Source organism: Argiope bruennichi, chromosome 9, assembly GCF_947563725.1.
Source record: "Argiope bruennichi chromosome 9, qqArgBrue1.1, whole genome shotgun sequence".
In the NCBI taxonomy this organism is placed as follows: domain Eukaryota; kingdom Metazoa; phylum Arthropoda; class Arachnida; order Araneae; family Araneidae; genus Argiope; species Argiope bruennichi.
Genome location: NC_079159.1, coordinates 3,374,483 through 3,441,641, shown reverse-complemented (window position 1 = coordinate 3,441,641; position 67,159 = coordinate 3,374,483). Strand labels below are relative to the sequence as shown.

Below are 67,159 nucleotides of genomic sequence, written 5' to 3'. Positions count from 1 at the left end.
GGCAAAGTTTCAGCATCATTTCTTGTAATTAAAACTATATTTTGAAAAGCAGTTCATCGGAACGTTGTCTTAATATTTTATGAAGTGTGTTTATCATTTAAATAATTTTTTCTTCTTGGATGCGGTAGAGAGAAAAGAGGGTACTGCAATTTGCATTCTAAAAAGCTTGTCCTGCGTTGGCAGTTTGGTTGCTTTTAAAGGGATAAACTAACATAATATTTTAGTATGTAAGTCGACGGCACGTGCATAAATATAATTACAGAGTAAAAGATATAGGTGGCAAGCTCGCAACGAAAACTATGCAGAGTGAACACAAAATCCATTGAAGCTTTAATGTAAAAATAATAATAATAATTTCATAATCCTATTATTGGCACTGACAGGATTTTGCAAAATGATACCCAATTTTTGTTGGAAGGCTGAGACCCAAGTGACCAGCTAGGGTTAGAAAAGAAGGGCTAACCTGACAGGTCGAATTCTATAGATGTTCGCTTCCTACTTTTCACGTAGGTATATCACTCTTGGTAATTAATAGCTACACTCAATGTGAGAAGTATCATAAACATTGATGTTCTCATAAACACTGACAGACTATCGGTGAGAGGCCAGTACTGTCAAGTTTCTGAACAACTAATTGAAATGTTCGATGGCATCGAGTTCTTCGAAACAGTCGATAATTCCTCTTGGATAATATATTAACGATAGGTTCAATTTCAGTCGATAATTTTCTTCTCAGTAATATTATCATGTGATCATATCACATAATAATAGTAGAAGTGATGTAATTTATAATATATATTCAGGATATCCTTTCTATTTTCTTCTTTCCAATAGCTAAATGTTGCCTTTTTTAATGAAATAATTAGATTTCTGACGTGATGAAAACAAGCTTTTAAGAATTAAAGTTAAATTTCTGATTTCAGATGATATTTTTACCTTACTGAAACTCTATGCTGATTATTGAGATAATTTCTATAATTCCAGTTTTGGTATGATACATTTCCTGTCGGTAGTTCTTAAACTATCCATCATTTTTTTTAGTGCAATAGGTCGATGTAATGATGCTGTTGATTCTTTTGGAGTCAAAAGGCGACCAGTCTCTCTCTCTCTCGATAGCAGTCGGCCACCGCAAATCCTGTCAATACTGCTACGTTCAGTGGTGGCGGGGTGGTGGGCTGTACGCAAGAAGAAGTCCATATATATATATATATATACTAGCCGCCTTTGGCGACCAGCCGGTTCGCCAATCTTAATGTTCGTTAAAATTTTAATAATTAAATATTTTATTCAATTCCTACTTTAATAGCTTCTTCATCAAAATATGTTAAAACTTCAAATTTTGGTAGTCATATAATTCACTCGTAATATTTTAAACGCCTTCAATCATAACGTAATATGTATCTCTCTAATTTTCTGTTAGTTCCCGTAAAATTTATACTATGAATTAAAGTGGAAAGGATTAATCTGCAATTAATATAATAATATTTTTTACTGAAACTATTTTTTTGTAATCTGATTACTGAAAACAGTCACTGAGCGTTTAAACTTTATGGGCACTAAAGAATATCTTTCCTAATTAATGTAATATTTCAAGAATTTGTCAACAAAATATTCTCAGATTCATCATGACCAGAACGATTAATTAACAATGTTTAATTTTAAATGCATCAAACACTAAGAAAATAAAACGAATCGTTTAAAATAATTGGTTGAAAACAGGTTAAAAAAACTAAAAAAACGATGTACTTAAAACTATAAGCGTATACAAAAAATATATAACTAACATAAATACAATTTAATTACAAAAACATGCAACTAACCTAAAAATAATTTAAATCATCCATTGATAATGGTTGTCATGTCAACAATCAGAACACAATGCGCATGCGTGAATTTTCAACGCCAGTTACGGTAACGCAAATGCGTGAGTTTTTCTACGCCAGTTGGGGTAACGCTATGCAGATTAGAAATTTTTAATTTCCTTTTTTCTGTTTTATTTTAATTCAAAAGTACTTAAGAATGAATCTGAAAGATCGATTCATTAACAATGTTTAATTTTAAATGCATCAAACATTAAGGAAATAGATAGAATCGTTTCAAATAATCAGCCGAAAAATCTTAAGCCTAGCCTCATGACTGTTGGGGGAAAAAACTGAAGCCGTACTCATTTGGCGGTGGGGAAAATGAAAAGATTTTTTTGGCGGTAAAGTTAGTTTAATTAATAATTAAAATTCTAATTAAAAATTAAAAAAAAGGGCTATCCTATCTTTTAAGTTAGATCAAACTGCACATGGTGTGCAAATTTGATTAAAATCGGTTAAGTAGTTTAGCAGTCCATCGCGGACAAACAACGTGACACGTAATTTATATATATTAAGATATATATATGGTTTAAGTAGAATGGAGGTTTGAAGCAGTGAAGATACTTGGTACTTTCAATTCCGTTTTATTCTCTCTCGGGAGGCAAACATGATTATTTACAAGGCGCAGTGCGGCACAAAAGCAGAAGGCAAAGAGGGACGAACAAATGATCACTAGTCTTATATAACATAGGATTTCCTGCCAGTCGCCAATTCAATACAAGTGGGGACCTTTGACACCTTTTCAAGACCAACCGAAGATATCACTTTCTCTTGATACGTAGTACTGATGGCGCATTATTTTTACAGAGGAATTAATTAAACCGAAAGTGGAATTGGAACACGAAATAAGAGAATATTTTAGAATGAAATTACGATGGGCTAAATTAAGATAAAATCTTGAAAATTAATTTGGATTACATTAAGAGTTTAAAATATCATTACACACACACACACACACACACACACACACACACACACACATATATATGTATATATACAGTAACTAATTTCCTAACTATTTTTACATCTTGAATGAGCAAGTTTTACTTTATTTTAAAATTGTCTCTTATTTCCTGATCCAAATCCCACTTTTTTATTTAATTATTTTCAACACGCAGCTTAAAAGTGCAACTCTCAAGATTCATGAGCAAGGATAAAAAAATCCCTAAAGCTCATGGCATTTTTTCCAAAGATACCTAAGATTCTCGTTCCCAAATTAACATGAGTCAGAGCAATCCCTATAAAAATCTCGAACCGCAGAAGAAAAGATTCCGAATACTTTTCACTAGTATCACGAGGTGAATGGACGAGTTTCCATCGGCATACCACAAACCAGGCTCTCCCGCGGAAAATTAAATGTATATATATATATATATATAAAGCCAAGTGTCTGTGTGTATATCCTTTATTCAAATTTTCAAAGTTTAATATTGATTAAATTTAACTCATGAACGGTTCAAGACGAAAGAAGTATCGCCGTCAATTATTTTAAGTCAAAAAGTGAATTAAAATTTTAGTTGATTAAAAAATGAGAAATATTTTCCTGTGTTTCACAATGTCCTCCAAAAACGTTATCTCACAAAAATTGTACATCATCTTAAAATTTTTTTTAAAAAAATTAAGTTTTAAATTGCTTCGATTTCGTTTTTTAAATTTTTTTTTCTCATTTTAATATTTTTTTAAAAATTTTATGCGCAATTTGTAATAATATTTTTGTTATTGTAATAAAATTCAACCAATTTTTTATTTACTTAAATCATTCAATCATATCCTTTGACGATTTTTAAGATAAATTTTTTTTAAAAAAATTTTTAATTAAAAAAAATGCTTTCTATGGACACCGAAACGAGATTTCAGGTTAATAAATGGCAGGTTGAAATATCTAATGATAAAGAAGATTATGAGTCTATAATCAGATTTGGCTAAAAACATATTTTGGAAATTTAAAATGTGCACCTAACTATTTGAAAATTTAATTAGTATTTCAGTTGATTAAAAACTGAGTTAAATTTTAGTATTTTCCTTTCTTAAATTTTGTAAAATATGATGAAACAATGCGACATCTGAAAATTCAAAAAATTAACTTTTTAATGATACCAATTTGAGTTGTCTTTTAGTTTTCACAATTTTTGAAAAGTGTTTCTATTTAATATAAGTCGCCTTTGGGGACCTGCTGGCTCACAAGGAATATTTAACTTCCGTTCAATCTCTTATACATAACTTGATATTCACAGATCATCAAAATGTTCTTTAACTATCGAATTAGGATAAACATGAAAATCGTATCATCACCTGTTCAGTTTATCATGTTCGTGAACCTTCTTGGCGAAATGTAGCAAGTCCTGTGGCATCGTAGCGTTATTAAAAATACAGCTGTCGGTTAATCTATCTTTGAAATGCACGTTGTATTTAACGGTGCTTCACTTTTTTTTTTTTTTTTTTTTTTTTTTTTTTTTGTTCTTCATATAAACAACGCATATAATTAAAAATTTAATGAAATAATGAAATGTTATGTATTTCATTCCGATAATGTGATAAATTGGTAAAAATTGTGGAACAAATACTTTTAAAAAATTGTCAAAATTTAGAAAAAAAGATCAAACGATATGTGTGTGTGTGTGTGTGTGTGTGCGTGCATGCATGCATGCTGTGTGTAAAAACACATACTTCTGAAGTAGAGTCATGGAAGAAGACAGAGAAGATACTTTTGTAATTTTAAACTTCGCTTTTATTACATCCCGGGACGCATAATTTAAGTGCAAGAAAGAAGCGACGAAGTACGTCAGTCTACATCGCAACACAAGAGCGAAAAGTGAAAAGAGTGAACGAAATATTTATCCCTATGATTATATACCATGAGATTCTGATCAGAATTTCTTTACAGGTATCGATTTAGGTAAGGGGAAAATAGGTCTCTTTTAAAAGAATTTTTTTAGGCTGGCAGATTTTTATCTCTTCAATTGGAGCGTGAGAACTGCTGATTTAAGCATTTTTTTTCTCCTGTAGGATTCATTAAATAAAAAAGATGGAATTAAATCAGGAAATAAGAGTATATTTTAGAATGAAGTTAATATTTGCTAAATTAAGCTAAAAATTTTGAAATTAAATTAGATTTTAAAATATCATTACACATATATGTGTGTGTAATGACATTTCTTAATATATTTTAAATTTTAATTAATTTCCTAATTTTTATCTTAATTTAACTCATACTAATTTCATTCTAAAATGGTCTCATATTTTCTAATTCAATTCCACCTTTTTATTTAATTTATCTTACACGAGCTCTGTAAAACTGCTTTAATCAGCAAGTTCTCACACTCCGAGTGAAGGGATAAAAATCCTTAATGCTTCGCAATATCCTTTTAGAGATGTCTAAATTCCTTTTTCAAAACCGACACGTGTCAAGGTCCTATCAGAGTCTTATAGTATAAAATCGCTGGGGAAAAATTTTTCAGTCTCTTTTGCTCTTTCTTTAGTGTCGTGGACTGGCGTATCTCGTCGATTCTTTCTTGTACCTCTTAGTTAAATAAGTCTTTTATATTAATAATTTAACATGCGAAAAAGGCACTATTCCGAGCTAACAAACTGGTTATCATTAACGGCTATTCCATTAACGACTATACTATTAATTGACGATGTTTGTATATATATATATATATATATATATATATATATATATATATATATATAATCATTGTAACAATAATCTTTTAAAAGAAAATTACTTGAATACATTATATTGATCATTTGGCGAATTTCTTATTTATTAAGTTGAGCTAATGACACGAAGAAGTTTTCTTCAGCCGAAAAAAAAAATCCTTCCCAAATTTATTTTTTTTAAATTTGGTAAATGGATGGAATTTGCGTTCTTCCATGCACTGAAAAGCAAAGTCACGCAATTGTACAGTTTTAGTTATGTTTTGTTATCAATGCTCATGCACAGATTCAGCAGTCATCATTATTATAACCGCGTTGCAGCAGCAGGCCTGAATCCACCAGTGACTGTATTCCCTCCACTCCCAAAGTCTACTCGATTGAAATGTAAGAAATCTGTAGCGAAAAACTCCTGCCAGTTTTATGAGTTCGAGGCTCTGATGGTCAAAGTGTCAACACCTGCACCTGACTAGACGATCGCCAACCAAACTTCACCGGTCCATTTTTTTCTTGTTTGTTGTGTGATAAATGCTATGTGCGGTGCCAGAGAGCGGCACGATTTTTGAAATCTTACGTCCTGAAGCGATGAACTTACATCACGACTAATAAATAGTGACTGCATTTCTTTAAAAAAGTAACATCTTTTAAAATTTTATTTTAAGACGGAATGAAGCTATTTTCTCTCCTATTTTGATCTTTCTTTCTATTTCTCTTTCACGTGTAAGAAATTCATAAAGAAGAACGATTTGGAAAAATGATGGATTTAAAATTCTGCACAGAAATCGGAAATTGTTTTATGAAGTTTACATTGCTGTTATTTTTAATATTTCTTTGTGAAGCCACGCTCAATATAAAATTTGAAGGTTAGAGTAAACAATGATTAAAAAAAAAAAATATTTAAAAAAAACTTTAAAAAACTCTTCTGAAGTTTATGAATGGCACACCGATCTTATCGTTTTGATTTATCCAATTATAAGATAAGTTATCTTATTTAAATTATACTGGATGTGATTAAATTTTTGAAGAATGAATAAAAATGATAATACAGAGTTTGGTCATAGATGTTAATAGGAAAACAAATATCGAAATATTTAGTTAGAAGGTAAAGCTAAAAGAAATTTTGTTTTTGAAAGAATGATTTTGATAAAAAATATAGCACAATGCAATAAAAATTTTAAAAAGAAATAAAATTTTATCTAATGAACTCGAACCGAATAAAGGCGGAAAAAAGTCATTTTTGATGTACCAACTGAATCTATCAAAAATATTGGTACTAAAACAGAAATACAAAAATAGGCGGCGAGGTAAAAACCATTTAATATTTATAGTTAACCGGGGAGGAGGGGTCACCACAAAAGTTTCTCCCACATCGTCTAATAAAGGTGCATTTATTATTTAGACGCCTTTTTTTTTTCTTTTTCAAGCCGACTAAAACAAAACTTGACGCAGAACTACAATAGCAGTCGCAAAATCATTCACCGAATTTGATATATTTAAGTCTTTTCGTTTTAGAATTACCCCGTTTACATGCTTCTGAAAGTACAGACCGACAGATGGTCAACCGTCATTGAATTTGGCTCAAACTTTGACAGGTGTCAACACTATAGATGTGAAATCTGCGAACCGAAATTTATCTATCTAGTTCTCTTCGTTTTGTAGTTTAGTGTTAACTTATTTTTGAACAGACGTAATTTCTCTGAATAAATTTTGCTGAAATTTTAATAGAAATCCTCAAATTTGGTGTAAAAACTGTTTACTAGGAACGAACAAAAATGGCGTTAATTTTTTTTCTAAGATTTTAGTTTGGAAAGAGTGCGGAAAAATTACTTCTTAACTTCAAAAACTTTTTTTTTTAATTTGGTTGAATATTATATTATTTTGAGGTGCCTAAAATTTACAAAAAAAAAAAAAAAAAAAGGAAGTTTTTAAATAGGGCTTTTAAAGATTTTTTTTTAGATTTTAATTTGATAATAGTGGAGAAAAGTTAGCTTTTAGGTTCAAAAAGAATTTTAAAAAATTCTGTTTGAAATATAACAATATCTTGAAGTGCAGCAAAAATCTTAAAGTTCGTAAAAGAAATTGAAATATTATAAACTTTGATAAAATATTTTTTTGAATTTTTCGTTCATATAATGTTACAAAAGATGATTTTAAATACATGTAAGCATTACAATTGGAAAAAATTATTAATTACAAAGTGCAATAATAAAAAAAAATATTTTGTGTCAAATTTTGCGTTTCTAACTACTGTTCCTTAATGATTACAAATGTTACAGCTGCAAAATGTTTGTTTCTACTTCACTGCTACATTAAACTGCTTTTAATTAAAGTTTGGCATATTCACACGTGAGTCAATTTTGCTCTTTTGTATCCTTCTCTTGCGATTGAACCACAGACATTTGGAGCCGATTCCGTCACCAGTTTCACAGCTCTTTCCACTGCTTGCGTGTGACAAGAAAGCCTCGGAAAGTCGATAACCGAGTCCCCTATATTATTTAATTGAGCTTCGGATGCCTTCTGTATAAAGTCTTTGAGAGAGTCACTGGAAACATGTTTTAAAAAGGGGGTGGGGCTCAGTTACTTCATTTTCAAACCATGAGATCATGTCGATGTAATCCTTTGAATCGAAGTTTATCTTTGGAACTTTAAACTTCCTGACTCTGTCTTTACTTTCTGTTCTTGCTTTTAAAGCACGTCGTAAACCAAGTTCTCCTTGAATTTTACGTTCATCACTTAGCATGGACAAAAGGATATTTTCTGAAGCAGCAAAGTAATTATTTCTTTGAATAATCGGATCTATAATGTTTTTGAGATCGTCAGAGAGATATCTTGAATACGAGATAAAGTTAAACACATGTTTGGAACCATAAATGCATAAAGGTTTTAACTTAATGTTAAACCACACAAGAACATTTCACAATATACTTAGCCAGAGTCTTAAAATACGTTTGAAGGATCTGGTTGGTTTGCCTCCTTTTGTAAAGAACACTGTTGCTCCTCAACGTTGCCATTGTCGCCAATAATCGTTTCTGAAGCTCTAGTATTTTTTGTCCGTTCTTGATTAAACTTAACTATTCTTTGTAGTTCTTTACTCTTTCTTGCTTCTTTCTTCCTCAATGCGCATATGTTGCAGCTATATCAGTATTAACTATAACCATTTTCCTGTTAGAGCGTTGATCGTTTAGAACCTTTTATTCCATAACTGGACTTTTTTTTCTTTTACACAAATCAGCAATATCAAATAAACATCTAATTCCTTCTCTGTGAGGTTGAACATTTTCTGCTTTTAGACTTTAATAAATTTTTTATTATTTGTGATTTTTTTTTTTTTTTTACTAGAAGTAACGAAAATAGAAGCTTTTGACCATATTTGTTCTATTATGAGAACTGAAGTGTCACATGTTTCGTTTACAGAAGGATCATTCTCTGAAGCAATTATGAGATTATGTCTAATATAACAATAGCACTAGAATCGTATGTAGTGAGTTTCACTTCAAGCAAATCACTAAATTTCCCAAAAATAGAACACTCCGATATTTGTCCTGTCTTCACTAATTTAGACCGAACAATATTTACTCCCAGCAAAGCACACAAGCGCGCAAACTATCAAATCAGTTACACAATAGACGGAGCGGAGACGCCAATTCAATTGAACTCGGCAAAGCTACTGATTTGAAACTAGGACTATCCTTGTCACCGGACGCAGACAAATCTCCGCCTTACCTCAATAACAACCGCTCCGGCGATGATTCAGTGCAAGAATAAAACAGTTTTTATGCTTTTATACATATGATAATGCCTAATGAAAGCTTTTTATTTCATAATCAAAGCACGCAAAAATCCTTAAAAAGTTGCAAAAAGTGCGTTTTTATGAAACTTTAATGTCCCTGCGACATCTCAAGATATACTCTAATATTTTTTTATAATTTTTATTTATCTTATCTATATGAAAAGGCAACTTTTCCGCTAAATTACAAATTAAAAATCAAAAGTTGAGTATTTCGTAAAAAAAACTTTAAAACGTAGCAAAAATTTCAATTTTATGAAACTTTAACGTCCCTGCGGCACCTCAAAACCCACTCCAATATTTTTCATACTTATATTTTCTACACCAAAAGGCAACTTTTCTGCACTGTTACAAATTAAAAATCAAAAATTGAATTTTTCGTTCCACACTATACCTGCTGAATGCATCCATCTAGCTCAATACGTTTTAGAGCTATCTTTGTCGCAGATTGATAGATACACGAAAAGACAGATAGACATTTTCCAAAAATGTGTTTTTCTAACTTAGAGAGTTCTAAAATTGCTCAAAATCTCGAGTTCGAATTTTTTGACGATTGCAGTACTTTTTCTATACTTTGCATTCAAGAAAGTAAAAAAGAAAGTGTTTCTGTGTCAGAGATTTCCAGATATGCCACTCTCACAGCCATGACATTAGGCACACAAAAACCATAATGGGAATTCAACGCTCCTCGAAGCCCGAATTTTAAAATTTGGTGAAATTTTCTTTGTTATCATGTGAGAACAGTATGTTGTTTTGGTTGGGGTTTCTGAAGCCTCAAAATGCGCGGGTAGAAAACTGGCGATGTATAGCTTTTGTGGCATTATTATTATTTTTTTTTTCGCTTTTAAGTATATTAGAAAACAATAAAGAAGGTTGTCCCATTTGGCGATTATCACCAATAAAAACTTACAACTTGGCGAGAATGTCCGCCATGTACCCGATTCTCCTTCTGCCAATAAAGGGCAGGGGGTCAGAAAAAGTTATCACCGGAAGAAGCGCAGAGACGAAAATACAAATGATCGCCAAACAGTGAGAGGAGGTATCGAAAGTTATATATATATATATATATAATTTTCAATTTTTCTAGAGAGCAAAAAAAGTTTTGGAGTTCAAACAGTTTTGAGAAGAGAGAAAAAAAAAAAAAATCATCGCTTTTCTAAAAGTTGGCGATTGTGCAATACGTCACGTGATCATTCCAAACACCAGTTTAAACCGGATTTTCATTTTTTTTTTTAAAAACTGCTTCCGAGATAAAGTTTGGAGTACGAACGATTTTCACATGGAAAAAAAAAATCATCGTTTTCTACATATTGAAACATGCGTAATCTGATAGTCTGTGATTGTTTAAAACCGGTTTAAACTGAAACCGGTTTTTCATGGAAAAAAAAATCTGGCCTTGAGAAGAAAAAAAATTTGAGCCCGATTGATTTTGAGATGATCAAAACCCATCGCTTTTGTAAATGTTGGTGATTGCGAAATATGAGTCATGTGAGAACATTATGTTGTTTTTTTTTGTAGGATTCATACCACATGACTTTAAAAAAAGTAATCTTCTCAGACGATAAACTGAAATTTACGATAGCAGATTTCAATTTTTTCATTTTACTTTGTTGTTTAATATTTTGCGTTGTTTTGGATGATTTTTCGCAAGTATTTTAACTTTCAATGATTTTTGGAAAATAATCTTTGCACCGGCGAAAAGAACAAACTATTATCGTTCTAAAGAAATTCATTTTAGGCTCTGACATAATTTACTAAATTTTAAGAAATTTTCAAAAATTATTCATTTTTTTTCCAGAATTAAAATTTCAGCATTCAATATTCTGTTCCAATGAAATGTTTCAATTTTTTTAAGTGATTATTTGAACAATTTTCTCTGATTTAAAACAAAACTTCATTGATCAAAATATCTTTACTCACTGATTTTTAATTAACTGTTTTTCAGATGAGTTCCAAGATTTTTTTTCATTGATCCGGTCAGTGAAGGACTGTAACTTTCGTTCGGTGTGTTTTCATTGATTTTCCAAGTTAGAAAACCGTGAATTACCAAAATTTATATTAAAAGAAAACACTTGTGTGGACAGAAAAGGATAACGAATTTGTTAATCGCCACGTGGCAATAGCTCGGAAATTTGGATTGCATACTTTTTTTTAAATTCACGGGATATCTGATACCGAAATTTTGTGTGCATTAAATCTTTTGAGAAAAACGAGTTTAATGAACACAGCTTCAATTATAGATTCAGTTTAAAGCCCGGAGGCATTCATATGTTATTTGCGCAATTCAGTCCCAATTAATGAAAGGTTTATACAAAGGAGCTCACTTAATTGTAAACAAATTGCATCGTAACATTGTACAATAAAAAACGTTGGTTCTGAAATATTCTGTGCCGAGCATATCTCTAATTGGACATACTGTGGAGTATTATAACTTATCTGGAGGTATTGACATGAAATAATGAATTCATGAATCATTGTTTCATTTGCAATAAATGCTGAGAACCAATCGATATTTTTCGATTTAGAAAATATAAAGTGAAGCTGTACTTTTTGGATTTTTCTGGAAAATGAGGGGTGATGAGGGATAGGTAATCATTAATGCGGAATGAAACGATCGTGAGCTTTCATATGAAATTCAAAATTTTGAAATTGATTCAGTGGTTGGAGTCTATCTTAGGCTTCACTAAAAAACGCATATGAAACATGTTTTTTTTTTTCTTTGTTCCGATAGCTTCATTTTAAGTCCTTCTGGTTTTAAGTACGCTGACATTCATCATGTCACTGGCAGTGCCGTGCAGATACTGTCAGTAAACAATAAAAGAAATTCAAATTATTTAAATGAGCAATGTTTAAAAAAGAAATCATTGTATTCGTGCATTAAAATAAGTATATGTGTGATTTAATAAAGATGAAAAATAGGAATTGAATGGAATCAGTCTAGTTTAAACGTTTGATAGTATATATTAAAATGTGTGCATACTTCTAAATCAAAGAGAAAGCGAAAATTTTGTTTTGACGTTTATATGAAAAAAGTCATTTTTTATCTTAATTTTATTGTTGGCAAGAGCATGCGAGTGAATAAGTTGATAAAGTAATGAAAAGTATTTACGGAAATAAAATTCGTTTGATGAAAAAGGTAATCTTTAAACATTTTCAGAATATTAAAATTTATTTTTGAGATGATATTTTGAGAAGATATCATAGAAAGACACCAAAATCTTGTTGGATTTCTAATTAATTGAAATTGTCATTCACTTTTAGTTTTAAGAAATTAATATTGTGCTGGAATGAAGATCATTATGATCCGTGCTGTAGAAGCAAGAGGACGTTTGTTTTCAGGAACATTTCTGTAATGATCACATTTCACACAAAACACGAAAGACAAGACATTAACGCGCGCATCTCTTACACAGCAGCATCTCATCTCATTTTAATAACAGTCGCAGTGCTCAATGGGATACATACCTAATCAGGTGTTGCCATCTATTATTCAAAGAGAAGGTAGAGTAATACAACTGCTACAACATAGATTTGAAGATGACGTATGTCAAATTTTATCAATATTGGACGAAAAGTTTCAACTAATTTAAGAAACCAACACAAGTAGACACTTTTTCTTTATTAATACAGATTAACCAACTTTGGCGACTAATTGATTTACTTAGAATATTGCTTTTCTGGCTGTTAAACTAGAGTCATGAATTGCAAAACTGTTTGAAGCTATATCTTTGTTATTAGAAAAATATTAATTTAAAAAATATCTGAAATTTAAGAGAAACTAAATTATCTTTTTTTCTACGCTTACTTTCGAAACAAAACTTAAAATATTGAAATAACAATTAAATCTAGACCATATTGATTCAGTACCAAGTTTGGTGGGAAAAAAATTAATTTTTTAGTCGTATTTAAGGCCTGATATTTTTAAAGTTTATTCAAAATCTAATATATAAAAATGAATTTTTGTTTATTGTATTTTATGGACTGCTGTACCGTTCATCCGATTGCGATAAAACTTTCCCGACTTATTGCTTGCACTTGCACGAAGGTTATATTCATGGTACAACTATTAGAATTTATTTAGAACACATAAAATTCACAAACAAACAAATAATGTTATACAACATTATTTCTAAATTGACAATCGACAAAAGACAAACAACAAACGTCACGTATCATTCGGAGTTAATCGCACGTATATCAAACAAAATAAAACTATTGTCATCGATGCCAATCAATATAAATGAAGTGAAATCGAAAATATTTAGTGTAAGCGCTCATTTTTTTCCTTTCATTAATGAATAGGCATCCACACAAGATATTATCATTCAACGGGCACACTATTTTGGCTGCGGCGAACCTCACATATTATTCAGAGTTCATCTCACACATTCCAAATAGAATTATTATTACAGATGCAGATCTAGGTAAGTTATATGTAATGGAAATTAACCAGTGAAAACAGTCATTTTTCTATTTATTCAGAGAATAGACAAATGATATTTCAGTTATATAAGCGTATATTATGTCAATTGCTTCGTCAAAAAATATGCCACCCAAACATTCGTCACTTAGTGTTCTACAAGAGTAGCATGTAGAACTAAGTGAATTCGAGCTTCTCAAATAAACGACAAGCGAGCAATGAAGCAGATCGTTTACGAACTGCAAATTCACATGCTTCAGAATCTCAAAATCAACATGCGGCAAGAATCGAAAGACAACGTTCATGTGTTAACAGATCATGCTCATCAGAATCAGAAGACCAACGTGCGGCAAGAATTGAGGCAACTATTCTTAACAGAAAGTCGAATGGAGAAGATATGCTCATTCCCCGCATTCCCATTATTTCCACCGACAGGCCTTTTGATTTTAAACGATTGCAGTTCCCCACGCAAGGTCAATCACTTCAACGGCGAATTGAACCTACAGAATCCATGTTTTTTACATGGCCAGTAGTATATTGGATACACACGAATCGCCACGAAATTTATTTGTTTTTACTGAAAACGGAAAAGCAAAAATATTGTCTGCCCTAAGGCACTTGAATAATAAAGTATTAAAAAATAGGATAAATATTATCTATACTTATCCTTTACATATCATTGAATTTCAATGAACATATTCACTGTCGACAAGCAAATAAATATCATTCCTAATTAAACAAGATAGCTATTTCAAATTTCAAACGATATTTCAAAAATTATTTCTTCTGCGGCAGCAACGTGCCGGGTATCAGCTAGTGATAAATAAAAATTGCTAACAACCAATACATTTTGTAAAAAGCAAAAGTTTATTTTCACTTTTCTTAATTAGAAAGTGTAAAAGAAAAGAAACCTGAGTTATAACTTCAAAATTGTACTGAATTTAAAATTCAATAATTATTAAGTAAACAAAGCGGAAAGCATTTGCTTGCTATCAAATAATGAAATGCATCGATGCGTAGCTGATACGGTGAAGCATTTAACTGTACATAGCTTCTGAAATGAGATTTTAAGAAATCAAATATTTAGCGACTTAAGTTGAAAAACAATTTTTAAACTACATATAATTTCAAAACATATGTAAATGAAACCGCATTCGTTCGTAGCTGCACATTTGATTATTTATATGTGTGTAGAGAAATTTGTCATTTAAATAAATGGTCTAAATTAGAAAAAAATATATAATTAATCCGTCACTTCTGAGCCCATATCTCATCACTTTATGTATATGTATAAAACTATATGTTTAAAACACAGCATTACTTCTTTCCAAATGCTCATCTTTAGCTGAGATAATTCAAAGTTATGTCAATTGTTATTTAAATATTGCATATTGAAATGGAATGAAACATTGATTTTAAATTGCTAAAGGTTGGCGAGTCCTGATTCAATTAAAATTCCGTGTCGCGCATTCGCGTTTGTTAGATTCCACTGAATCTACCTCGTGTGTAACATCCTCTCTCCCTTGTATGCAGTGTAGAAAGTTGGAGAAGTGATGCTGTTTCCGGGTGGATCTTTACCATCCGACTCTCTGTGCAGAAGCCCGAGGTATATCGCAACATAGCCTTCATATAGCTTTGAAATGGAACATTAGTCAAACTAAAATTAAACTATTCAAAGACGGTGATCTGGTTTTATTTCGATTTCAACCAAAAAATTATTATTTTAATGTTTCTTGTCATTCGTTTAGCTTATAGTTTATATTCATATCATAATCATACCATAAAAAATTATTTATCTACGTATATTTCAATGAGATTTATTTATCTGTTCCTTGGTGTGTCCATCAGCGCTGACTCAAAGATCCTTTTCGGCTTATGTCATTCTATTATTTGAAATTATTACTTTTTATATAATTTTTTATACCCAAATGGTTTGGCAAATGAGTAGCATAGCGTGGTTTGTCAGAAACAATGAGACACTCGACCTGGCAACATTACAAGAAGTTCACAGAAAACTTTCAACCAGACTCATCGAGAATTGGATAGAAGGACAACACACACACACACACACACACACACACACACACACACACACACACACACACACACACACACACACACACACACACACAATAACGAAACTTACGTCAATGCTTCTGAAGGACACCAAGGACGCGGTGGCTTGTTGGTAAGGTGCAGCTTCGAAACCGGAGAGTTTCAGTTTCGAGACCTGATTCGTCGTCGAGACCCGTCGTGTAAGCGGGTCTGGAGCATGTTAAATTCGTTGGGACTAAACGTCCTCCCGCTGGTGTGGTGTAGAAGTTAGGAGAGGCGGGTGACATTTCAGGTTTCATCCTCGTCATCTGAACGCGGTTCAAAATGCCGAGGTCCATCCCAAATTAGCTCTAGTGTTGCTTTGAAAAGGGGCATTAATATAACTAAACTAAAATCGGAAGGCCGCCAAGAGACCTCGCCATTTCATTCATAGTTAAAGTTTTCTTATTGCTTTACCACATCAACTTGATTCTGGGCCTATTTTGCCGAAAAAACACTAATTTAAAATTCTGTGGGGTTTTTTTTTTTTGTTTATTTTTTTTTCTCTCTTTCTTTCGAAAAATTAGTTATAATCAATTTACTGTTCCATGAAAAATATTCAGCATCATAAAAGCACAACCACTTGCTAAGCAATCTCAATACCATGTTTATACCCATATCACCTGTTCAGTCTGGAGGTTAAGAACCTTGAGTTCAAGAACTCTGTGACACATCCCTCAAATCTTCAAATTTATACTCTAAATATCTTAATCTGGTGTCTATAGATGGCTCTGTATGTAATCTCTGAGCATAAATAAGAGATTACATGTACCTGGAGAGTGAGTTAAAAATTGATTTTTTTTTTTTTTTTTTTACTCACTTTGAAGAGATAGCTCTTTTTTTTAATTTGCACAATTAGGCAAAGTTTTTTCGTTGTTAGTGGCAATGTTTTGGGTTATCTTATATATTATGCGTTCTTCGACCATGTTTTTGTATATGTGATTTTGAATGTCGCGAATAAATATGCAAAAGACAATCATTCAAACCCAAATACACTTTTCTTTTAACGAAATTATTAGCATTCTCCTCGTATGAGATTTCGTTTCTTCACAAAAAATTTTAATTTGATAGAAAATCACTGTTAGCGTGATGAAAAGAATGAATTGAACGGAATATCAACTAAAAAGTCACGCATTTTTAATATTTTTATTATTTTTGAATAAGGATTCCACAGATCAGAAAGTGTTGTAAAAATACCTTTTAAGAGATTGCAACTTTTAAAAAATTTACTCATAAATAATCTCAAATTTTCAATTTCGAAGGCACATATGAAGTTTATTGCATCTCAAAAATATTAAATAATCAGCATTGAAATAAATTCCTTTGTCATTTAAAAAAAATATGCAAATTCTGAAGTAGGTAGAATTATCAGAACCTCCCCTCTACCACCGCCTTCTCTCTTCATATAGTCAGCTCGCCCTGAAATGAATACAAAATACGAGGGCAATAAATGATCTGCAACGTTCATCGTTTCTTACATGTAATATTTAATAATTAAACGATACCGCTTTATAAAATATTCCATCTGAATAATATTTTTGAAGATCACTCACATACGTTTTTCAAATAGTGGTCTTGAACAAAAGAAAACGATTATCCAATAAACCAAATGCGTTTCTGTACAGAAGTAAGAATCGAATTTATAAATGGTCAATGAGGAGTGGGGGGGGGGGGCTGAGAAGATGAGGGTGAACTTTGGATGGACATGAGAAAACAAGAGGGAACTTAGTTTGCTGTGCTCAAGCTAGGATATATATATATATATATATATATATATATATATATATATATATATATATATATATATATATATATATATATATATATATATATATATATATATATATATATATATATATATATATATATATATATAGTAACGGTGTTTGTGTTCGTACTCCTCCGAAACGGCTCGACCGATTTTCATGAAATATTTATGTGTATTTGGTAGGTATGAGAATAGGTCGTAAAGTATATTTCACAACACTAGGTAATTAGGGTGTTCCTATCCACTTTCAACGTACGCTGAGGAGATCAACGCTTGCTTGAAATCATCGTCACTGTGACGTAATGTTGAAAAAGTCCAGCTAGAAATAAACACGCGCGTCCAAATGCTACAAAATCCATCTGCTGACACATTCTCGGAACAATTGTTAGATATCGGTGATGGAAAAGTTGCTGTGTATGAAAATACTATATGCATAAAATTGCCCATTCATTTCTGCACTATCGTTGATTCGCAAAAAGGTCTTATTGACCTCATATTTCCCGATGCACGCACATAATACATAAATCATGCGTGGCTGGCAGAAAGAGCCATTTTGAAAGCAAAAAATGTGGACGTCGACGATTTAAACTTCAAGATACAGCAGTCGTTGCCAGGCGACTTGGTATCATACAAATTGATCGATACAGTTTGCGATGCTAACGAAGCTGTAAATTATCCAACATAATTTTTGAACTCACTGGATTTGCCAGGCTTGTCACCACACCTTCTACGACTGAAAGTTAGATCTCCGGTTATTTTACTTCGGAATTTGAACCCACCATGGTTGTGCAATAACACGCGATTGGTCATTAAAAAATTGATGAAAAACATTATCGAAGCCACCATTTTGAATGGCAAATTCCGAGCCGAAAATGTTTTGCTGCCACGAATTCCAATGATTCTCACAGACGTGCTAATTGAATTCAAACGCGTTCAATTTTCTATTAGATTCGCATTCGCAGTGAAAATCAATAAGTCGCAAGGCCAAACGATGTCTGTTTGCGGCTTAGATTTGGGCACACCATGTTTTTCACACGTGGCATGTTCTCACGTGGGCAAACTATCGAGTTTATTTGTGTTGGCTAAAGACGAACTGAGAAAAAATATCGTACACTCAACTGCTCTTCGAAATGAATATTGATTTCTTTATTTCATTTTTATACTTAAGGACAAAAAATATATTACTTTTTTCTCTTTACGTTTACCTTTTAAGAGATCAAACAATGTATAAGTTCGTTACGTTAATGAAATACATTGTATTGAGAAAATGAATGGTTGGTGCTTTTTAGTTTTTATCGGCGATCATCGTCTACAGTGCTCCATTCCTCTTTCTGTCATAGATCCCATCCCTACACACTTACAATACATTCGTTAACAACCAAAATATTCAATAGAAATAATTTATAAGGCAGAACAACGTTTGCCGGGTCAGTTAGTATATATATATATATATATATATATATATATATATATATATATATATATATACCGGGTGTCCCATAAATTTGTAAATACTTTAAAAATTCATAAAAATTGAAGGAATGAGTATATTTTAATGGGGTTTGCGAAACTGTTATTCTCATGAAGGGGGATTTTTTTTCATGCAAAAAAAAAAGTTCAAAAATTTGTCGATAGAGGGCGCTAAACACAAACAAAACAGACAATTCTACGGGAAAAATACTTTTATTTGCATGCAAGCAATTGTTTACATGCGTATCACACCAGTACTACAGTACTTGTTCTATGTATCCACCATCACCACAAATAACAGTTTGGAAGCGGGAGACAACATTGGTAACTGCATCATACAGCATATCCAGATGAATGCATGAGATTCCGTGGCGAATGGCTTCCTTTAGCTGCACTAACGAAGTTGGCCTATGGCGGTACACCCGAGACTTAAGGTAACCCCATAGCCAAAAATCAAGGGGTGTTAAATCTGGTGAGCGTGGGGGCCATTCATGTGTAAAATGACGGCTGATTATCCGTTCTTCAGTAAAAGTTCTTCTCAAAAATGCCTTCACTTCGGTGTCGATGTGAGGAGGTGCCCCGTCTTGCATGAATGTCACTGTGTCAAAGACATCGTGTTCCAATAAGGACGGTATCACTTCCTTCTGTAACATTTCTAAGTAACTTGTTCCATTAACTGAACATGTCTTCCATCCTGCTTTTTTACAGGGCTTTTCAAAGAAAAAAGGGCCTACAATAATGGATGCAGTGAAACCCCACCAAACAGTAACCCGTGGTGAATGCAGGGGCTTCTCAGTGTAAGCATGTGGATTCTCATGTGCCCATATTCTACAGTTATGGGCATTAACTGCTCCATGCAAAGCAAAATGAGCCTCATCTGTCCACAATATTTTCAGCAGCCATCGCGGATCATCTTCAATTTTCGCCAAAGCCCAATTTGAGCATTCCAATCTCTTAGTTGTATCATTTGGTAAGAGCTGATGTAGCGATTACAATTTTTATGGGTATAATTGCAATACACCATGAAGGATACGGTACACCGAAGTCTTTGGTATACCAGTTATTCGTGCCACTTCTCGTGCGCTACTGACTGCACTTGTAGACTGTTCCCTTAGAGTGTCCATTTGCGAAGAGACATCGGGGATACGGACTTGTTAAACGAGGTGCACCACTGCGTGGCCGATGACACAAACTTCCAGTTTCTTCGAAACTGCGTACTAGGGAAACAAGTCCAGCAGGAGTGATCGGACCTGAACCTTTCTTCAATCTTTTCTGGGTCCTGAACTTTCGTAAGGCTTCAGCCGCCGATTCGTTGCTGACATAAAACAACTTTACCAATAGTGCTTTATCCACCAGTGTCAACATCTTAATACAAACCTTATGAAAACCTTTAGAAATGATGTGTCAATCGCTCACTCTGCCTTTCATAAGACTTTAATTTGCATATTTCCACTGATCTGCTTGTGTGCAGCGCCCTCTATTAACAAATTTTTAATTTTTTTTTCTGTATCAAAAAAAAAAAAAAAAATCCTCCTTTATGAGAATAATAGTTTCGCAAACCGCATTCAAATATACCCAGTCCTTCAATTTCTATAAATTTTTAAAGTATTTGCAAATTTATGGGACACCCGGTATATATATATATATATATATATATATATATATATATGTAACATTATTTTATGTGAAGCAGGATGCAGTTTTGAAGACAGTGAAGAGACTTTTTATCTTTTTAAATTCTTTTTAATCCATCGGGAAAGCATAATTATTTACAAGCAAAGACGCGGACATTGCGCGTCCGCCACAGCGCGGCCAAAAGCGGAAGTGGGGAAAAAGCGACGAAATAAATTATCCCTCGCCTTATATAACCTTAGATTTTGATAGGAAAAATATTTCTTCACAGTGCTAATATATTAATAAGATTCAGATAGGGATTTCTGACGCATGTCAATCACATGTAAGGAAAACACAGGGATCTTTTAAGAAAGAATGTGCTTACTGGACATTTTTACCCCTTGATGCCGAGCGTGTGAAAGTATCGGCGTTTAGCTGATTAAGCAATTTTATAAAGCTTCTCTTGAATTAATTAAGTAGAGAAAGTGGAATTGGATCACGAAATAAGAGAATATTTTTAGAATGAAGTTACTATGGGCTAAATTAAGATAAAATCTTGGAAATTAATTAAATTGAAATTAAAAGTTTAAAATATCATTACATATATATATATATATATATACTTTTAAATAGTAGGTCAAAATAATTAGTAACTCATTGATTCAATTAAATTCTTTTTTTTCAGTCGTATTAATTAATAAGATGAAACTTATAAAAAATATGCATTCCATATTCATGACATAAAAAGTCAATAATCTGGGAGAACAAACTGGACAACAAAAATGACTATTACCATGAAAGAATTTAAAAAAACTAATTAAAGTTAATAGACTGGAGGAGGAAGACGAAGTTCTTGTTGAAAAGTAGTCATATCAATTCAAAATATGCTTTCATAGATGATTTATTACTTCGAAAATCGAAAAAAATAAAATATTTAACTAACAGTCACAAAACCTAAATTATAATATTTTATATACTTCATGCTTTGTACTTTAGCATTTGAAAGCAAAAATTAAATCATTTGTAAATACTTTTACTAAACAATCCAAACTATAGCATCTATATATATTGTTACGAATCTGTGATGCTAATTCCCAGCATAGTTGGTTCCATCATCAGAAAGACTGTTTTATAGTCATCTGTATTGGACGAAGTCCGGGTGTCGCGTCGGAGGTCCCAGAGCTTGGCGATAAACTTGGCGACCATTTAGCGACTTGGCGACGAATTTGGAGACTTTGTCGCCAAATAGATTATGCCCGAAACATCGAGAATTTCCCGATCCGTCCATTGGGAACCGAGTTCTTCGAAAGTTCCTAATTGGTTGAGAGGCTTCTAGCCCCGCCTCCTGAGACCTATAAAAGGTCGCAGTCTGCAGCTGCCTGTGTGGTAGTCGGAATCGACGATGAAGAACGAGTCTTCCAGAGATTAGCAGAGCAGCGACGGAGTCAAGCTAGTGCTGAACTAAGCTGTGCGCTACTCTTTGCAGTAGAGTCTTGTTGTGTGCACGTCTCGGCTGAAGATAATTGTCTTCTCTATGCTGTATATAGTTGTCGTCCTTGTGCTGTCCTGTGTGTCTTCGTGTAAATAAACGTCGTTGTTTTATTTTCTACTGCCGCCTGCTGATTGAGTGTTCTCCACACCATATAACTTCCATTATCCAAACGAACCCTGAAATTTCGTAACACTAACGTATTTCGTATATATAACGCTAACGTACGTGGCACAGAAATCTCACATTTTACTTACCGTAGAAGGGAAACAGCTAAATATAAACAAAACATCATACGAATTTCAGATTGCTTCATTCATTGAACTTTTTTTACAGCTGTACGGAATCAAGTGCTTCCATAGGCAGTGGCAGAGATTTGCCGACGAGCAGGCAAGTCAAAGCCGACGGGTGGCAAGCACAATATCTCTCTTTTTGGCTTCAAAATAACTCATAATAACTAATTGTACATTTAATTAAAGAAAATCAAGTATTATTTAGCTTCTTTTTTATTCAGATGTTAATCCTTTCTTCCATTGTTAAAACTTTACAAAGGAATTTGTAAAAAAAATATTCTCAGTTTTTTTTAATGACCATCAAAAAATTGTCAATGTTTGAGTCTATTTCTTTGTGAGACTGTTGAGATTTATTTTCTCTGAGATCTAAAATTAGAAAAAATATGTTATATTCCTTTCTAGATTGTAGTATATAGATAGAAACACAGATAGCGCCAGAATGATGCGTCATGCTAAATGAACAAATGCATGATCATACAATTTATATCAGAAGCTATATAAAATAAATGTTGAAACAAAAAGTTTTATAAATTTTTTTTTCAGAAATCTAAAATAATAAATAAAAATTATTCGATGTTTTCACCAAAAATAGATTTTTCAGCGTAGTTTCCCCTACCTAAAATATTTGTTAAATCAGGATTGCAGCCACGAGCAGGAATTCAAATGTATTTCGAATCCGAGGAAATGCAACAAAAAATTTACTATAGTTCTGACACGATCAATATAGAATACGGAAAAGATACAATGATGTCGTTTCTTAAGATTACTGGAGAAAATATTTTGTAAATTTATGTACAAAATTACTATTTTATGTAAGATATGAAAAATATTCTTATGGAAAATGGACTGCTTAAACATTAGATCCCCCACGTATTTATTTTTCAATATATATTTAGGCTTAAAAAAAACCCAATAAATTTTACTAAAAAACAATTAGATCTTGAATAAGAATTCCCCTATCTTCATTTTCAGGCATTCGTTCATATTGTTAAGTACTTTTTTAATTCAAAGTTATTGCAAGCTAATATTCCTCCAAAAAAGTGAGTTTTATCCTCTTAATTGCATGCATTGGTTTTTCTTAAACCCCTTCTTATACAATGACTAGTCTGATTCGCTATGGAATTACTAAATTTTTAACTTTAAATCTGCAATTAAGGGAAAATATTAAGTAATTTAAAATGCAAAAATCACTTGAAAGCGCATTATTACCTCAAATGCCCTTATATTATTCTAGGGATTAAAATAACAATAATTTTCCCAAATAAGATCTGCCATCTAATTAGGAAGTTAAATAAATTCGTATGTCAAGGGGTTAATGTGTTACATATGAATATTCTTTGAGTAACAATTTTAATCATCCTTTTATCAAGACATCTTTATATAAAGTCCATTAAAAATTTAGAAACATCCAAAATCATATATTCGAAATCATTGCCGCGAATAGTAATTGAAAGAAAAAAAAGAAAAACCGATTACATAGTCATAATATTGAATGCAGATTGTGAATAATTTAGGAAGTAATTTATTTAACAAATTTGGTGCATACTTGGTAAAACTCTTTTAATGTAGCTAAAAAGCTATCATACCACAAATATTTTTTTTTTGTCGTCAATTGTCGTCAGTAATATTTCTTTAGTGTAATAATTGTAGCTGGATAAATTAGATTGCGAAAGAAAACAGATATTTTACTGTTAATTAAACTTAATTTGCAATTGTACAATTTACTTACTTCAGTAATTTATAATGAAGCCACATAATTTAGCTACAGTAAAGTAGCTTTTTTTTAGCATGTATATGCACAACCGTGTCAAAAAAAGAAAGAAAGAAAGTTAGAGTGTTTGATTAAATTTAGTTTAACCATTAACTAGATTTTAGGCAATTTTCATAGTGAAAAGAATAAAATAAATTTATGAATTCGTTGCCAAGGAAGTAACAATTAAATGAATAAGACGACGATTAATTTTAGAACTTGAATTTGAATGATGAATTATGGAAAATAACTCTATCGTCCTATTCATGAAATATATAAAAGCTTCAATTTCTCTAATTCCACTGGCAGGTAATCAAAGTGCTCGATGAAAATAAATTTTCCCCATAATCTATGATAAAATCTTAGCCGAAGGGAAAAAGATTAGTCGAGAAAAATCTAACGTCTTATTCACTTGCCAGCTTATTGATTATTCTGCTAAATATAATATAAAGTATATGCTGAATGGACATTATAACATTTAAATCAGATGACTGAGAATTTGAACTTAACGTCGTCGACATCCATCGCATTGAAGTCTTAGTCGACCGATTAAAATTGTTTAGCAAAATGCGACATATTTTTATGTCTTATTCACATGTCACCTTGTCGGTTTTATTGCCAAAGTAGTGAAAATTAAAAGCTTGTTGAGCGACGTTTGAATCAAATGTCTGAAAAACCGCAGGTTTAGTCTTCGTCTTCGACATTCATTACATTCAGTTCACAGTCGGCCGCCTTAAAATTGTCGGCAGAATGCGATATCTTATTCGTTCGGATATATTGCCAAAACTTGTGCAAATTATGTTAGATGAATGACATTTCAATCAAATGTCTGAAAATCTGCAGACTTAACGTCTTCGACATTCACAGCATTGAGTTAGTAGTCGGCCGATCAAAAATTGCCAACAAAATGAGCCTATCACCTTGTCGATATCTTAATTACTTGTTAGCTTGTCGGTTATATTTCAATAGTAAAACAAATTATAAGCTGAATGAACGACATTTGAATCAGATGTCTGAAAATCTGCGAACTTAACATCTTCGACATCCATTGCATTGAGTTCTTAGCTGGTCTATCAAAAATTGTCCGCAAAATACGTCATATTATTGACCTACCTATTATACTGACCTATACGTCTATTATTGACTCTATCGATTATTCTGCCAAATATAACTTAATCGCTACTTGAAAATTTAGACTGTTTACAATATATTAACTTCAAGGCGGTTTTTAAATAATCATATTCGATAATGGGCAGCTCTCTACAACCATCCTGAAGTGGTAAACACTTCTACCGACGAAACTCTGAATCTCTCACCGACGGGGGGGGGCAATTTCCCCCCTGCTACCGCCGCTTCTGAGTGCTTCATTCAGCTAATTAATGGAGTTGAAAATATTATTAGAAATATTCTGGAGATGTTTCGCCATCTCACCAAAAGGTATATTCAGTCAGAGGACAAAAGATGTAAATGAAATAAAGAAATAGACTTCAAACAAAAAGTTTAATCGAGTGCAAAAATAGGCTAAACCATCTATTTAATCATGGTAAGGATTCAGATTAATTAATGGTTTCTCAACAAGCTCATCAAAATCTTGCCAACCGTCCAAAGACTCGCCTAAAATTTGCCATTCTGGATGGATAACAGAAAAAGTAACAAATGGCTCTTAGATAATGCAAAAAAATTGGAGACAAATCGTTTAAAATATTTTGGTTTGGACCACCTACTTTTTAATTCAGATCTAGCCGTACTATTATGACTTCCCTATGGAAATTGATATCTATATATTCTAAAACAATTATCTTATAGAAAATGATCTTCGTATTATCTTAAGAATCAAAAAATTATCTTTTTAATGATATCAATTTCGTTTCTGCACAATTTCTTCCTTAAAAGAAATCAATTTGATGCATTATCTGAAAAAAGGTATTTAAATGCTATGAAGGAATTCAACCGCGTGTTTTTACCAGTCATTAATTCAGAAGTACTTTTATCTCGTATTATATATACTTTTTAATTTACAGCACACTGATTGAATTCATGTTTTTCAGTCTTATCAAATAACTACCTAAAAAGTCAATAAACTGGGCGAAAGAAACTGGTCGCCAAAGGCGGCTAGTATCAAATAAATTATTGAGAGATTTCTGATATAAACGTCATACGCGGAAAAGATAAAATATATTTAACATTAGCATTAACTGAATTTGCCCGTAAACGAATGCATTTTAAATATGTAGTATTTTAATGTAAATGTTTCTTTAAAATAAATTATTGTAGTATACAAAATATTTCAATAGGCAATCAAAAAAAAAATTTTTTTTTCATGAAATTCTTTATTTTATGTTTATTTTTATATTTTGTGATGTTTATTATTTATTTATTTTCATTTTAACAATGGGGGAATGCGTTGAATTCTTCTGTTCTTTATTTTTTTGATATAATACATCTATCACTTCTAACTGAATTCCATGAGCATAGCACAATTGCTGATGTGCACCAATCAACTTTCCAACTTTTTTTATAACTGTTGCTCCATCAGTCGTTATGGATACAATATCTTCTTTCAGGGATAATCCATGTTTCGCTAATTTAGATTTAAGCACTTTCATGCATTTTTCGGCTGACCTACTTCCTGAGACATGTGTTAAGTCCTATATTTCAAAATTTTTTCTAAATGAATATTATACTTAAATAGCGTCTATTTCTTACACTTGTCCATTCATCAAATGTAAGACTAAATTTTTCACAATTTACTTTTAATTGTATTAGCTCGTGTTTCAAAGAATTGCGAAAACCGTTACTGTAGTTTATAAAAGTTCTTCTTATAGTGTTAATCGATGTTGGTAAATTTTTAAAATCTCTAGCGATAATGATTTTCTAATTTCAGTAGAAGTGCAAAACACTCGAAATGGCAAACCATCTAATGCTGTCATTTTACTTATAATTTCATCTAAATTATCTTTTCTTTCTCAATATAATCTAAAATCCCTGATGGCTTGGGCTTAGAAACTGTGCTTTAACTGTGCTTCATCGCAATTAGATTCTTTCCTCTTTAACAAATTTGTATCATGCTTCGTTTTTAAATGTGTATGGAGTCCGTATGTACTTCCTCCGTTCACTTTAATAACTCTTGAACATTTTTTACATTGTGCCACCATATTCTTTTCATAATATAAATAATGAAACCAAACCGAAATATTATCAACTGACTTTTTTATGTTCTTTAAAGTTATTCTTATTCATTTTTATGGGTTATTATTTATAAGTATATATATATAACAAATCTGAAAAATATTTTGAACCCTAAAGTATGATGTGCAAATACAATGTGAATAACAAAATCACCCATTTAAAAAATATCGAAATATTACGCACTTTCTTCACGACTACAACATTTTTTTCACAGATACGAATATGAGACTACGAATCCTGCACGTGTGCAGTATCGCTCGGAGCTGTTATAGGATAGTTTTGATCCGCCTCCTTGGATGATTCACATATTTTATCACTTCTCCTGATTGTACGATGCAACTTTGTATTCAGAGTCTAATTCATTTCGCCAGTTAGGGAGATATAAAAACAAAAACGTATACTATTTTGCTATGTTGGCGATCCCTGAACATATAGTGGAGAGAATTTAAAAAATCTCTAGTAAATACCGAAAAAACGGTATTTAAACTTGTGAATACCGGTATTACAAAATTGTACAAATGGCTCAAAATATCGGTATTGCAATCCCTACACAGAAGAAAATGCTAGACCCTGTTAAGTCCGCGAATGCCTTGCATGACATTAGCAACAATAGTTATGAAATAATGATTTTCAGCGTGAATTTAATATTTTTACTGAATCTATCCTGTAATCCTTGAGGAGTTTCTTTACGATTTTAGACACAAAATCAAGTATTAAATTTGATATATTTAAGTCAATATATTCTTGTGTTATGGCGTTTTGATTCAGATTTGATAGGTATCTACCCATGTGTACCAAATTCATTTGTAGTTAACGTGCTAAGTTATATTCGAATTATTGGACAGATAGACTTCCTCTGAATGAATTTAGTTCAAAATTTGATTGAGATCTACACATTTGATGAAAATAATATATAACAAATTTCATCGGTTTGAATTATCATGTTTATAAACAGACAGATACGATGCCGAAAGTGCACTTTCAGAACTTATCAAGGATATCTGAAACGTGGAGATTCTTCGAAATCTCAAGTACAAATTACAGTACTTTCTCCATGCTTCGTATACGAAAAATTAAAAAAAATAAATAAATAAAAGGCAACAATTTAATGAATCGTCATGGAAACTTCATCAAAACCTTATAGTATTTATGAGCAAACGTTAAAGAAAATTTATTCAATATTTTGCATTTCTAGGTCAAGCAAGAAAACAGAAAATTGTGTTTGATTTTTTTTTTTATGTATAGGGTTTGTAAAAGGCAGAAAAAATCTTGTGGTCATTAAATATCCGAAAAATATTAAGTAGTAATGCTCACAGGCATCGAAAAAATCAAGTGAGATTGCTATGACAAATGTAGGATTTAAATTTAATTGTCACCGCTTTTTTTTTTTTTTTGAAAATGGGCCATTATGAAATTATTTTAAAATGGAAGGGAAAAAAGAACTACTTTTAGAATAGGACAATTTTTTGTTCTACGAGTTCTAAATGGACAGAAAAGAACTTGAACATTTTTCACTATTTTCTTGAGCTAAATCAATTTTTTTCTCAAAAAAATAGTAGAAATCTAGCTATGAAATTTCGAATCGAAATTTAAATGACCCATTATTCCTTTCTAAAAGGCACGTGCTAAATCAAATTTCAAAAACTTCGTTAGGTTAAAACCGGAAATGATTTCCCCGTAACTTTCTCTTCTATACTGTCTCTTTGTGATGAGTCGCTGGCATTCGGTTTACAAACAAGTATCAGAAAAATACCGAATAAATAATTCGGATGCCGATTGAGATCAAGATTTCATAGAGAACTGAAGGTCACATACGAAATTCACATTTATATAAGTCGTTGGATTTTTAAGTTTTAGCGTTTACAAACGTAGAAAAGAACAAATAGCAGATGTTCAATCCTTGACATATTTAGTGCAAAATTTGATACGAAAACATTTCTGAAATAAAAACTGTAAATCAAAATTTATTTACCTAAATTGTTAAGTTTGTAAGTTATGGCGTTGAGAGGCATGCAAAAGTACAGATGAACAGAGGTCAACCTTTTGACGATTTGGGTTCCAAATATGATGCGGATATGCATTTTAGAAGCTAAACCTGTCTACCAAATGTTATATATTTGACTTTATATTTTATAGTTATCGTGTTCGTTTGTACTCAGATAGCAGGATAGACAGACTTCCTAAGAATAGATTTTGTTCAAAATTCGTTAAATATCTACAAATTCAGTCTCAAGACCATATACGAATTTTCATCCGTCTAGCTCAAAGAGTTTATGAGTCATAATGGTCACAGATAGATATAATCCCAAAAATCTGTTTTTCGGCCTCAGGGAGGTTTGGAAAGTGGAGATTTGTTAAAATCTCCAGTTCGAATTTTTAACGATTACAAAGCTTTTTCTTTGCATATTTCGTATTCAAGAAAATACATTTTCAAAAAAAGGAATATTTTTCCATATTTGCAGGGTTTTTTTTCCATATTTTCACCTGTTTCCCTCCCCCCTCTTATTTTCTAGATCTTTTCAATACCTACTCTTTTAATTTAATTTTGCACTCAGTTTAATAATTCTTTATTAAAACGCGAAAAGATCGATATTTGAACTTTCAGAAACATATTCGTTATTTGAATGCAAATTTAGAGTTCTGTTTTGGATGGCATCTTAGCAAGTTAAACTAAAAAAATTTCTGTTATGTATTTTTTTTCCCATTTCGATATTTTTTTTATAATTCGATTGAATTATATATCTAATTTTTATTTCTCAAAGTATACGAATTTTTTTTAAAAAAAAGCTAATTTTCCGAATGATGTCTAATTACATTTGAGTCATAAAATACTTCAGCCTTCTTAGTACTGAAAGCAAATTATTTGAATTTTTTGAATTATAAGGAATAAAAGAATAGTCGAACCTCTATGTATCAAAATATAAATTCTCCAAGGAAATTCAGTTCACAGAAATTATAAATTAAAAATTTTTAACTTTTCATCTGATGGTATTGAATGTAATGCCACCTTTTTAATTTATTGATACATTCGAAGCTGGTTTGGAAGTTAAAAATTCTAAAATTACATGCTGAATTGCTCTATCCTTACTGAACGGTCCTCAAATATGTTCTTGCTTCATAACATTTGCATCCATTTCAAAACTATTTCATCGATCTTGTCAGCATCATTTTAAGAATTAAAATGTTCATATCATTTGCCACTTCTTGTTGATCCATGTTTATCAACAGAACTAACAACATTGATCACATGTAAAGATCGTCGGGGACTTAACGACTATACATGCTTCTGTCGTGTCTTTTCGTAATAGCATTACTTCATGTCCTTTACCGTACTGAAATTTTTGCTACAGGCTCAACAGAAAACTTATGCGAGGGCTGCTAAATAAACTTTTATTATATAACTTTTCGCTTTTACGAATGTTAAGCAAAAACAAATAAACAAACAAAAAACGGATTTAAGCATCTAATGGGGTCACGGTCACGTACCAAACAAACCGTTTCTGTTCAGTTTTCAACCGTTCTGCGCATATCGTGATGTCTGCCGATAACGTTGAAGAAACCATTGTTTAGTAAATATTACGCCAGCCGACCATTATTAAAAACTTCTGATTTTTTAAAGCTATTATTTTCTCCAAATTTTCTTAGTTACAAAATTTTATTTCTTATATAAAAATTTTAATTAGTACTTTCAATGGAATTATTGTTTTTGCATAATTAATTAACATCGCTTTTTAATTCGTTTGGTGCTGCTTTATTCTTTCCTGCCCCCCCCCTTTTTTTTTCCAAAGCATACATTTTGACAAATGACTATGGCAGTGTTTTTGAAAAATTACATATGTTCTTTTTTACATATTATTTAAATAGTATTGAATGTTGAATCTTATAAATATAGTTCCCCCAGTTAGTTCTTTTTAAAAATAATTATTAATCTTGGATAAGTTAATATTTTAAAGCTTACTAATAAAATTTTGCTCAGAGGAAAGAACATGGAACTCAAATTAGTATATATTGAATAAATTATGTTTACAATTTCAAATTATGAAATATAAAAGGTATAAATACCTTTTTTTAAAAAAAATCTATGCAACTTATGAATAAATAATTTCATTTTAATATGTAGAAATCATTAAAGGAAAACAAACAAAATCACGCTTTCATAATTTTTATTTACACATTACAAATATATATATATATATATATAGAGAGAGAGAGAGAAAGAGATAAAATATGATCAAATGTATGTTTCAATGTACTCATTAATTCAAAAATCTAAAAAAAAAAAACTATTTACTATTTATCAACATTTATTTTTCTAGACACTTAGAAATAATATAAACACAGTATGACAAGAATGTCAATGTAAATGATGAAATCAATTTTATTCAACAGAAACATCCTAGATACTAAAGAAAAGTTTTTTTTATCACTAATAAAAACATAATGGTGAACAATATACTTTTAAAACAGAACATTTATGAATTATTTTTAAATGCTAAAGTTACATTGATAAAAATTACATTGAATGAATATCATAAAATAAAACAAAAACATAAAATACAGTAAATTTAATAAACAAGAATAAGGTCATGAAATATATATATATATACAGAGAGAGAGAGAGAAGTTAAATAGGATATAAAGAGGAGTTGAAAGAAACACTTTTATGCTTTCACAGAATTTTATAATTCAAAATTGATATGTTAAAGAAATAGAAAAAAAAAAGTGAAACATGCATGTAACAATGAAGTTGGGAATAAAAATTATATAATAAATGCTGATATGGAAATTTATTTTCAATGAAAGGAACTGTATTTATTAAAACAGAAATCACTGAGGTGCACAGTGTTATAACAGGATATTATGATAACAGTCAATTTCAGTTTAAATACAATAAACTATTGACATTTCATTTTTAACAATAGAAAAATTGTTTCATATAAATTCACTTTGAACCCCGCACAAATCTGCAAATGTAATTAGAAAACTAGTAATATTTACTTCCACCTAAGTTTAGCATTATAGCAGTTGTTATTTTTGCAACAGGAGTTTGTTTACTTACAGTAATTAAATTTAAATAAGATTTTGTAAAAAAAATGCAATGTAATATTCATGTAAACATTTTAAAACCTTCTAAGCATATTCAAAATTATCAGAAATTTCATCAAATGTGAATAAAGTAAATTAGAAATGCACTCACGATTTTGTTTGATTATTTTTGATGGCAAATCGCTTACCGATTTCTTTTTCTTCGAAGAGTCTTTCTAACAAATTACTGGAACAGCTATATTTAATAAATGGACACACACTGCATGAATTATTCAAAATGATCGGAGCATATCATCGCCTTCGAAGGCTTGAAAAAATCAATACCAAAGCTAGCAACCCAAGTCAGGATTGTTAAAAGGAAAATAAGAAAACATTTTATCATGACAGTCACTCTTGTGTTTCGCATTAAAGCATGCATCCATCAGCAAACCAGTATTTCCTCTGTTAACACATAATAAGAGGAAAGAAAATGACTCAAAAATTATAACTTCAGATGTAAACAAAAAATCTGCTTCATACTTGGCGGAGAACGTAAATGGCAGACTGATCGATGAAAGCGGTGCGGATGAAAGTTAAATGCCATGCTCAAGAAGTACATGACATGTGACTTTTACGTCACATGAATTGACCCCATACTTGATCAACATAGGTACACCTCAAGTTGTGGGATACTCAGATGCATCGCTCCTTAAGACCCGACTTAGCCTAATTGGGGCCCTGGACAAAAACTTCTTTGGAGACCCTCCCCCCCCCCTCTGCTTCACTACTTCAGTAATGAAGAACAGAACTTTATGGAGTTATTTGAATTTTTCACCTCATTATAGATATATAACAAGAAAATTGAACTAGAGCCTAAAATAGCTATAAAGTGCCCCTCCCTAAAAGGGCCAGACGAAGTATCTTTATTAAATAAATAACGTAAAATAAGCTTTCGATTCGATTTGGTAGCCCTCTCTAATATGGGGACCCGGGATAACTACCCCGTATGCCCCTGCCTTAGCCAGGCCCTGTTGCTCCTCTTCTGTTTTTGTTCTGATTGAATTTGGGAGATTTCGTTGAAGTTTCTTTCTCTCTCTCCCCCATAGATAAAGTGCAGTGAAGTAGTTTTTTCGAGATTTTTTTATGAAAATATGGGGGGTTGTGAGGGACATGCAGCCGGCTGGTGGATTAACTAAAGATCATGAACTAAAAGGAAATAAAAATTAGTAAAATCGATTCGAGGAAAAGGTGAAGAATTCTGTCTTGACTTTTTTCTCATAGAAAATCCACAGCGAAGTATTGTTCTTAAAGTTTTTCTCGCAAAGCAAGAGTGGCGAGGAACTGGGGTGGGGACCATTGAGGACATATCTAGAGGGTATGAACTTTCAGATGAAATAAAACCTGAGGAAATTGGACCTGTGGCTGGCATTATAAACAAATTCTTTTCTTTTCCTTATTGTTATTCCTTATATATAGATTTAAATTTTAAACAAAGGAACATAAATCTACTAACATTTTTATAGAAAAGCAAGATAAAATATATTCTCGTATTTGTCATATGTTACATTAAGTTAATAATTGTCGAATCTGCATCTACCTAGAATAAATTTTTTTTCTTTACATTATAATTATAAGATTAAACTTTCCGGAATGAGATTTCCAGCTGATTTTTAACACAATAGCTTTATACTAAAATATTCCAATGTACTAAAAGTAATATTTTTAATAAATAATTTTATGCCTTTTTGTAACTTTATGAATAATACGGAAACATTATGGCTGAAAATTGAACAATGAAATAAAAAGTTTCTTAGATTCTCTTTTGGAAGTAGTTAACATGCAGTTAGAAATATTTTAACTGGTGTTGAATTATTTTAAAGCATTCCTTTCCCCCTTTTACCTTTCTGTAAGAGCACGAGATAATTCTAAAATTACAACAGACCCCACTGGGACACAAATAAACTCCAACAAACGTTTACATGGCGCTACTGCCTGAAAAGCCAATCAGCAACGATATATTTACAAATCATCCAATCATTACTCTCCTACGAGAACGCTGTTAGCGTCCTGGAGGTTCGTTGATGTTACTCTTTTCCGACGTTAATTTGTAAGTAAATATACATAAATTTCATAATTTTTCACTTAGTAAATTGTATTAGTATTTTTTCAATTTGATATATATCATCCCCGGATATGAGTCAAAGCTTGTATAAATTTTTTTATATAGATTTGACTAATGTTGTTATGTGAATGCTATGTGGTATTTGTTTACGAAAATGGTGCAATGCAAATTTTTGAATTTGTTGCGTGTATTTAATGATGTGAAGCCATCGGTTCATAGAAATTTTATATTATTATTTTTTTGAAATTTTCTAGACTATAAGAGCACATTTAAAGACATTTTTTTCATTTTACCGGTCTCTAGTTAACATTCCGACATTTGAACTGTCCGCGGATTTCTTGGCGGTTCGAACTGTGTTCACAATATTAATGCAAAACTGAAGTAATTTTGTGGCATTATCGTATATTGTTGGATACAAAAGTCTTTCGCTTTGAATAAAAGTTTGGTAAAACGGTGGAACTTATCTCTGAAATAAATTTTTGCGAGAAAAAAATAAAATCTCTTATGGTTTCAGTAAGCGCGGGAATTTTAGTTGTCAACAGCAAATTATGAGATGTTACGATTAAGTCCTTGATAATTAAAACAATATTAAGTTTTGATGCAAAAATTATATACTATTAAGAATTTTAAGTTCCGATTTATGTATTCATATATTTAATTTAGGTTATTTTTGTTTTATTGTCTAAATAAATTGTGTGTAGGAAGCGGACATAGATCTTTCATATTTGGTTCCAACATATATACTCTCAAAATTAAATATATCTTCTATAATTTAGTTAGTATATTTTGAAGTATTATATTTATTTTTAATATACTGTAAACCGATGAACAAACTAGAAAATGTATTTATTTATAGAATCGGAATATATTTAATAAGCTGAGCTTTTTCAAAGTTCGTTTTCGTTTAATTTCGTCTTCAGAATGAGACAGACCTTTAGTAAATTTTATTAGCTATTATCTAGTGAAATTATGTGTGACTGTAAATTGAAAGAAATAGTCTAAATTTGGGAATAATTATTTTTTCATAAGGACAAAAATATAATTTCGGAAGAAGTTTTGCGTTAATTGATTCACTTTATTTTCTAATGTTAGAAATTTTATTTAGTTCATTATATTCAATAAAAATTGAGTATTGTTTAAGGTAGAATTTTAGTGCTAGTGTTTGTAATCAAGTGTGCATCAAATCATTTTTTAAATTGTACTCTTTTTCTCAGATAAAAACGATTTTTTTTGTGCCCATGTTTTTCAAAATCATTAATTTCTTTATCTATGTAAAATTAATAGGAGATAGTTTTTTTTTGTTTATCTTCTCTTGACACATGTTTTATCTTTGATTATTTTTGTCTTTCATGTTTTGATTTCATTAGTGTGCAGAAGAGTTTCTTTAACTGATAAAAATATTGAAAGAAATTGTTTACATTTCTATCATTTTAACTATATGTATATATAACTGAATGTCTGCTTGTTGGTTTAAACCTTAAATAATTCCATATCCCTTGACAGATTTAAAAATTTGGTACACATCTCTTAACACCTAGAAGGATTGGCTTGTGTTATTGAAAAATTATGCCCCTTACCCTCTCGAAAAGGTGAAATGGTGGTGAAAAGACTACATTTTTTATCTATAACTTCAAAATATATTATAACTCAAAATTTATTTTTACATCGTCTTAAAATAAAAGGAATTAATTTTCCTGTGATACCAAATTTTATTTCCATGCTATTTTTCTAATTTTATCAATTATTAAAAATTGGTTTAGTTACAATTTGAAGTAATTAAATTTTTCCAGAAATATAGTCTATTTTACTATTTGTGTAATCACATATATTGCTTATACACTAATGTTAAAAATTAAGTTTATGTGCACATTTTATCTTTAACTTTTTTTTGGTTGCGTAAAGCACCTTTTAATATGCAGGTTTACTACTTTAGTTTCAAATACTGTCTTTTAAAATTATTACAATTTTCTTTACTGTTTAGTTTGTTTTAACTCTGATATTACTCTTTCAAGCCTTTAATGGTCCACATAACGTTTGTCATTTTTTAATGCTTTTTTTTTCATTTGTTCTTCTTAAATAAAATTTTATTTCACTTGACTTGTTGTTTTTGATAAAGTTATTTTATATTTAATCACATTACTTTCATTGTCATCTTTTTTTGAAATTTAATATCAGAGAATTTGCACCTAGTTTTGCATTTTTAACAACAACCTATTATTTTTATGATTTTTATAATTCAGGCATCTCTTCTTTAATGTAATATTATCAGTGCTCAAAATCTAAATATTAGATTTTAAATGTTTGATTAAACATTTTTTTAAAAAATGGTTCTAATTATGGCTGCAAGTACAGTTTTTCAGAATCCGCATGAAACTATAAATACAATTTTAAGAAATGATCACAGCTAAAAATATTGCTATTTTATGTGCATTGGTATTCCATTGATTATATATTGTATCTTGCTCCATGAAAATTATTTACTTGAAAGTTATCTGAATTTTTATTATTATTGGAATTCTATTTTAGTAGCAATTGATATTGAGACATTTATGTGTTTTATTCCATCAAATGAATTCAATTGTGTGAGTATTAAATATATAAGGTAAAAATACCCTGAGTTGTGCTTACTTAAAATTATATTTCTCGATTTAAAATTTAATCTTTTAAAGTGACCAATATCAATGTAAAAATTCCATATTTCACCCAAGGTCAAATATATGTTGCTGCATTCTAGAACATGGATTCCAAAAAAGCTTTATGTGCGAAAGTCCTTCGTTAGATGTGTTTATTTTACTTGGCAAAAATCATAGGATCTGCAGATCCAAAACGAATTGCATTCCATCAAATCCACACTTGGTTTGTTATTCTCTCTATATGAGAGGCTGATGTGAAATTGACTCGCCTCGATATAGGGCACACTATTTCTATTCGTTGCCTACTTTTTGGTGAGAGGGCTCTAATTTCCCTTTATATCATGTTGTATAATTTTGCTATGGTAATTTAAAAAAAAAGTACTATGTAATTTTGCACAAGGTGGTTTCTTAATTCTGGTAAATATAAAATCTATGTAAATTTTAGACATAGGGAGCTTTTTAAAATGATAATTATTTAGCTAATTACTATTTAAAAATTTAAAGGTGATTCAACCTGTAATGTAAATGGAATGATAAGGATTTAGACTTCATTTATCTGTTTTTATAGCATTTTAAAAACATTACTCTAGATTATATGAATATATACCCATAAAAAAGGTATTAAATATCTTTCCAGCACATGTTTGTATTAATGCAATATCTAAAACAAAATAAAGTATTGTTAAATTTATTTAAAATATTTTTATAAATTAAATAAAATTAGAGAAAAAATTTGTAGAAATAAAACTGATCTAATTGGAAAGTTAATTTTTTGAATTTGAAAGTTTTTTTTTTTTTAAACTTAATAATATGTTCCTAAGTTATTGTGGGGATATTAATATTTTAATTAATGTTAAATGAAAAAGGAATGCTTTTTTAAAAATAAAACTTTCTTCCTACGAAATAACTATCTGCTAAATTTGGCAATTCTAGGTGTGGAAATTTGAAATATTGAATTGTTGCTTTGTATGTCAGAATTTATAGATAATATTGAGCCTATAAGCTTTATCATGTTAATGCCGTATTTTGTCTTCACATTTTAATATTCAGTTTATTTAGTTGATATCTAAAAGATTAAATCTACTAGTTTTCTCCAGATGAATAAGTGACTTCTCAGTAATTGTAAATAACATTTTTTAAAAATTTGGCATAAAAAATCCTACAACCATGCTTTGATAGGTTTTTTTGATAATTAACTAGATGATGTACTCATCTTGTTAAGCTATTATTCTGTAAATAATATTTTGGATCTGATTATCACTCATTAACTAGAGAAAGTTGTATTAGCAAATCTCATTAGCTGAGTTTTTAAGAAATTAAAAAATAAATATTATTTATATTATATTTTCGATGTAAATATATAATAATGTTAGAAATTTTATTTCCTTGCAATAGGATATTCTCTATTCATAAGGTTGACAGTCACATAAATCAAAATGAATCACTAAAATTGGATTGAAATTGGATTTTGTTTGATTGGTAATCTACTAACAAACAAATAAGCAAGAAAAAAAAGTGCTGAATACAAAACAGGAGAAAAAAAAGTTATGAACAGTAATCTCCAAGTGAATTGAAAATATGATGAATTAACATAAATATAAAATAATGAAAACTGCAAACCTCGACTCATTGAACTTTGCTACTTATTCAGCTATATTATTTATTTTTATTTGTACACTAAAAACTCAGTTTAAACATTTAAAAAAAAATCAGTTGTTAAATTAATGCTAATATAGAAGGTGGGATTTTGCATTTGATAACTACACAAGCTAAAAGAACTGGAATATTTTTAACTCCATCCAGTGTTAGAAAGTAAATGATTATATATACTGATGTTTACCAATGTCATGTGATTAATAATTGATAAAACTGAAAAATTAACTATCAGTTTGAGAGAAAACAAGTAGATTTGATATAATTTTCTTCAAGAGCTAAATTGCTTTCTTTGTAGTATTTTTGAATTCCTTGAAATGTTGTTCAGGTGGTTGGTAATTATTTTTTGGAACTGATTTTAAATCTGATTTTTTTCAGCTTAATTTATCATTATGTCAACCAGATCCAGAAAGGAAACCTTTAAAAAAGGTGACAGAGTTTCAGCTCGCTGGGCTGGAAGCAATGTCTATTATGATGCAAAAATTATTGATGTAACTACAAGATCATACAAAGTTCAGTATGATGATGGATCAGTTGCATCTGTGAAATTAACAGAAGTTAAGGTAAAATATAAAAATTGCTGTTGTCATTTTATGTTTTTTTTTTTTTTTTTTTTGCATGACTAATATATAATTTTAATTTTTTTTCTTTTCTTTTTTTGTATTTGTATATTTGTTTCGCAAAAGTGATTATAGGCAAGAAAGTTAAAATTTTTTATATCATGTTAGTTTATTGATTAGATCTGTCATTGATTTGATTAAGCCTTAAGTCTGCCAATGCTTGCATTTATATACAAGTGCTATTTTTTTAGGTATGAAATTTTGATATATGTAATAATATTAAACAATCAATATTAGTTTTTATTTTATTTTCATTTATTTGTTTTAGTGAATTTGCATGTTTTACTTTTTTAAAATTTGAATTTAATTTTGCTGCTAAAAGTACCATTGAATTCTTCAAATTTAAATGAATATATTAAAATAAAATTAAATACCTATAATATATATAGCTATATCTAATAGGATTTTTAAGGTGGTGTTGATAATCAGTTTTGTTTTATTGGGTGCAAGTTACTGATGTCCAATACAGCTGACAAGCGACTCTTTTCATATCAATAATATATAAACTTTTAAGTTAATATTAGTTATAAAGATTGTTACCTCTTGAAATTGTGTATAACTTTGATTATTAATTTTAATTGTCATTTAAAAAAACACTTTTTTAAGGACTTTGATAAAACTTAAAACTGATAACAAAAGTTTAATTTTCTGATAAAATCATTTATATTTTTAAAAAATATATGTATTTTAAATTGTTATATTTTGAAAATTGTGTTAATCTCGGCACTTAATTTTTATTTGCTTACAATCTTAATAATTTTATGAATGACCTATTTGTTTTGAATAAAATAAAATTATGTAAAACTATTTGCCTGTCATTGAAAATCTCATCAATCTTCTTTACTTAATAAACAATGCAAGAAAGGATAAACAAATGCATTAAAATCTTTATTCTAAAATTCTAGATGATGGTAAGAAATAATATATAATATAGGCAATTAGAAAACATAATACACAGGTATAATGTCAACAAGGTAGATTCTCAGACTGGATTGTAATGATTGTTTCTTAATTAAATGTTGATACAAGCATCACTTTGATACTTTATATCTGTTTATTTAAAGCATCATTTTGATACTTTGTATTACTCGTGTTTTAGTAGAATTTATTTGTGAAATGTGTACTGTATTGTTTCTTGTTCCCATTTTATGGTAATTTGAATTCATTTATGCATGTTTCAATGAGTGGAACTCTTTACTTATGTAATGGTTATTCATTTATTCTTATTTGGAAGTATATTGGTGTTGTATATTAATATTCATTATTGCTGTATCTATAATCATTTAAACCTCGTTAAGTCATGAAATGTGAAAATTGATGGAGTATTAAGTAAGAGAAATTAAGATTTTAGTTGTTTCATAAGCAAATTGGGATAATTTTTTCTTTGATAATAATTAATATTCTACATTTTTAAAATTTTGTTTTTACTGCTAGAAATCTAAGTTAAAGCATTTCTTTCTATATTTTATTAATTTAGAAACTTCCTCAATCCAATAAGGAGTCGTCACCAAAATCATCCAAATCTAAATCTAGGAGCAGAAGTAGGTCTGCTGGGCGAACAACCCGATCTAGATCTCGTTCTCCTGCCAGAAGAGAAAAGAAGGTATCTGCAACTAAAAATGAAAAGAAATCCAGTACAAAAGAGGATAAGAAGAAGGTTGAATCTTCATCTTCTTCTAACAGTTTGTCAAAAGCGGAAACTGATAGTTCTGTCAAACCTATTTTGACACGCGAGAAGCTTGGATTGCTCAAGCAAGATACCTCTGACATTTTGAGATCACCAGTTATAACAATGAATAGCTACTCAAAAGAAATGAGCGTCACTATGGAAAAGTACGAAAGTACAGCCACTTCCTCAGAGCGTTTGAGATCTTCTAGGCTTGCAGCACTACGATCTTCAGAGGTTGTTAATTTAATATTCTAATGTTGTTTTATAAAAGTGTCAGATTTTATAAGACATATCATAATCAGATCTTAAGAGAATTATTTGCTGCTATACATTGTTTTATTTGAGTTTGGCATTTAGTTCTGCTTTTCAGTTTAGAAAGACATTGATCTTATGTCTTATAAATAAGCACTTGTTAATGTCTTGTTGCTTAGATTTTTCATAATGTAATGATTTTCAAATTAATTTAAATGTTTTTATGATTTGGGCTATGCTGAATTTTTTTTTCTATTTATGTGTTTTATAAATTTATTAGGAAATAATGGTAACAAAAAATTGTATGCAAATAAATAGAATTCAGCTATACTTTTGGAATAATTACGCAAACCAAAGAACAAGTTTCCTAGCACCAGTTTAATTTTGCCAACTTTTATTTTATATGAGAACCTATTACTTCTAGGAACATCAACAATGGTTGCTTATCTTAAAGCATGTTCCGGTTTCAAAAGAAATCACAAATATACTAATTCAGGTTACATTTTCTATTAGAGAGAAACATGATTGCCCCAACTCTGCATTGATTTCACCAGTTTTTAATTCATCTGAAAGCTTGTAACTCGGATGTGTTTATATTGGTCATCTTGTCCTTCTCAGTCTTTCATTTAAAAAGTAATTTCCAGTGAACTATTTCATTGTACATACTCTAGGAAAGAAATCTTTGACAGTATTTCTTAGTTCCAACCATAGAACGGATTTCATGAATTTTTATTTCATGTGGAAGCTCGTGAATTCTTGGATGAATCATTAATGGTACCTGCCTTCCACTTTAAAGAGACGTTAAAGCTTTTATTGCTCTTCGTCCTTAACGGGCAGAACGATTTTTCAGTTAATTTTACAATTTTTTAAGTGCAGCTAACCAATTGCAATGTTTTATTGTATTATACAAATGTATTTAAGGCATACTTATTGGGACCACTGGACTGAATTGGTTGATGATTGACATATATTAAGACCACTGGACTGGATGAATGACATATACAGGTTTCTACACAATGGCAATTATAATATAAGGTTAAAATTCAACTCTTCTTTTCTCTGCTGCTACCACATCATTACTTGATATACCACATATCAATTATAATGACATAGCATGGATAGGTGACAATTTTTTTTCCTGCCATCATTGCTTAAAAAAGTGAATGACACATAATTCTTCCTATTAAATGCATTTGTTGTCTTTATGGTAGCCACTAAAAGTTGCTATAATTCCACTTTTAAATGCTGGCAACTATAATTCCTTGTTTGTTATGCCTCTGTTTAGTAAATATAGGAGGAGGTAAATTTCTACAAAAAATAATGTGAACCTTTGCATTAAAATTTAAATTTATAATTTATCCAAAACAATTGAATATATGATAACATTGAAAGCAATGAAGTTCCTTATATAAAGTATGGAGAGACATAGCAAAATAAGTTTACTTGGTGTGCTTTAAGATCAAATTTCTACATGTAGAATTCAGAAAGAAGACAGAACACTGTGCACACTGTGAAATTAAGTGATTTTTGCTACAGGGAATATCAGTATTTGAAAGAAGATTCTGTTTAAATATGCTTGTTATTATAAAATTATCTTACAAGCAGAATTATATGTCCTGTAATTTTAACTTTTCAGTAGTATATAGTTTGTATTTATTTAAATTAAATACAGCTTGTTAAAAACAGTAAAAAATTCAGTTATTCAGTACTGAGTTAAGTATTTAAGAATGAAAGGAATTTTAAATTCTTTACATTTTGATTAATTGTACTATTATTTTACAGCTGTACAAGATCATTTTAATTCAAGAACAGTATAATACATTGATGATTTATTTGTGAACATATTTTACTTTTTGTAAAACTAGCCGCTTTTGGCGACCAGCCGGTTCACCAATCTTAATGCACGTTAAAATTTTGATAATTAAATATTTTACAGAACTTCCATTTTAATTGATTCTTCATTAAAATATTTTAAAACTTTAAATTTTAATAGTCATATAATTCACTCGTACTATTATAAAGGCTTTCAGCCATAATGTAATATGTATCTCTCTAATTTTCTATTAGCTCCCATAGAATTTATGCTTTAAATTAAAGTGGAAATGATTAAACTGCAATAAATATGTTTTTTTTTTTTTTACTGAAGCGAAGCATTTTTTTTAAATATGAGTACTGAAAATAGGGTCGCTGAGTATTTAAACCTTATGGGCACTAAAGAATATTTTTCTTAATTTATATAATATCTCAAGAAGTTTTCAACAAAATTTTCTCAGATTCATCATGAACAGATCGATTAATTAACAATGTTTAGTTTTAAATGCATCAAGTACTAAAAAAATAAACAGAATCGTTTGAAATAATCTGTCGAAAACATATTAAGCCTTCAAAACCAAGTCCGTATCCGTTGTCAACAATCGGAACACAATTTCTACGCCAGTTGGGGTAACGCTATGCAGATTAGAAATTTTTAATTTCCTTTATTCTATTTTATTTTAATTTAAAAGTACTTCAGAATGAATCTGAAAGATCGATTAATTAACAATGTTTAACTTTAAATGCATCAAACCTTAAGAAAATAAACAGAATCCTTTGAAATAATCTGCTGAAAATTTCTTAAGCCTCTCCTCTTTAGCGTGGGGGAAAAAAAACTGAAGCCTTACTCATTTGGTGGTGGGGAAATAAAAAGATTTTTTTTGGCGGGAAAGTTAATTAGAATTTTAATTATTAATTGATAACTAAAAATTAAAAAAAAAAAAGGAACCCCAAGTGCACATTCTCGATCTCCGAGGTATGCATGTGCCAAATTTGGTAGCTGTAAGTCGAACGGTCTGGCCTGTAGAGCACCAACAAACACACATTGATCTTTATATAAGTATGGATGAAACAATATAGATTTTGATCTTGTCAATAGTAATTTTTTTCAATCCATATTTATCGTAGATATTAGCATTATGGGATATGTAGTATAGGTTATCATGGAAATCTTTAAAACATTATTCACCTGTTTTTACAGTCATCTCGTGATGCTGTCGACTCGAAACCAACTATGGGAACCCGCAATGCCAAAATTGCAGACAAAGCTAAATACTCTGATGATGAGGAGGAGGAGGAAGAAGAAGAAGAGGAGGAAGAAGTTGTAGTTCTCAAAACTGGATTGTCCAAAAGTCGAAAAGCACTCTACTTCATAATTACAGCTCTTCGAATTGTTTTGATACCCGTATCTCTCTTGTTTTTGGTGTTTGCATGCACCAAAGTGAGTATATATTTTACAAGTTGTCTGTTATTTGTTTCATTGAGATTATTAATTGATTTTTAAAAATTTCATTCCTCCAAAGGTTTTTAAAAATTTAGATAATTATTTAAATATTGTTTAAGATAACTGGCATTAAATAGCTTTTTAAATTAGTATTAAAAATAGATATTTTATCTATTACTTGAATTAAATAGCAAAGAACTACAGAGTAGAAACTTTTAACCCCCCAAAAATATATTTGGGCAAAAAATATCAAAGAAAATATCTGGCTAAGCTGCCAAATTGCAAATAATTATTCATCTGGAAAGCTTTGAGATTCCAGATCTGAAAACTTTCTTCCAGATGTGAATCTTGACACAAAATGATGATGCTTGTTTTACCTATGTGGCTGATGTGCAAACTATAATGACAGTTGAGTCATGTTAGTGACCTCTAAAAAAAGGCCTGTAATGTGTGCAAGATATGCTGCAAAACTCCATTGAGCATTAAACAAATATTTACTAAAATATGCTAGTGAGATATATTTTTAGCTGGTTTTACTTACTTGTAGGCTTTCCTTTCGTATTTGTTCTATAAACATTTAAATTTCTTCCGGACAATATTCTTCTTAAAGTGATATTGGGAAAAATGATGTGGTATTACTCTCTGATTTTTATAAATATTTTGAAATGAATATAAAAGTCAATTGGGCTATAGGTTTGTTAATTTTTTCTATGCATTAACCACTTAATTCATACTTTTTACATGTTTTTCTTTTAAGCATTATTTTATGAATCATTTCTGGATTTTTTTTTCTTTTTCTTTTGGGCCATTCACATACCTGAATATATTATTCAAAAGCTTTAAAAATTTTTTTTCTGTTTTTAATTCAGAGTAAAGAAATTGTCGTGCTAATTCTATAAGTTACCAATGATTTTTTTTTTAATGATCTTCACAGGGGTGTTTGTGCTCCGGGGAAACCCCGGAATTCCGGGGATTTTGAACTTTGATACCCGGAAATTCCGGGGATCGTCGTTCAAAAGGAAGTAGGAATAATAATGAATTATTTATTTTGATCTGGGTAATTTTGTTTGCTTTGAAAGCAGAAAACGCAAGGTCAGTGTGTGTGGTGAAAACTTTTCCTTTCTTTCTCCAAAGGCAGTGATAATGCGTGAAAAGGGGGAAAAAACTTCTTTTTTGTTCTTTCCTTATTGCGAGTTATGACTCATTCCCCCGGTTCTCGGACATTCTCTTCTGGATTCTTTTCGGCAAGTAGGCGCGGTAGAAAAAAAAGGGCGAGAGTTCGTTCGACCAGATGTGCGATCACGTGACCTGGGTTCAAAGGTCTTAATTTTGCAAAATTAATGGTTATTAATTTTGCAAAAAAAGTAATTAATTGAACTTTTATAATTAGGTCATTCAATACTTCATAATCGTAATTTTTCATTTCTCCCCCCCCCCTTCTCGAACCCCAAAATGTCGGTAGTAAGTCCGTAAAAGTTTCAGGGGATTTTTGGGGTCCCACAAACACCCCTGTCTTCATAAAATTTGAATCTTGTATTCTTAGAAGTAACATTTTAAAAAGAACAAACATTGTTGTCTTTTTACATAAATTCTTCAAATCAATATTGCATATTAATTTTATTACATATTTTTCAAATGTTGACTTTATTTTATCATTATTGAAATACACTTTTTTCTAATGTTTTGTGTGGGTGGTCAGTCTTTCTTTTTGTTGTTTTTTTGGTGGATTTATGTTATTCATATTGTTATATTATCTAAATTTTTCAATTGTGTTTTTCATTTATATCAATAGTTATTTTTTTAATGAAAATTGAAATAAAAGCAACTATTAGAGTTCTATTTTTTTTACATTTGTGAATACTCGTTTGCTTTTTATTCTTTTTTTAAGTATATTTTTGTCAGAAATCTTAGTAACCCACTGTTCTGCATAGTCTCATTAAGAATAAGATTTTATAAATGCAATAATTAAAATATTGTTTGATTGTAGTTATAGTAATTATTGAATATTGATGGAGATAATTGTTTTTTATTTTTTTAGAAACAATGCACAATTCTTGATGTTCCCCAGTTTTACTCAAGGTGGCGGGATGTATTAAATGCTGTAAAATATCCTGCTGCTAGTATTTTTGGTTTTCACTTCATGAATTGCATTTTTTCATTTGTTCCACTTGGGAAGAAAATGACAGGATTCTCTTTTGAAGCAAACAAGAAACCTTTAGAATATCGCCTGAATGGTCTGTAGTGTAAATCTGTTCTTAATATTTCTTTGTCAATGTTATTTTAATGGGATCTCAAGATTAATTGTACTAACCGGGGTTTCTCTTTCAATGCGTACCAATGTCTTAAGAAACTTTTTTTCTTGAGCAAACACATTAACTTGTGTGGATGTTGAGATTATCAAGCTCATAATATTTATTGCATTTATTAAACACTAATTTGTATATACATATTCTAAATGTTTAACATAATTCAGCATGTATTTAAGTGTATCTTTAGCATTTGTACCAATTTCAAACATTAAATTTTAAGAGTTAATGTAATTACAATTTATAAAATTGTAAATACATTGCAATTATAACTAAATCAATACAAAATATTTTGAAATATATATCAAATTTGTCCCTTACTTATATCGTATATATATATATATATATATATATAATATTGTTTGCCAACAGATTCTAAAGTCCTCCCTGCTTTTACTCATGTGTTAGAATGGGTTTAATTTGGCAAAATAGGGGTGAGTGGAAACAAGAAGGGAGGAGATGTTTACATTTAACAATGAAGTAAATTCCTGAAATGGTGCACATCCTTCTATGTGCCAGTCCTTAGTGAGATAGAATCGTAGAAAAGTATTCATTTCAGAATACTGAAACGAACAGTATGTATACAAAACATATAAACTTTTTACTGACATTTTATTAACGAGCATCTGACCTGCATTTAGATTACAAATAGTTAAGATTAGATTACAAATAGGCTACTTTATACATGACATTTTCAAGATAGTGAAAAAACATTTTTTGGGGATTTGCAGAAATGATTATATATATTGAACTTCGACAAAAGTACAAATAGTAGCTATCAGAAAATAGTTACAGAATTTTAAATTATATTACTAAAGCTTTTTATTACTAAGCATTTATCTTCCTATTGTGTTGATAGTGTTAACAATGAGATAATTTTTGAAGGACCTATTCAAATTTTTGAGAAAAATATTTTTAGGCAGAATTTGATATCACTATGAATAGATTCTTTCCTCGTGATGAAAGAGGAGAAAACACAGTCCATAAATAAAAGTTTGCTCATAATGTCCTCATCTTCTGGACAATAGCAATTTTCCAGACCCTTTGAAATGTTTGAATATTTTAGAACTGCTGAATTTTTAGTATATTTCTTTTTAAAAATCTGTTTATATATAGAAAATATTTCCTGCGATTGTAAATTTATATTTTAACTCTATAGTTACTATTTCTTTTTAGGTGTTTTTATCTTGGTGTTGCATGTTATTGTATTTGGCATATGTTCTTACTTTGGTCTGTACATGAATTGGGGATATGATAAGTTCAAAGGGTTTGCATTGAGCTCTGCTCTTTATTGCATTCTGTGGTCATGTGTCTTGCATATTTATTCTTTGATTAAGGCTGATGGGACAGCTCAAACCAAAAGTAAGTTTTAATATAGCTCTTGTGAGTTACTGTCTTTATCTTTTCTGCCTGTTTAAATAAACTTAAAAAAAAAAAAAAAAGTTGATCTTGAATTTGGTTTGAGTAAGGATTTAATATCAATCTTTAAATAGCTTTATTTGTCACTTTTTGAAGCAATGTTCTTTTATTTATTCATAAAATTGCATTTTTTTCTTTTTGCCTCCTAAATATCGATGAAACAAATTTCATTTTGATTTAAAATGTAATTAATTAAAATTTTAATATTTATATTATTATTTTATTATATTATTTGTAAGAAATATATTGCTTTTGAAGATTGTTTCCTTATTTGATACCACTAAGGAAGTTAATTTAATTATCTTTATAAATGGCAGGTAACATGTCATTACTTTCTATTTCTTTTTTATTATTTTTCTTGCTGGACTCTATTAGTAAAAACTATTATAATTTTTTAGAAATTTTCATGCAGCATAACTTTTTGTATGTATGTTTTATATTTTGGACAAAAATATTTCCATTTTTTAACAAAATCTGTGGTTAATGTAGTACTTGCATGCTGCATGTTTATATTATAACATGTGCATCATATATAAATGTAAATAATTTGCATAATTTGAAAAGGTTTATATTTTTATGACTGTAAGTTTAAAACTATTGGGGTTTTATGACACTATTCATTAAATAAAGTGTTTTATTCTGTTTATGATCTTGTTTGACATTTCATCTCAAGTCTATATATGCATGAAATAGTAAATTTGTATGCTTAAAGTGGGCAATAAAATTTTTTTTTAGCTCTAAAAGTATTTTTTTGATTTTAGATCTTAGTAGAAACTTTGTTATTTTAAAATATTCATTAAGTATTTTGATTTATACCTATATCTCTTTCAGTTCCAATTCTTGGGAAGTTTTATAATGGCTCTTACACAAACCCTATGCTCTTTGGAAAGCTGGATTTGAAAACAAGCTTCATTCGAACTGGCTTAATGGGATTAGTAAATAATTTTTAAAATTCTGTTCTGTATTGAATATACGTATTTAAAACTTATTTGTTTAACATTTCAATTTATTTATTAATAGCCTTTTTTCATAAAGCAAATTTTAAAATAGCCATGATAAATTTTATTGCAATAAAATTGAAAGTTTTATCTGCTTTCATTTTTTATGTGGTTATGCTCACTTAATCAAAAGTTGCATGGGGGAAAAATACCCTTGGAACAAATCGATATAATCTCATGCCAAAAATAAAAATATCAATAATATTAGAAATAAAAATCAATTAAGACAGTGACAGAACTGCATAATATATTTAGTATAGCAAACCATCCCATTGATGATTGTCAATGAAATGAAAACCACAGTAGCTTAATGTGAAGTTATGAAAATCAAGTAAAAGAAAGTAATGATTTTGTCCCACCTACTCTTTTTTTCTTTTTATGACTAGGTATAGCATATATATCAAAATCAAAACTAATAACTGGAAATTAAGAGAAAAGAAACTGAGAAATTTAAAGTGTTTGCAAATTATACATTTAAAATTAGGTGCAAATAATTCTTATTCTTGGAATGATTACTTGGTTGATTTCCTAAAATTGAATAATAATTCAGTTTTAAGTTACTGGAATAAAATCTTAACAATGTTTAAAATAATCCATAGAATATGATATTAGATATCAAAGCCATTCATATGAATTTTTTGAAGATAAAATTATTTTTCTGTTCAATCATTATTTAAAACAACAACAACAAACCAAGATATACAAGAAGGATAACTTTACATCAAGTAGAATGTTCATGAAAGAAAGCGGAAATTGAAATTTCAAATGGTTTTGGATGGATCAATATATTTCGAGAGACAAAAGTCCTATGATCATTCTTTATTTTGAAGCCACTTTGTGTAAATAGGGCATATTTGATTGCGGTTGATTTTTACTGAATGTGCATGTGCGCACACACACACTAAATAGTTTTCCAAATTACAGTTTGGTACCTTTTAAATGTTTAGTTTGTCATGGGAGAACTATTTACTGTTTCCCTGCATATACATGTACTACATATTTAAAGGTATTTCTTCTTTGTGCCATCTCACTGAAAACCTTATTCTTCCTTCTATAATGTAATTTCATGACTGACTCCTTGTACTTACTCACATCACCTTCCCTTAATGTTTTTATCAGAAGATCACAACATTTTGTAATCTAACAACAGTATGGAGAAATGGTTGAAGTCAATAATTGCCTTTTAATGCTTAACAAATTTTACAAATAGAAAAATGATACTTTTTCTGCTTATAGACAAGCTTGAGAAATACATTTTACTCATTGACATTTTTTTTCACTGTGACACCTCGTGAAATTTAATTTTTGTAACTTTATTCTCAACCTCTACAAAAGCTAAAGTATTTTCTCACATTTGAGTATCTTATTTGTTGAAAGCATTTAGAAATATATGCCTTATAATAATACTGTACACTTGTTCCCCTGTTTTGTGACTTTTTATATATCCTTCTAGCTACTTTTTTCTAATTATTTATTTTTCTGATTTAATTATTAAAAGGATTTCTCACATGAAAATTATCTTTCTCTTCTTCATAGGTAATTCTGAATTTAAGCATTTTGTTGAAATTATTTTTGATGAAAGGGTATGTGACTATACCTTTGGCATTGACTTCTGGAATGCAAATATTTTTTGTGTTTGATTTATTTGCAAGAGAGGTAAGGCTGAATTTAACATTGTCTCTTTTATATTTTATATGTGAATGTGTAATAAATACATTACTTCAAAGTTGTATTTATTCATAATTTGGGCCAACATTTTGTGTATTTTTAGGCTTTGAAATCTTATTTAGCAGATGAATTTAGAAAATTAAGATGCATCTTATAGAACATTTTATTTACAATTTGATCATTTCTAAAACTTCTTTTCAGTGTAGTAAGTAATTATTATAAAATATAAGAAAATCAGTAAATGAGTTCAATTTTTATCTAACTTATCATATTGCTTCTGATATATAATAACAAAAATCTATTTTCCCTATAAAAAAAATTCATCCTTCACTAGGTAAGATAACATAATTGTTCAGTTACATTGCTTCTATTTGTCATTTAGTATCATTTTTATTAATTAGTCAGATATTTTATGCTGCATTTCAATTAAATGTCATTACATTAATTTAACATGATATTAAAACATAATTTTGTCGATAATTTTTGTAGATTTCTTCTAAAGCAAGATTTTTTATTTTGAAGTTTTGGAATAACACTATACATGAATATTGATTACTTTGAATAATAGTTTGAAACTTAGTACAGATGTTTAAAAAAATCTCATCAGTAAAATGATATATTGGATATGTGACCCTTTTGTATTAAAATTAGTCTATTCAGAATTAAAATAAATATCTTTAGCAACATATATTTCTACTGTTTTGATCTTTACTATTATGAATGAAAAATTCTTTTTAGTTTGATTTTTGGGTATTTTATTGTATGCAATAAATATAGTTTTGCTTTAGTAAAAACTGTTATTTTCGCCAATTTTAGCTTGATTATATGAATTAATAAATTTTTTTTGTGCTTTTTGTATTTCTCATATTTGATCATTTTTTTAAAGGAAAAGTTACTGAGCACTGCTACTTACACCAGTGACACTTTTGGCTATGCCTTCATTCTAACAACTGCCTTTTTGGTTCCGATTGGCTTGGCTCTTCAAAATGTGTACCTTTTTAATTTTGAAGCAAGATCCAGCTTCATTCCACATTATTGTTCTGGAGCCATTATTGTTCTCTTCTGTATGTACATGTTTTTTATTTCTTAACTTATTTAGTTTAAATATATTGTTTTTTCCTTATAAATATATGATCAAACATTTTATTTATTTATGCTAAATGTTTTATTTTTTCTTAAATTGTCCAAAATGTATTATAGAAAAACAAATTTTTTTCTGTGTAGTACAGAAAAACAAATTTTTTTCTGATGCAAGTAAAAAAATCCAGCATAAAAAAGGAATTTCTTTAACATTGATAAATTCAGATTTGCATATATGTAATTTTTGGTTAGAGTGCTAGGCGTCACTTCCAATGAGAGTAAGAAGAACTGTGGAAAACCAGATTTACATTCTCTCTATATATTAATTACAAAGTTATATGGCATAAAAAAAGGCTAATTTTTCTTTTCCTTAATGGCATTGATTAGTTCATTTATTAAATCGGTATCATCCTACAGTTAAGGATTTTATAGGTATTGCTTCTTAAATTCATTCTGACAGGAAAAGACTTTTCACCCACACACACACACAAAAAAGTTTTATGTAATTTTTGAAAATAGTTCCTACATTATACGTAGGGGAGAGTAGCATGATTGGGATGATAGGATATCAAACAGAAATGAAGCAGATAGTCTGAGGTAAGGCAGATTATGCTCTGCTCAGCTCTACAGAATCCCTTACTCTCACATATGCAGAATTATGCATCTTTTTACTTTCAGACAGCACAGGGTTTAAGAGTTAATCATTGTGACAGTGATAAACAATTTGTTTGCTGAAATTTAAATAAATCATGCATTTCAGTTTATGCCTGAAACTGTTGAAGATTATAAAAGCACTGATTCTATCTATACTTATATAATCTCTTCAGTCCTGAGGTACACATATGTGTACCTGCAATCTTTTTCATTTTTCTTATCCTTTAAAGTTAAATTTTGACGAAATAATGCATGCATTTCAACATCTATGAATGTAGCTTCCATTTTGCATTAATAAATAACCTTACAGTTCAATATTTTTTCATATCCATCGCTATTAATTAGAGACATAACGAAAATGGCGTTGAACAGAAAACACAGCAAATATAAGTACATTTTTTTAATATTTATTATTAAAATAAACTCTTGTATATTTTTTAAATAAAATACTAAGTGTCTGGTTAAAGTCATTACAAAATTATATCTTGTTATCTATAATAGAATCGGTGAAAATACAAATTTAACTAATGTACGCATATGTGTACCTCGGGCGTTTTCTCGCCCGTTTCCTGACTGCTTGCGATCCATTGCGTTGTTTATCTTTTGAGTGCTTGTTTTCAATTTGTCATTTCTTGTCCTTGAATATATTGTATATCTCGGGGGTGTTTGTGCTCCGGGGAAACCCCGGAATTCCGGGGATTTTGAACTTCGATACCCGGAAATTCCGGGGATCGTCGTTCAAAAGGAAGTAGGAATAATAATGAATTATTTATTTTGATCTGGGTAATTTTGTTTGCTTTTAAAGCAGAAAACGCAAGGTCAGTGTGTGTGGTGAAAACTTTTCCTTTCTTTTGCCAAAGGCAGTGATAATGCGTGAAAAGGGGGGAAAAACTTCTTTTTTGTTCTTTCCTTATTTCGAGTTATGACTCATTCCCCCGGTTCTCGGACATTCTCTTCTGGATTCTTTTCGGCAAGTAGGCGCGGCAGAAAAAAAAGGGGGAGACTTCGTTCGACCAGATGTGCGATCACGTGACCTGGGTTCAAAGGTCTTAATTTTGCAAAATTAATGGTTATTAATTTTGCAAAAAAAGTAATTCATTGAACTTTTATAATTAGGTCATTCAATACTTCATAATTGTAATTTTTCATTTCTCTCCCCCCCCCCCCCCTTCTCGAAAATCCAAAATGTCGGTAGTAAGTCCGTAAAAGTTTCAGGGGATTTTTTGGGGTCCCACAAACACCCCTGATATCTTTTTATAATAAATTATTCTTTTGTTCTGTAATGTAATAAAATATAAATTTAAAAACATTTATTTTTTAACTTTAGTAAGAAATTTAATTTTATATCTACCTTGTAGTCAGTAATTGATATTTCAAACCGACATCATGTATAGAATATACGGAATTTTATAATAATTTTTTTCACTTCAAGTGGCTTTAACTCTAAAGAGGTTATTGAACTTTTAAGAAAAAGGGATTTTAGGGGAAGCAATAGAATTTCTCATGTATCAGAAATGATGAAACCTGGCAAATGGGATGAATGGGTCATAAATGATAGTATAATGTGTATTGTCAAGTAGAAAGATAGTCAGGATTTATTATTATCTGTGACTATGTATATATAATGAGTCAATTGGAATAGGCAGAAGACAGAAAAAATAATTGAGACAAAAAGTTGATATAAAATAATATGCTATTGTAAAAGCATATAATATGGGAGGCATCGACCATTATTTTGCATATTACTGGTATGCAGTAATAACAAAAAATGTCCAACGCAAGCATTCTAAAATTTTGTAGATTTAGTAGTTGTCAATTGCTTGATATACTATAAAATGGTGGCAAAGCAGCAAGCTGAACTGTCAGGAATGAAGCTGAAAATGTCATGACCTTATTGCAATTTCAAATGCATATAATTCGGTCATTGTTGAAATATGAGGGAATTCTCATCATCAGCAAGAAAGGAAACCAAGAAAAAGTAAAGAATCATCTTTCAATGAAACCAAATTAATAGAAGAAGGGTCATCAAATGATGGAAATGCAACTACAAGACCATTGGAGATTTCATTACCATCCTCTGGTGAAAATACCTCTAAAAGAGCAAGAAAAATTGTCCCTTCCCAATTAAAAAGAAATAAGACTAGCTATGTCAAGCCATCTACAACGTTACATGAACGTTAAGTATGTATTAAAATGCAGGTATCCAGGATGTAACTCTAGGAGAAGAGTCAAATGCTCAAAATGCAGTATCTACTTATGTAATATTTTTAAAAAAAATCAAATTTCATTCAAAATAAAGTTAAATAGATTATTAATATAATAAATTTAGTATTTTTTTCATTTATAAGGCCTTGGAATAAGAAAAATATAGCTATTAAGTAACCAGGAAAATTATTATTATTATTATTTTTTTGTTGAGGATGCTTTAACTTGCTTAAGACCTGAGGTACACATATGTGTACCTTAAAATCATGGGACTTAAAATTGTTTGATCAGCAAATATTTTTTCCCACAAACTATTGAGATGTAACAAAGGTAAAAAATCTTGAAAACAAATTTTTAAACCAGTTTTTAAAAAGTCAGGACTGAAGAGGTTAAAGCTCAATGTGTGTGTGTGTGTTGGCATAATCTGAGTGTGTTTACTCATATAAAAAAAAATGCTTTGTTTCAGTAAAAAACGTTCTTATATTAATTGCAATTTCACCATTTCCACTTTAATTTAAAGCATAAATTCTACGGGAGTTAGCAGAAAATTAGAGAGATACATATTACATTATGACTGAAGGCCTTTATAATATTATAAATGGATTATATGACTATCAAAATTTGAAGATTTAAAATATTTTGATGAAGAAGCTAATAAAATAGGAGTTACATAAAATATTTAATTAAAATTTTAACGAGCATTAAGATTGGCGAGCTGGCTGGTCGCCAAAGGCAGCTAGTCTTAAATAAAGAAAGAAGCCAGAGTTTAAAATTTATTTGAGCTTTTTGCTTTCCCGTGATCTTACTCTGCTCATGGGGGTTTTAAGGTAATCAACCATGCTGATGTACCCGAATGGGTAGACATCTGCATTAAAATGGAAAGCAACTGGCTGGTCGCCAAAGGCGGCTAGTAGTAAATAAAGATTCATAAATTCAACCTATATGCATAATTGAAATTTGAGAAACTGTAACACCAACTGGAATGCCACTCATAAACTTAAAGCCAAGAGAGCCATAATAATGTTTTTTTGGTGTTTAGTATCTTCTAGAGGTGTAATAGTACAAAAATTATCATAGTAATTTGCAGAACAACATTATATATTCAGCCCAATGGAACTTGATACTTAATTTAAATTTAAATATAATCATTGCTTTATTCATTTAATTTTCCATGATTATAAATAAAATATTTTGTAAAGCTGTTCAAAAAAATTGCATTGACTTGTTAAAATTGCATTTTTTAACCATGGTGTCTTTTTAGAGGGATTTGATACTATCACTTTTAGATTATTGTTTCTTTCTTATTAAAAATACTTTTTTCATAATTCTAATGTTATTTTTTACTATTTTTCAATTTCAAAAGTATCCAATAACTTTTATGAAAATGTAAAAATATGCATGGTACTGAAATCCATATCTGTTTTTTTCTTGCAATATATGTATGGTTTTCTCTTTTGAAGAGTAATCACTAGTGTGTAGGTACTCTGGGACAGCTAGTTTAAAATATTCAACATGCATCAGGAATAAAATTTTATTTGCAGTCCTTGTATTTTCCCCCCCTTCCTGTTTAATATTTTAAATTTAATATTTATTTTATTTGTGGCTTAAAAAGAGCCTTTTTCATTATAATATATGTAAATAAAATAAAATAAAAAAAAAAACTAATTTGATTAAGAATTTTTTATTTTATTTGTTGTATAACATGAAAATTAAAGTATTTTGAATTATTCATTAATATTATTATGTTCATATAATTTTTATTATTTGTTTATTATTTAATTAATTAAAGGTATTTTAAAAAATTTTTGTCCTATAATTTATATCTTAATTTTAAGCAAACAGGTTAGAGCATTGTTAGCTTTATTGTTTAAATTAGCTTTATTTACTGTAGTATCAGTAGTTTCATTATTATTATTATTATTGAAGCTTTAAATTAATTTTAAGTGTTAACTTCTGTTTCAGAATATTAAATTTAGGAATATATTTGTTTATTGAATCATTCTGATTTTACATATTTCTTCTCTAGTCATTGGATACTACATTTACTTCACCTCCACCAATTTGAAACATAACTTCAGACGGAATCCTTTCAGCCCATCTCTTGCTAGTAAGATTTTTTCTCTCTCTGTTCCTTTCTACTTTACTTCTTGGAAAGTTAGTAAATTGTTGGTTTTTGTACTAAAATTTGCATAAATGAATTTTTAACATTTCCTCTTTTATTAAGTGAATTGAAAATTTGTAAATATATATAAATTTTTTTCTTAATTGTTATTATTTTTGTAATGATTATTTTATTATACTGGCTATAATTATTTTATGCTTTAGGAAAGAATTTTTTTTCTTGTAATTTCTTATTTGGATATACACTGTTTCCATATTTTTTTAGTCAATATTTCTAAATCTTGTATTTTGTTTATGGATTGTAAAATATTTTGTGTGTAAATAGTTATGTTCTAGTATTGGTTAGTAGTGTTTTGAGATTCAACAAATAATTTATTACAGTGATTATTGTATAACTGGGATATATTAATGCTTATTTATAAAAGGTTAATACTGCACCTTCTCAAAATTCTTCTACTTTATGTTGCTATAATTTTGTGGACTTGAAGGGCTCTAATGGTATTTGTTTTGTGTCATCTTCTGCATATCTGTGAACAGGATTGATTGATTGAATGGGAAAAGACATTTGGAGGGAAACTGAGGGGAAAAGGGCTTGAGTTCGTGTATGCTATATATCCTTACAGTCATCATAATATTGTTAGTGAAGGATATTATTTTTGAATAAATCTACATAATAGGAGTATGATATCTGTATTCATAAAAATTTTTTCAAGTATGTATTTAATTGAGTTATAAGTTTCAATATTTTTCTAATCAAGATAATTTCTAATCTAATCAAGAGAAATTAATTTTTTTAAAGTGGTATTTAAGTGAGAACATAATTTTGTATTTCAAATCCTCAAATAATAATAAATCCTTATATAGGTGAGCAGGTGGAAGAGATTTCTTTGAATAAGCAAATTAGGTTTGGTTTCTGTAATGAGAAGTTCGTTGTAGCTATTTTGCTGTTAGCTTTGAAAATCATTAGATTGATGAATAAATAAAAGCAATAAAAAATAAGCATAAATTTTGATTTGTTTATTATTCCTTTTATAACTTAAATACATATATCTAAAATTACAGTTCCTTTTTAATTAATAATTTTTGCAATCAATTATGTATTTACTTGCAATTTTTTTTTTCACAAATCGCTAATCTTTTACTCAAATTACACTGTATAATTATTATTAGATGGTCGTTAGTAAATTTGACTTATCATATTTATTAATAAGCAGTTGTTTAAGAGTATTGAAAATTTAAAGTTGATTTACAGAAAAATATGCTTGAATAACATTCTTTTTAATTTCTGAGTTGGGCTTGAAAATTAGTTTTTCTTTCATTTTGTTTTCTCCTCTAGATGTGACTTCTATCCCAACTAGTAAGAAGAAACGACTTATTGCTTCAGGTCTTTGGGGAAAAGTGCGTCATCCAAATTATTTGGGACTTCTTATTATGGCAATTGCATGGACACTTCCTTGTGGTAAGTGCCTTTATTTTGAAGTGCTTTAAGATAATCATAATTTATATTTTGAGTTTTGTTAAAAAATAAAATGATTTATTTGCATTATTCCTCTTGTCAGCTTCAAAACATTGTTTTTGTTCTTGAGATAGTCAATATTTTTTCTTTATGTGAATTTTCAGTACATTGTATTCTGGTTTTGGTTCTTTTATCCTTTTTCTTTCTTTTTAATGGATACTGTATATTCATTGAAGCATTTAATGGTGAGGTACATTTAAGAATATTTTATATGAATAATGGCTGATTTTTTTTTTAATGTGTTCAAATTACTTATATGTGAATTTACTTTTTTTAAAAAAACTTAAGATTGTTATCAAGTATATTTAAAAAAAAGAGTAACAAATGACTAGCTTGCTTATTCCCCCAAAGTACATAACATCATGAAAAATGCTCAATTTTCTTGAGAAGGTTAAAGGAAACTCCCCTCCCCCAAATTCTATATGTGATAAATCAAAAATATAGTTGTAAAGGTTTGTTTATCAAACGTATTAAGGAAGAAAACCAGTAATATTGAAGATTTAGAAAAGAAAAAAAAAATCATGAGTGAAATAAACCTAGGGGTGCCAATACATAATAAAATAACATGCAATGGCTTATTTTATTTGCTCCTTGTTTTTTCAGCAATGTGCATTGCCATTTACTGAAATGCTTGAATGCTTATCCTGGAAGAGCAGTTTGAAATATATACTGTGTCATACTTGTTGCTATTTGAAAAACGTCCAAACTTCAGTTTTAGGTATTTTAGATGGTGAAGAATTTATTTTGTTTGTGCCTGATAAATGTATCAAATATAAACAGTGTGGAGCTACACAAACATAGCTACATAGGCTGTTCTTCTCTGAGTGCCTAAAGGATAGGGTTAGTGGATACCAAAGTGCTTGGAAGCTTGAAGGAAGATATTAACCCTCTCGATTCCAGCGGGGCGGTTTGAGAATTTACCCTATAACATCCATGTGGGTCGGTTTGGGGCGGCTGCTAGCCGTTTTAGGGGAGATGGGTATTAAAAGCGGCTACTCTACTGACCACTCCAGGAGGTCCTCGTTATCTTCGACAATCGCTGCTTTTTCATAGTAGTTTCCCCTGTGCCTTAGGGCGGTAGGGGTTGAGGAGGAATTCACTAAATAGGTTGTTGGTGTATATTTTGTATTTTGAAAGAGTTTTAGTTTCTATTTTCACGTGTTGTTAGCTCAAAATTGGAAAGATTTTATGGCCATTCATAAAAGAAATTTTCCACTGAAGTTCTCTGGTAACGATGAATGATATATAAGGATACCGACACGTTGTTTATTTTTCGGACAAGCATCAGAAGCTCTTTTCAGTAGTAAGACTATTGTAATGATATAAAGAAAAACCATTGCATTGTCAATTGCGGCCTATTCACATCGCAGTTTTCTCACAAAATGGGTAACGACACTTGTTACTATGGAAGTAAGTCGTTTTACACTCCAAGCATCTTATTCTTTCATCAAAGGACTGTCGGAAATTCTGAGGCCGTGTACAAACTACCGCTTTTAAAATAGAATTAAAAGACAAAAAAAAAAAAAAGATTGGGAGTATTTTTTATCGCCCTCTTCAAAGAGTGAGATAAGTTATATAAATACTGAGTTCCTTTTTAGAATGCCATTCTGAAAATTTCTCTTCAGTTGTGAATTGCTACTCTTTATTTTATGTACTGTGAATCGGGTGTTTGGATTATCAGAGTAATTTTTCTATTGAAACGCTTATTATTTCTTCATTATGAGTAAAAGAAATCGTGAACACACTTGAAGAAGAAATTAAAGCAATTTTACTTGATTCTGATGAAAGTGACAGTGATCTATCAGATGACGGTTGGCCAAAAAATGATACTTTAGCTGATCTCTCGTTTATTCTAAGCAAAGAAGCAGGAGATGAAACTAACGAGGGTCAGATGAACGAGAGAGATAGAGATGAGGAGTCAAAAAATTTTATATAATGTACATATTATCAAAAATTTCAAATGATTCCCTCGTGTGTAAATTTGTGGAAATTTAATATGAAGCTTTCGTTCAAAAATTTATCTTGTCTTATTAATACTATAGAAAACTTCACATAACATTTTAAAATCAGAAATTCAGCTTGAAAAATTCAACATGACAGTTCATACTAAAAAAGTAATATTTATGATTAATGTAATTTTAAATGTGTTAAATCTTCATATTAGTTTATGAAGAATGTAATGTTTTAGTAAAATGTTCAGGCTGAAAACTGAAGGAATGTATTTTTGAAATGTATTTTGCTGAGTAATTTCTCCTCCCGAATTTTATTTCATAAATTTTTGTATTTCAGTATTAAATGAAGTTTTAAAAATATGTTAGCTCATCTATCGAAACAATTCGATAGATGAGATATATAACGTTTGACATAATATATTCTCTTGGTTAGAAAAAGTTTTTAATAGTTATATTTTAAAAGATTAGTAAAAATGAGTGGCAAAATAAAGATATTTTTGGAATTTATATTTACTCTACATTCTTTTTCGATTATTTAATGTAAAAGCAAGAATGCGTAAGGTTTTGGAAAAAAAAAAAAGACGTGAAAACTTCTTTAAAAATTTAATTAAAGTTCTAAAATTTTTCTCTTAGTATCACTATCGAAAATGCAAAATAATATTTTATATTTAAAAATTGAATAAAGATAATCATTTATACTAAAAAAAATGCTAAAGACAATTTAAAAAAAATCTTAGCTGAGTGTTGAAAGAACATATTATTTTCAAAACATCTTCCAAAAAGAGCAATAACATTTTTTTTTATCCAACGATTGTTTTTATTTCGGTATTAAATGAAGATTTAAAACATCTAGTTTATCACTGAAAAGCATTGACATCTATACTATGTAAAAAAAATGTAGTAATTGCATTGATATATGTATAATGTATGTTTTACATTACTATGTAAAAAATTTTTACATTGTAATATATGGCATATTATTTAATTTTAGCAACAAAAAAAATGTAAAAGCCTATTGAGAATTAAATGAAACATAAAGATGCTTTTGAAATTGCTAGTAAAGCTAGTTTTTATTTAAATGGTTTGGAAGCCTAACATGAAACTTACGGAAAAAAAAAAATTATTTTCTAAATTATAGAATAAATTTTAAATTTTTTGTAAAAAAAAATATACTCCACAAAGATGATGAGTGAAACACTTCATACTAAAAAGTATAAATACATTAGAATAAAACTCTTAAGCTGATGGAAAATGAATCTCGTTGTCGAAAACCGCAAGGCAATTATTCAAGGTAGAGCGTCGACAGTTTTATTACTTCAGAGTGCAGGGGGAAACTGCCCCTCAGCTAGGAAGAGTCCATGTCTTTCCGAGACACGCTGAGAAAGTCTGGATGTTAAAGGGAGTGCCACTTGAAAAGTGCTTGGATGTTAAAGAGTTAAATGATGTTTGCTTACAAGAACTAACGAGATTAATGCAAAGCAACTAAAACATTTGGTTGTTCAATTTTGAATTTTATCCAGACCACAACTCTTTAGTCTGTATACTATGAGCATTTTAACAGGATGTAGGAATATCTACACTGTACTTATTGCACATGGGGTTCTATCCAAAAAATCATTCATGAAACTGACAAAAAGTATTGATGAAGAAGCATTGCCCTATTGACGAAGATTTGTGTTATAGTATCTTGCCTTCTAATCTGAAATGTCCTTTCTTGAAGAAAATTGTGCATCCATTTAGTGATATTGTCTCTGATGCCAAGTTGACAACCTTTCTTTTCTAAAAGTAAATTGTCAGATATATTGTAGGTATACTAATTAGAAGGCTCCGACCAGACCTGTTATACCAGTAGGTACGGAAATTTTTTTGTTTGGAATAAAGAAGTTGTCTTTCTTTCAAGAATGTTTCTTGAAGATCCTAAGGATGGAGAAAATAAATGTTAGTTTAACTAAAATTTCTTATTCTTAATGTTATGGCAATTTCACCACAGGAAAGACATTTTTGGGGGGAGAAAAATTATGTGTGTGAAAGAAAACTTGTGTGCTGAACAATTGTGACAAAAAAAAAAAATAATAATAATAATAATAATAATGGAAAGCAAACAAGTGGTAAACAAAAATCCAAAATTGATGGGCAGAAAAGGAAAGAAGACAAACACACACAAGTATATAAGTAATAGAGCTGCTGATTATGTGCTTGTTAATTAGTTTAATCTTTCTAATTGTTAATCATCCTTGACGAGAGTTGTGACAAATTGACAACATTTTCTGTTTTTAAGTTTTAATTTATATAATAAGGAATATTCAGTAAAAAAAAAAATCAGCTTTTAGGAAGATTGTGCTGTTTACAAACTTGAATTGCAAAAATTGAATTAAAAAATTTTTTAATAGGAGTTTCCCATGTGGTTCCATATGGACCCCTAATCATGCTGGCCATTGCTCTCATCATAAGGAGCTATCGTATTGAAGCTGAATGTAAGGAAAAGTATGGGCCTGCATGGAATAATTATACCGACAAGGTACGAAGCCGTCTCATACCATATGTGTTTTAATTCCTCAGTCATCTGTACCACATCTTGTATGTATTTCACTTGCATATCTCATGATCACTATATCATGTAAAAGTGATTTTACCTTGAGGAATATCCTTATAAAGGATTAGCATTTTGTAATGCTACTAAGTTTTTTTAAAAAATTTTTTTGTTCATAGTACATTTTGACATTTTGCTCAGCGTTTATATGTTTTACAACATATTTACCATGTAACATAGTTAATATATATATATGTTTTTAATCTGATATTCATACTCATTCATTAAATCGCACATTTCATTCAGAAGCACATGGTCATCTTTAAAAGATTTCCCATTTCAAAAGTTTTTATCATGCCATGTGTGAAGGAAAGTTATTTTTATTTGAATGCTAAGTTTTTTTTTTTTTTTTTAATGACAAAAATTAATATCTTAGTTGTGTGCATATATATCTTAAGATCTTTTTAAATGTTTCAGTATTTAAAAAGTCTTAGCAGTATTAATATTTTGCATTTTTATATTCAATTGGTTACTAAATATTTTTCTTAATTTTACAGTTTATGCAGTTGCATGAATTGTAATAAGTGTATTCTGGAATTTTTAAAACAAATGCAGTTATTTAAAAAAGATAGCATATATTGTTTTTTTAGTGATTTGTATATTGTATTGCTTTTTGTGCTTATAGAATTTTTATTGATATGAATGAATTTAATTTAAACCATATTTTATTTTTGTGGTAGAAATTTTTAAATGTGAATTTCATTTTGCAAATTATAAAAGTACCATTACATATGGTATTTAAATTCTTTAAAGTGAAGTGACTAAAAGAGTGAAATATAATTCAAACTTGTATATGAAATTGTTTTAATTTTTATCTATTCACAATATATTTCTATCTCAAATTGACTAATTATTTATGACATTTTTATTATAATGACCAAAATGTTTACAGGATGGTACCTGATGTGTATATTTCTAAAACTATTTATTTTGGAATTATGATAATGCATTTATTTTCTATTTTGTTTCATTACGATATTGTACAATGTAATAAATAATTGCTTGAAAAATGTTCTGAAAAACAAATGTTGCGATTAAAAATTTCTTTTATGTGTTATTGTGTTGTGGAAAAAGTAAAAGGCAATTAGAAAAAATATATACAGTAAAATTTATTAATGTCTTTAAGTTGAAATGACTTCTGTGATGAATAAAGCATTGTGATTTTTCAACATGGAAGGCTAACAGTTTTATATGTACTTAATACAAGACAAAGAAATGGAAATGACTTGTTATTATTTTTATAAATTATTATTTTATTCAGTGCAAAAGCCATATTATTATTTGTATTTCACATTTCTTAATTTTTTTTGACATTTTATATATTATTTATGTTTTTCAAATTTGATTAAAAACAGTTACCAGGAACAATAGGTAAACAATTTTTATGCTGTTCTTTCAATTGCTATAGAATATCGAAAAAAATGTTTACCTTATTTTTAATTTCTTTATTCTTAGTTCATTTTTTCTCCAAGCAATGTTAAAATCATTTGCAATATTCATAAAACTATTATTACAATTTTTTTCTCTTCAAATATTTATTTTATTGTTTATTTTAAAAAGTGCTTTGTAATTAAATTAAAATTTAACATTTTATGTACTTTATTAGCATGATCAGTTATGCAAAGCAATTTTTCATGAATGTTTTTATTTTGAACTTTCTACTTTGTAAATTAGCTTAAGAATAATGTCTTGAAGCTAAATAAAACTTGTTTTATTGAGGCAACAGATCCTTCACACAATTTTCTCCTTTCTTTTTTTGAATTAATCAAGTGTTAATTCTTGATTCAGTTAGTTAAAAAAAAATTCTTTTTCAAAGAAAAATTATACGAAATTTTTTTACTCGTTATTTATTATTTTTAAATATGTACTTTTGCATATGTTATTTTACTTGAGTTTGTATTGTTTATTATTATAGAAGAATATTCTGTATCTAACAATTTAGCTTTAGAGTATTGGATTGTTTTGTGTTTAGTTTTTATAGTTAAAATTTTTTTGCTTTCATAAGGAGAATTTAATGATTATTCCTTTTTTATATATATAATATATGAATCATAATAATTTTCTGTTCTGAATAACTGCTGGTGAAAAGAGTGGATGATGACAACAAAAGTTTTAAAAGAATTTAAAACTAATATTGTTTTTGTTTTTTTTTTTCTTCTTTCAAGTATTCATTCATATAAAGAATTACTTTTTGGTTTTCAAAATTTTAATGTTGGTGAAATATTGAACAAGGCTAAAGTAGTTATCTTGTAACTTTTTCCTAACTTTTAATCATTATTATGAAATTGGATTCTAAATCGGGAAGTCTTTTTACATCTATTCTCTCAAGTTGCACGGTATTTCAGTCCTGTTAAAATTATAATTTGCTCATTGATTACAGGTTTTTTAATTAAAAGAATCTTCTTTAATTGAAACTATCAATGCCATTTTATATAAAGAGTTTATTTCTACTATCAGCTGTTGACAAAATTATTTCACTAAAATATTTGCTACTCATTTTATTACTTCTAACTTGAAAAGCATTTTGAAGCTTATCAAGCATCAGTAGTAAATTAAATACTTTTTTTAGAGTTATCTAGATTGCTCCTGATTGCTTTTTGTAAAATAAAATATATTCATTGTCTTTTTGGCTGTCTGAGTCAATTGAGAAAATTGTACAGGTCAATTTTTTTTTCTTTCATTAAAGGTTATTTTGTAAAGTTTATTGTATTGTGTTAGTGCAATGACATAAGAAAAATAAAATAATTTTTACTGATATATGGGTATTAAAAGCTTAATAAGCATTATTATTTGGAATAGTTTATAATGTTTTTAAACATATAATAAAGTTATTTTAATTTAATTTAATGTATGTTGAGTTTTTTCAAAATTTGATTACTTGGATTATTGGATTTAAATAATAAAATTTGTTCAAAGCATGTTTCATGGCATGGCTCATATTGAATGAAGCATGGCTCATATTGAATGAAGCGGAAACTAATTATGTAAAGTGATCTTATAAAAGGGCATATATGATCTTGGATTTACGAAATGTAAAACAAATCTAAAATTTTGAGTTTCTTTATTAGAAGGGAAAAGAAAATCCTGTTTTTGAACTATCCTATACTAAGTGGGTGCTGTTTAACAGAATAATGGCATTGAAAGATATATAGTGTGAATTTGACTCTGAACAATTTTTAAAATGTGATATTGCATTTGAAATTTTACTATAAATTCTAAAATATTTAATAAAGAATTGTGTGTGTGGGGGGGGGATAGTAGCCCTGACAACTGCATTTTAAAAGCAGGGGGGGGGGATACATCCGAAATGTTCACAATTAGCTATCACTTACAGACCTCTTTATGCATTTAGGGATGGGAATTGTATGCCATCTTCTAATAATTTAGAATGAGACATGATTAATTTTTTTCCCAAATGCATTTGTTGCCTTAACCAAGTTCCATTCATTAAATCAAGTGTTTATCATATTTATAAAATGTATCAAATGTTATAGTTTATATTTAAAGAATAGTATGTAAAAGTGAAGATATAAATTTATATCTTGTATATTAAATTGTGAGTTAATAGCTTTAATTGGTGAAATAGTATAATTTTTTTATATTTTGGATGTTTATATTTGTGGCATTATCGTTTGTACATGAATTCTAATTCAGTTATATTAAAAAATATAAGTTTGGAAATATACCAGCAAGATTTTAAGTTTATAGTTTAGATAAATGGTTTTTCTTTTGAATTTTTATTCATTTTTTTTAATCTATTCCATTTTTTTTTCAATGTCAAACATGATCTATGAGCAATTTTTCATTACTTCACTAAACAGCATTTAAATGTATAACTCCATTTCTGAAAACTTAAATTGTTATATATTTAAGCAAAGTATCAGATTTTGTTAATAAAAATTGAGTGACTAATATCTCCTTACCAGGATTGTAACCTGTACTCTAGGCCATTCTTTTTATTTTTTGCTGCAATTTATGAATGCAAAATTTAGGGATCAAAATTGAAGAAGTGATTTTTTTTAGAGGG

General features: G+C 29.5%; 1 protein-coding gene across 1 annotated transcript; it reads left to right on the top strand.

Moving 5' to 3' along the window:
- Nucleotides 1–34,381: 34,381 nt before the first annotated feature.
- LOC129983839 (delta(14)-sterol reductase TM7SF2-like) lies at nucleotides 34,382–64,875 on the top strand. The gene is made up of 12 exons (XM_056093499.1): nucleotides 34,382–34,525; nucleotides 39,205–39,389; nucleotides 40,924–41,349; nucleotides 44,381–44,620; nucleotides 46,662–46,857; nucleotides 48,106–48,291; nucleotides 49,180–49,283; nucleotides 50,883–51,002; nucleotides 51,901–52,078; nucleotides 56,980–57,060; nucleotides 58,411–58,533; nucleotides 62,933–64,875. Exons 2-12 carry the CDS (start codon nucleotides 39,219–39,221, stop codon nucleotides 63,091–63,093), a joined length of 1,986 nt encoding a protein of 661 aa, XP_055949474.1. The 5' UTR covers nucleotides 34,382–34,525; nucleotides 39,205–39,218; the 3' UTR covers nucleotides 63,094–64,875.
- The last annotated feature ends 2,284 nt before the right edge of the window (nucleotides 64,876–67,159 follow it).

Excerpts from the sequence above, each read along its gene's own strand:
- LOC129983839 (XM_056093499.1), top strand. The coding sequence starts at position 39,219 with ATGTCAACCAGATCCAGAAAGGAAACCTTTAAAAAAGGTGACAGAGTT. Across the intron at positions 49,284-50,882 it reads GAACTGGCTTAATGGGATTA|GTAATTCTGAATTTAAGCAT; the intron begins GTAAATAATTTT and ends TCTTCTTCATAG. Across the intron at positions 51,003-51,900 it reads TTGATTTATTTGCAAGAGAG|GAAAAGTTACTGAGCACTGC; the intron begins GTAAGGCTGAAT and ends ATTTTTTTAAAG.